Source organism: Euleptes europaea, chromosome 4 (genome assembly GCF_029931775.1).
Source record: "Euleptes europaea isolate rEulEur1 chromosome 4, rEulEur1.hap1, whole genome shotgun sequence".
NCBI lineage: Eukaryota > Metazoa > Chordata > Lepidosauria > Squamata > Sphaerodactylidae > Euleptes > Euleptes europaea.
In genome coordinates, this window is record NC_079315.1 from 11441474 (window position 1) to 11512755 (window position 71282).

Genomic DNA, 71282 nt, shown 5'->3' on the forward strand with positions numbered 1-71282 from the left:
ATGCTGGGGATTGAACCTGGGACCTTCTGCATGCCAAGCAGAGGCTCTACCATGGCCCCCTTGCCATGGGTCATGCAACTCAGGCCAAAAGAATTTATTTATTTATTTATTCAAATTTATAACCCGCTCTCATCCCCAGCAAGCCAGGCTCAGGGCGGATAACAATAATTAAAAACAGATTACATCCAGACTACATCTAAAACATCCTTAAAACCATAATAATTAAAACCATTAGAAACCCTACTCAGATGGCCGTAAGTACCCTAGGTGCCACAGCGACAAATATTAGCTGATCAGCCCCTAGATTTCAAAAAGGGGGTGGGATGGGCGGGATGGGGAGGCCAGTAAAGATGGGTCTTGATGGTCACCAGGAAGACTATTCCACCAGGCTGGGGCCGGGGCCGAAAAAGCCCTGGCCCTTGTTGAGGACAGCAGCACATTCTTCGGGCCAGGGACCACCAGTCAATTACTGTTCACAGATCGTAAGGCTCTCTGCAGGGGCATACCAGGAGAGGCGGTCCCGCAGGTACGATGGTCCCAAACCGTGTAAGGCTTTAAAGAAAGAGCTGAACCTTTAGCAACAAAGGAAGAGAAGTTCAGGGTGGGAATATTCCGCTTTGGGAAGAGTGATAAGGTAGCTACAGAGTCTCATAGACAGCTTTAAAAGGGGGTTAGACCAATTCATGGAGGAGAGGTCCATCATTGGCTATTAGCCATGGTGACTAATGGAAACCTCCACATTCAGAGGCAGTAAATCTCCAAAACCCAGTGCTAGGAGGCAACATCGGCCTCTATGCCCTGTTGTTGGCCCTCTAGAGGAACTGGTCGGCTGTTGTGTGAGACAGGATGCTGGACTGGTTAGATCACCGGTCTGATCCAGTAGATCTCTTCTTATGCTCTTATAGGAGAGCATTGCAGTTACTGACAAAACAAAACCTGCAATGGTCCAAGCTCATCTTCACCTTGGCTATTTTCCGCACTTGCCATTTTTATTTAATGAGTTTCTGTTGTTCGTTATGCCGACATTATGGTGAATTCAGACGTTGTGGCTGGCCAGCTGTTGCAGCCCAGCGTCGTCCGCGTTGCCCTCCTGTCTTTTTCAGACCTGGTTTGTGGTGATATTTTCGACGTTGACTTGAATTAGTAGCGCGAGAGTGCACAATGTAGACCGGCAAAGCTTTGTTGATTCATCCCACAGAAGGAGAGGTTGGGTTGATGATGTTGTTTGTAATATCCTGGTTGCGTTGATTTTTTAAAAAAATATATCTTTCTGAATTATTTTTAAACAGCCTTGGGGATCCCCAAGAGGAAATGTGATGCGGAAATGTTTAATTAAGGAGCCAATGAAAGGGGGCCATGAATGTCTACTTTCGGGGGGGACTTCCCAAAGAGGAAATGTGATGTGGAAATGTTTAATTGAAGAGCCGATTAAATGGGGGGAAGAATAGGGGGACTTCCTACTTGCAAAGTGAACATCTTAAGATTATTTTCAGTACCACTGGTACACAACATTGAAATACTGCAGAGGACAGATTGATTAAAAAATAAAACAGATTGTGGTATCCTAAAGAGGAAATGAGACCGGGAAACGATTATGCTAATGGTAAGTCCGATTGTGCTGACAAGGACTGGGGGAGAGGAGGCGCACGTTCTCAAATTCGAGTGTCGTTTTTTCTGTTTGTAAGGGTCTGGCTTGTAAGTCTGTTGGGCCACAGAGAAGTGGGGTGACTGGGAAAAAGTTCGAAACATCCTGAGCCTGAAATTGACCGGGATGTCTCCATAGCAGGAGGGTCTGGCTGACCCTTCCTGAAATTGACAAGAATGTCATAGAATCAGTTGGAAGGGACCACCAGGGTCATCTAGTCCAACCCCCTGCACAATGCAGGAAATTCACCACTACTTTCCCCCCACACCCCCAGTGACCCCTACTCCATGCCCAGAAGATGACCAAGGTGTCCTCCCTCTCATGATCTGGCTAAGGTCATAGAATCAGCATTGCTGACAGATGGTCATCTAACCTCTTCTTAAAAACCTCTAGGGAAGAAGAGCTCACCACCTCCTGAGGAAGCCTGTTCCACTGAGGAACCGCTCTAACTGTTAGAAAATTCTTCCTAATGTCTAGATGGAAACTCCTGTGATTTAATTTCAACCGGTTGGTTCTGGTCCGACCTTCTGGAGCAATAGAAAACAACTCGGCACCCTCCTCTATATGACAGCCCTTCAAGTACTTGAAGATGGTTATCATATCACCTCTCAGTCTTCTCCTCTTCAGGCTAAACATACCCAGCTCCTTCAACCTTTCCTCATAGGACTTGGTCTCCAGACCCCTCACCACCTTTGTTGCCCTCCTCTGGACACGGTCCAGCTTATCTACATCTTTCTTAAAGGGTGGTGCCCAAAACTGAACACAATACTCTAGGTGAGATCTAACCAGAGCGGAGTAAAGCGATACCATCACTTGGCGTGATCTGAACACTATATTTCTGTTGATAGTCCTCACAATTAAAAGGGGGGCAGGAGGTTTTTTAAAGGGCTTTTCCCCCAAGGCTGCACATGTTTGCAAAGTTTATGAGGCGTGGTCAACGAATCTGTTGCTAAGAGCAGGGAGTGCAGCAAGTCAACCGTCCGGCTTCCTTACTAGGTCTTCTAGCAGGACAGAGGTTGGGAGGCTGGCATGGCTGTGAAACTCCCCGGGCTAAAGAAGGCCCACCACCAACTTCCTCGCTGGGGAGTCTGAATGGTCCACTTCCGTTGACGTGCCCTCCCAGCGAGTAGTGGAGGATTGCCCCGGAGATCTCTGTGGTGCCTTTGTGGCCTTGGAGGCAACTGTTCATTTCCACCACCCAGAGGGACAGACCAAAGTAACATCCTTCAAGCCCCATTCACTCCAAGTTCCTCAAGATCTAAGCAGACAACTCCCCAAGGGGTTTGTTTCAGGCTCCCTGTGACATTAACGGAGCCGCAAGAGAAGTCATACAATCCCTAAGCTTGTCTTCCCGCCCTCGGAAGCTTTATTATTATTATTTTCCCCCTTCCTTTACTCTTATCTTCCTTAGCTTTTCTGCTTACGGGGAAGAAGCAAAATACACTCCTGGACTTGGAGTGTATCTGATCTGGAGAACCGGGTTTGATTCCCCACTCCTCCACATGAGCAGTGGACTCTAATCTGGAGGACCGGGTTTGATTCCCCACTCCTCCACATGAGCGGCGGAGACTAATCTGGTGAACTGGATTTGTTTTCCCACTCCTCCACATAAGGCCAGCAGGGTGACCTTGGGCTAGTCACAGTTCTCTTAGAGCTCTCTCGGCCGCACCTACCTCACAGGGTGTCTGTTGTGGGAAGAAGAAGGTGATTGTAAGCCGGTTTGGGTCTCCCTTAAGTGGTAGAGGAAGTCGACATATCAAAAACCAACTCTTCTTCTCTCCCAGATTGCTCCGTGTCAAATGTATTTATGCACTGTCCTTAAAAATTAACAGTTTGAGGCATTTTCGTTAAGCTGTTGTGGAGTGATGTTTTGTGTGTGGGGGACGGGTGGAAGGGGAGTACGCCGGGCTCCTTCCCTGTTGGCACCCAATGGGAGATTACTCTAGAGTTGCAGGATATTGCCCCACTGCATCTGGGTCGCTACTGCCGCCAGCCAACCCTTAGAATAAAGGCCTTTATCAAATATTTTGGGACAGTATAACTGTCCTCAGTATAACTGGACCATCAAAGCTTTGGAAGTTTGAAGTTGAGGGGTGGGGTTGCCGTGAAGGGACGCAGATAAATCAAAAGGAAGAATTTGGAAATAAGCCACGCGGAGGATAAAACGGCCTGCGAGGCGAGCCGCCCGAGAGAAGGCCAAGAGAACCAGGTACGGTTTGCCGAGAGAAAAGAAGATTAAAGAGGGGGTATTTAAATATTTAAGAGGATGTCAGAAAGAAGAGGGAGAACAAATGCTCGCCCTGTTCGCAGTGGCAGCGGGTTTAAATAACAGGCAGGCGGGTTTTAGGCTAAACCCCAGGAGCGACAGGCTGGCTGAGTACAAGTAGTGTGAATGAATTGCCTAGGGAGGACGTAAAATCTCCATGCCTGGAGAAAGGAATGCGGGATTATTGACAGGTGCCTGTCAGGGAGAGTTTAGTATTACTAATAATAGATAGCAATTATATAGCGCAGCATGAGTGTTGAAACGGTCTTCACTCGAGCATTATCTCTGCACGCTGCCATCTGAGAGAAGTAGGGAGGGACAGTGGCTGCATTGTTGAACCAGAATTTGGGACGTCCAGATTCAAGTCCTCACCCTTAAGCCAGTCACCCCCGCTCGGCCTCGTCCACCTCACAAGGTTGTTGTGAAGATAAAACGGAGGAGGAGAAAACCATGCACAGTCCCCCGAGCTCCTTAGAAGAAGGATGGGATAATGAATGAGAAAGTGCAGCTAAGAAGAAGAAGAGCTGGTTCTGATACCCCGCTTTTCTCTACCTTTAAGGAGTCTCAAAGTGGCTTAAAATCCCCTTCCCTTCCTCTCCCCATAACAGACACCTTGTGAGGTAGGTGGGGGCGGAGAGAGTTCGGACAAAACTGTGACTAGCCCAAGGTCTCCCAGCAGGCTGCATGTGTCGTAGTGGGGAAACCAACCTGCCGCTCTTAACCACTATGCCACGCTGGCTCTCACCCTCCTCTAGAGGGTGTCACTGACACATGGCTGCCATCAAAAGCAGCAACCCTGCGTCATTTCCTCCTCCTCTCCGGCATAAAATGTAGTAATGAAAAATGTGTGGTATGACGTAAATGCCCCCCACTCCACTTTGTTAGCTGCTGCTTGTGGGGGAGGACTCATCTTGCATTTTGCCCTAAGCTTTAGAGGAGGTGGAGACACGAGGTTGCTGCTTTTAATGGCAGCCTTGTGTCATCTGAAATGTATGGTTCCTGTCATTATAAATCTATTGCAGATGGGAAATCAGCCTTTCAGTGTGGCTGGCTCATTGGCCATCTAGGGAACTTGCAGCTGAGGTTTGGCTTGAACAGGGAGGAAAACATCTGTGCTGACAGGGAGGCTTAGATGAGATGAAGATTACACATCTGGCAGATATGAATTGCAGGCTCCTGCAACCTCCTTTTGCCTTGGGGGTGTGCAGGGCAAGGGAGGGGGGTTAACCCTTCAACCTCCACTCAGTGTTGCTAGTTAAAAATTATTGCTAGTTAAAATGGATACTAGTTAAAATGGATACCTATTCTCTCCAGGATCAGAGGAGCATGCTGAATATATTAGGTGCTGTGAAACACAGGCAGGATGCTGCTGCTGCAGTCGTCTTGTTTTGGGGCTTTCTAGAGGCACCTCGTTGGCCCCTGTGTGAACAGACTGCTGGACTTGATGGGCCTGGGTCTGATCCAGCAGGGCTTTTCTATTTAAGACCAGTCCTGTTTTGCTGCTAGCTTTTTAAAGGGAAGGGACATTGTCCTTTCAAAAACATGTCCTTTAAAATGCAAATAACAAAGCAAGGAGCCCAGAGACAAGAACATAAGAAAAGCCCTGCTGGATCAGACCCAGGCCCGTCAAGCCCAGCAGTCTGTTCACCCAGTGGCAAACCAGGTGCCTCCAGGAAGCCCCCAAACAAGACGACTGCAGCAGCATTGTCCTGCCTGTGTTCCACGGCACCTAATATAATTATATATAATATAATTAAAGTAAGAACATAAGAAAGGCCATGCTGGATCAGACCATGGCCCATGAAGTCCAGCAGTCTGTTCACACAGGGGCCAACCAGGTGCCTCTAGGAAGCCCACAAACAAGTCGACTGCAGCAGCATTATCCTGCCTGTGTTCCACAGCACCTAATATAATGGGCATGCTCCTCTGATCCTGGAGAGAATAGGTGTGCATCATGACTAGTAATCTTAACTAGCAACTTTGCACGTTCACTTTCTTCTGTCTCCCTTCCCTTCCCCGCTCTTTCCAGATGCAGAGAGTTGGGTCTCAGAAGTTATACACAGAAGCAGGAGTAACAAATATTGCCTTGGCAGCCCTTTGCAAGAAGGGGAAAGGGCTCTGGCCCTGACTTTCGGCACCTTTTCCCCCCCAGCGGGGCTCCTACCCAAGGATCGTGGCCTCCATTTAAATACAGTATAAGTGTCTAATCACCGCTGAATCATGTTCGGCGAGAGCGTGTTTGAAAGATTAAAGTAATAAAAGCCAGCAATAAAAAGCAGCGTTTAACACGCTGTAAAAACGTACGTCAGATTTACCAGAATATAAAGTGAGGAGCGGGTTTATTTTTTCCTCCCCCTTCTGTCGGAGACAAAAATATACTCTTCTCCGCATCTTGTCATTTTATGCGAAAGTGGCCATCTGCTCCAGCTACTTTTTAATCTGTCACTTGCTCCCTCCTCTCCCCTTGCCCCTCTTTTCTCCTTCTCAGGTATATACCCACCCCACAAAACTGGGGAGGGGGGAACTCCCCCCCTGGAGAGAGTCATCAGGCAACGAAAGAGTGTTCTCGTCCTCTCCGGTTGCTGCTGTCTTGTCTGACAGCCCTGACGAACAAGGCAGCAAAATGTTAACACATTGATTCCCCCTCAACTGCCACTTCTAAATTCTCCTTTTCCCGAACGACTTGTGTCAGCCGTGCTACTGTCTGGCACATAAAGGAAGAACTTCAGATTCCACCCTCCACCCCTGCAAGGAACACATGAACACATGACGCTGCCTTATACTGAATCAGACCCTTGGTCCATCCAAGTCAGTATTGTCTACTCAGGCCGGCAGCAGCTCTCCGGGGTCTCAGGTAGAGGTCTTTCACATCACTTGCTCGCCTGGTCCCTTGAACTGGAGATGGCGGGGATTGAACCTGGGACCTTCTGCATGCCAAGCAGATGCTCTACCATTGGGTCACAGCCCTTCCCCAATTGATTTACCCCTAGGGTATGGAAGGGTCTCCAGGGTCTCAGGCAGAGGTCTTTCACATCACCTACTCGCCTAGTCCCTTTAACTGGAGATGCCGGGGATTGAACCTGGGACCTTCTGCATGCCAAGCAGAGGCTCTGCCATTGAGCCACAGCCCCTCCCCTAAAGGAAGAGTACAATTAAAGAACACATGAAGCTGCCTTATACTGAATCAGACCCTTGCTCCATCAAAGTCAGTATTGTCTACTCAGGCCGGCAGCGGATCTCCAGGGTCTCACGCAGAGGTCTTTCACATCACCTACTTGCCTGGTCCCTTTTACTGGAGATGCCGGGGATTGAACCTGGGACCTTCTGCATGCCAAGCAGATGCTCTACCACCGAGCCACAGCCCATCACCGGCTGCAGTCTTTTCCCATCCATGGATAAACCAGACCTGGAGCATCACCTGGGTGCAAAGGTCAGGTTGCCTTCCATCTCTGCCTCCCCGGTGGCAGACTTGAGTTTTGGGGATCAAATTCGAGGCCAGGCTATACCTTCCTTTGAAGGCCTGGTTGTACCATATCAGATCCACCTAGGGTTGTCAACCTCCAGGTACTGGGGGAGAAATAGACACCACTGTACTAGTATCAGGGAGATTAGGAAATCAGTACAGGAGCGAAATCAAATTTAAAGTGCAAAAATATCTTTATATGCTACTGTGTCTAACCTTATACATCAATAGTCAAAGTCACCTATAAAATGAATACAACACACAAATACAACAGTAAAACAAACATACACTCATCCACCTCAAAGGTTAAGGAGGAAAGGGAACAGTTCATATATGACGTGTCTCAGAGAGTACAAACATCATTCTTCTGCGCTCTTCTCAATGCAGGTAGGTAGGAGAATATCAATATTCAATGAGGAAAAAATTCATGGAGGATACGGCCGTTTCAAATTCTTTGAATATGAATTCTTCATCAGTCCTTCCTATTATCATTTTAAAAATTTTAAAATAAATTTACCATTTTCCACACATAATCTCCTATAAGGTTAATTTATATAATAATAATAAAATCCATACTTACAATAAGGTTCCTCTTATATTGCACATCTTAATAATATTTCAAAGTGCTGGATACATGTTGCTTCCCACAGAGGGTAAGATTCAAAAGTGTAGCCATGTATGCAATGGAAAGCAGTCTTTGCTAAATAACTACCCATGCCGGCCCGGCTGCAAGACCGGCTATTCTTAAAGGGATACCACATATTTTACAGGAAGCAGGAAAGGTCGTTTTCCATATTCAGTCCGTATGGTGTTACAGTGTTCAGCATATGGATAAAATATGATTCTTTTTGTCTCAACAGCCTTTCATTATCGTCCCTGTTAAACCTTTTGGGATTTAGCCGCCAAAGCACAAAGAAACGTAGGTCATTTTCATTGTGCCGAAGTTGAAGGAAGTGCTCGACCACGGGGGCCGAAATCAAACGTGATCTGATTCTTGATCTATGTTCTAATATGCGAGTTTTAATCGCTCTAATGCTGGATCCAATATAAATTTTACCACACGGGCATAATAAGCAATAAACACAGAATTTTGTGTTGCAGTTAGTTAAGGACCGCAGTTGGAAGGTGAAATTACAGTCGGTCCTTTTAAATTCTTTAACTTCTAAGGAGAAATTACACGCTAGACATCTATGACATTTAAAATGTCCTATGATGGACTGTGTACCTATGTCCCTGTAGATGTCAGAATGTACAAGCCTATCTTTGATGGAAGCAGTTTTTCTATATCCAATTCTGGGGGAAAGGTTACACCCCGGGATGTCCGCTAGTAGATGCCAATGCTTTTTTATAACGTGAGTAATTTGAGTAGATTTGAGTCACTCACAGCGGCTAGTTATTTAGCAAAGACTGCTTTCCATTGCATACATGGCTACACTTTTGAATCTTACCCCCTGTGGGAAGCAACATGTATCCAGCACTTTGAAATATTATTAAGATGTGCAATATAAGAGGAACCTTATTGTAAGTATGGATTTTATTATTATTATGAGATTATGTGTGGAAAATGGTAAATTTATTTTAAAAACTTTTAAATGATAATAGAAAGGACTGATGATGAAGAATTCATATTCAAAGAATTTGAAACGGCCGTATCCTCCATGAATTTTTTCCTCATTGAATATTGATATTCTCCTACCTACCTGCATTGAGAAGAGCGCAGAAGAATGATGTTTGTACTCTCTGAGACACGTCATATATGAACTGTTCCCTTTCCTCCTTCACCTTTGAGGTGGTTGATTGTATGTTTGTTTTACTGTTGTATTTGTGTGTTGTATACATTTTATAGGTGACTCTGAATATTGATGTATAAGGTTAGACACAGTAGCATATAAAGATATTTTTGCACTTTAAATTTGATTTCGCTCCTGTACTGATTTCCTAACCTCCAGGTACTAGCTGGAGACCTCCAGCCGATAGAGATCAGTTCACCTGGAGAAAATAGCCACTTTGTCTATTGGACTCTATGGCATTGAAGTCCCTCCCCTCCCCACCCTCCTCCCTTTCTCAGGCTTCGCCCCAAAAACCACCCTAGTCCCACCCTCTTTTCTGTGTTTTAAACTGTACGGGTAAAAGTGATTTTGTAGGACAGAAGGACAGAATTGCAGAGGTCAAGGAGATGGATGGAAATTTTGCTTTAGCCAACCGGAAAGTAAATACTAAATATTTTATAGACAAATCCCCCCCCCCTAAATTCTTTAACACCCTTACACTTTCCCCGCTGATTCATTCCCTTTCACTGTCTCCTGTGTTTATCGTTCTAATTTTATTCCTATTCTTATTTTTCCTCCCCACCTTTGCCTCCACGCTCAGCAAAAGCAGTTCTTGATATTAAATGGATTCCACGCTCCTTGCTATAAATACACACGGGAATTAAAATCCCATTTGTTTTAGCGGCAAGAAATCAGAGGCGCCCAATTTCCCCCTCAAGGGTCCCCGAGGGGAGCAGCGCACGCAACCTCTAAGCGCAGGGATGTCCGGCGTTGCATGTTTTCGGCTACTCTGCGGACGCCCAGAGACAATGCATGCTCCCATGTTGGGGTTGCGCATGCACATGTGCGTGTTTCTGAGCGGCTCGGCGCGCTTCCTGTATTTTGTAGTGCACAACGTGTTAGGGAGTCGGTGGAATAGCGCGGAACCCAGCAAGGCCTGGAGAGACATACATCAGGGGCGCATTTGGAGAGGAAGAAAGCTTTTGAGAGCATGCAATTAACCTCTCTCCCTTTTTTTATTCCTGGTTTTAGTGAGGAACATGAGACAGATTTGCTGCTGAGCGAGGAAGCGGCTGCCTTTTGATATGGAGACGAGGACCTGGTAGGTTCACAGTGCTGCTGCGTTCTGAATCAGGTCAGGAAATGGGGCCAGGTAGGAGGGTCTGGCCGCGGCACCTCGGAGGCTTTCTGGGCCTCTGCCTTGAAGATGGAAAGAGGACGTGGTGCGTGAAGAAGAGTTGGATTTTATACGCCGATTTTCTCTAGCTTTTAAGGAGAATCAAACCGGTTTACAATCGCCTTCCCTTCCAGATTAGAGTCCACTTCTCATGTGGAAGAGCAGGGAATCAAACCCGGTTCTCCAGATTAGAGTCCCCCGCTAGGGTTGCCAGGTCCCTCTTTGCTATCGGTGGAAGATTTTTTGGGCAGAGCCTGAGGAGGGCGGGGTTTGGGAGGGGAGGGACTTAAATGCCATAGGGTTCAATTGCCAAAGGTGCCATTTCCTCCAGGGGAACTGATCTCTGTCGGCTGGAGATCAGTTGTAATAGCAGGAGATCTCCAGCTGGTACCGGGAGGTTGGCAGCCCTAGAGAGCTGGTAGTGGAAGTGTTGCGCGGGAGTGCAGCTCCTCTGGGTTCAAGGAGCACCCACCCACTGAGAAGCAGTGGAAACTGAGCAGGTGGGGACTCCAAGGGGAACGGGATGATGGGACCAGAGCGGTTACTTGCGTCTGCTCCTGAGAGTGCTTCAGCAGGGGTGGGACTGGAATTAACACCAGGTGAAGGAGAAGGGGGGGGCTCTGCAGCTCCATCTCTAGGGGGGCCGCCCCACAAAATCTTTGCTGCCGACAACACCCCCTAAGCTTTCCCTGGGGTTGCCAACCTCAAAATGGGTGTTGGAGATCTCTTGGAATTATAAATGCTGAAGCTGGAGGGTGAGAGATTCAAACCAGATAAAAGGAGGTATTTTTTCACACAATGCATAGCTAAATTGGGGAACTCCCTGCCCCAGGATGTGGTGATGGCTGCCAACTTGGAAGGCTTGGAGGGGAGTGGACCTGTTCATGGAGGAGAGGGCTATTCATGGCTAATAGTAAAAATGGATGCTAGTCATGATGCACACCTGTTCACTCCAGTACCAGAGGAGCACGCCTATTATATTAGGAGCTGTGGAGCACAGGCAGGACAATGCTGCTGCAGTCGTCTTGTTTGTGGCCTTCCTAGAGGCACCTGGTTGGCCCCTGTGTGAACAGACTGCTGGAATTGATGGGCCTCGGTCTGATCCAGCAGGGCTTTCCTTATGTTCTTATTATAATTACATTATACATAATTATATTAGGTGTTGTGGAACGCAGGCAGGACAATGCTGCTGCAGTCGTCTTGTTTGGGGGCTTCCTAGAGGCACCTGGTTGGCCACTGTGTGAACAGACTGCTGAACTTGATGGACCTTGCTCTGATCCAGCAGGGCTATTCTTATGTTCTTATTATAAATATATATAATTATATTAGGTGCTTTGGAACACAGGCAGGACAATGCTGCTGCAGTCGTCATGTTTGGGGGTTACCTAGAGGTGCCTGGTTAGCCGCTGTGTGAACAGACTGCTGGACTTGACGGGCCTGGGTCTGATCCAGCAGGGCTTTTCTTGTTCTTATGTACAACTGATCCCCAGACTACAGAGGCCAGTTTCCCTGTAGAGCATGGCAGCTTTAGAAGATGAACTCTATGGCATCACATCCCTGCTGAGTTCCCTCCGGAGCAGGGAGGCCTGGACATGAATCTCCATCTGGCATGGGAACTTGCTGAATTACATCGGTGGCCAGTCACTCTCCCTCAGCCTCACTTACCTCACAAAGTTATCAAGAGGATAGGACGAAGAAGGAAGGACCACGCGTTCTGCTCTGAGCATCTGGGAAGGAGTATGGGATAAAATATACCAGAAGTGCCCTCGCGAACAGCAGAATAGTAGAGAACAATCATACCCTAGCTCTGCTTCTGTGTAGTCACACTGGAGATGTTCTTGCAACCGAGGAAGTGCATTGATGTGTTTGCAGCCCTTAATGGAGAGCCAGCGTGGTGTAATGGTTAAGAGTGGAGGTTTGGAGCAGTGGACTCTAATCTGGAGAATTGGGTTTGATTCCCGCCTCCTCCACATTATGGGCAGACGCTAGTCTGGTGAATTGGGTTGGTTCCCCCACTCCTCCACTTGAAGCCAGCTGGATGACCTTGGACTAGTCACAGTTCTCCCAGAACTCTCTCAGCCCCACCCACCTCACCAGGTGTCTGTTGTGGGGAGGGGAAGGGAAGGTGATTGTAAGTCGGTTTGATTCATCCGTAAGTGGTAGAGAAAGTCAGCATATAAAAACCAATTCTTCTTCTTCTACTACTTCTTCTTCTTCTACTTCTTCTACTTCTTCTTCTACTTCTACTTCTTCTTCTTCTTCCTCTTTCTCTTCTTCTTCTTCTTCTTCTATTTCTTCTTCTTCTATTTCTTCTTCTTCTTCTATTTCTTCTTCTTCTTCTTCTTCTTCTTCTTCTTCTTCTTCTTCTTCTTCTATTTCTTCTATTTCTCCAAAACCCACTACCTTGGATAGAGGGTTGGCTGGCAACCGGTGAGAGGGTTGTGGAGGGTGGGGGAGCACAGCGTCACAGGACACAAATGTTAAAAAATACAGTCTTGTGTACTTTCCAGAACTACAAACCATAAAGCAAAACCATAGCGTTTCTTTTGATTCCTACAGTGACCCTTTGTCACTTCCTGTCTGAACGTCTGGTAAGCATGTGAGGTGGGCAGCGGGACTTGGGGGGGGGGTCTTCTACCCCCAATGGAGGCTTAGTAGTTGTACTTGTTTCTCGCAACGGAGGGGACTCTCCAAATTAGTAATGATCATCTCTCATTCTATGTTCTTTCTCTCTCTCTCTCTGTGTGTGTCTCTCCCCCCACCCCAGTACTGTGATGCTCCCTTTGGTCTCCTGCTTCCGTTTGCTGCAGATGTGGCCTTTCCTTCTTCTAGCCTCAGCGGTTCCCCCGCACAGCGCTTGGTCTCTTCGGCCCCGGGGTCTTTTGGCAACCCGACTGCTCTGCAGCCATCGCAGCCCCTCAACCCCCAGATCCATTTGCCTCTGGGGCAAGACTCCGCCCCCCGAGAGAGGCTCCCACGCCCCCTCGCTACGCCAAAGGTCCACGGTTCCCAAAGGGGCCGAACGACGCGGCGCGGCACGTCTGAGGCGCCAAGCCCAGGGGAGCCGTCCTGCCACTCCCTCTGGGCTGGAGGATGGCCTGTCCTCCTCGCAGTACCCCTGGGCCATTGTCTGGGGCCCCACGATATCGGTCGAGGACGGAGGGGATCCCAACTCGGCCAACCCGGCGCCGCTGGGCTACACCTTTGTCTCATCCAGCGGGATGGCGACGGCGCAACCCAATTCGCACTCACTGCTACAGAACGAAGGGCTTAACTTGCGCCAAACGCCGGCCACGCTCCGGCCCTTCCTCTTTGGGCCCCGAGGAGAAGGTAACCCACTTTCGTTTCCCTACCTTGCCAAAGTTGTTTTATTTTTCCTGGCAGGGCTCTAGGCACTTTTTAACAGCTTGAGTAACAAGCCAGAATCCGACAGGTGAAGCTTTTTCTGGTTACTGTCACTGGATGCTCCTGCAGGATTTCTGATGCTGAACTCCTGCCTGGAAAATACATATTGGCAACCTTAGCAGAAGCATCTGGCTTTATCCTATCTCCTCCAGAGATGGCCAGGAGCTTCCAGGGCCAGCGTGATGTAGTGGTTAAGAGCAGCGTCTTATGTATGTTGCACTCAAGATCTTTGGTCGGATGAGCTTGAAATAAAAGAAAGGTTAAGAGCGGTGGTTTGGAGCAGGGGACTCTGATCTGGAGAACCGGGTTCGATTCCTCACTCCTCCACATGAGAGGCGGAGGCTAATCTGAGGAACTGGGTTTGTTTCCCCGCTCCGCCACACGAAGCCAGCTGGGTGACCTTGGGCTAGTCACTGGTCATAATAGGAGCATGCCTATTATTTTGGGTGCGGTGGAACACAGGTAGGATGGTGCTGCTGCAGTCATCTTGCTTGTGGGCTTCCTAGATGCACCTGGTTGGCCCCTGTGTGAACAGACTGCTGGACTTGATGGGCCTGGGTCTGATCCAGCAGGGCCTTTCTTATGTTCTTATGTCTCTCCGAACTCTCTCAGCCCTGCTTGCCTCGCAGGGTGTCTGTTGTGGGGAGGGGAAGGGAAGGGGATTGTAAGCCAGTTCGATTCTTCCTTAAGTGGTAGAGGAAGTCGGCATATAAAAACCAACTCTTCTTCTTCTTCACACAGCGCGGAGGGCACTGAGGGTGTAGCTCGCTGTCATGCGCCAGGGGCAAACAGGACGGCAACGGGCATTTCCTCTTAGGCTTGCACTGCTGCCCACTGGGTGCCAGCTATGGCCTTGTGGTGTTGCCACAGACGTTGGCCTTAAGAACATAAGAAAGGCCCTGCTGGATCAGACCCAGGCCCATCAAGTCCAGCAGTCTGTTCACACAGTGGCCAACCAGGTGCGTCTAGGAAGCCCACAAACAAGACGACTGCAGCAGCAGCATCCTGCCTGCGTTCCCCAGCACCGAATATAATTATGTATAATGTAACTATGATAAGAACATAAGAAAGGCCCTGCTGGATCAGACCCAGGCCCATCAAGTCCAGCAGTCTGTTCACCCAGTGGCCAACCAGGTGCCTTGACCCAGCTGGCAGTAGGAGGCGAGGGGTACCTAGCTCGGGGTGACGAGACTCCGGAGCCGTTCTCACCAACTCTCTTCTGTCCCTTCCAGGGGTGGATCCGCAGCTGTACGTCACCATTACGATCTCTGTCATTATCGTCCTCGTTGCCGTGGCGATAATACTCAAATTCTGGTGAGTAGATTTGAGGAAGGCCTTGCATTCCATCGGACGTCAGGAGAGGTGCTGTCGAGGCGGAGGGGTTAGCATTGGGGGCCTGCCATAGCATCGGGGCCAGTCATGGAAGATCCCAAGTGTGAATGTCCTCAAAATCCAGGGATATCCAGCTTCTGTGTTCTTTGGGCATTTGGTATAGCAATCCGGGAGCCCCCAGTGCGAGTTCTGCTGCGCAAATGGACCTTCTCTCACGGGGTCAGGCTCTGTAAACAAAGTGCTCACCATTTGGCCGTCAGGGGCTTCCCAAACTATGTACCACTGTGTTCTCATACATAGTACACACAACCATATCCTTGTGTTATATGTTCCATTCAGAATAAAGAGGGATGACATATTAAAAGTCACAGCTTGGAAGCTTTTTATCCCTTTTCCCTTCAAGTGAAACCGGGGCAATCTTCCATGACCCACCAAGGTCCACGTGATCTCCCACAGGGCTCTTGGTTGGCCAACACTGCCCACCAGTGTGGTGTGGTGGTTAAGAGTAGTGGACTCTAATCTGGAGAACCGGGTTTGATTTCCCCACTCCTCCACATGAACGGCGGACTCTTATCTGGAGAACCGGATTGGATTCCCCACTCTTCCACATGAAGCCTGCTGGGTGACCTTGGGCTAGTCGCAGTTCTTTCTGAACTCTCTCGGCCCCACCTACCTCACAGGGTGTCTGTTGGGAGAGGAAGGGAAGGAGATTGTAAACTGGTTTGATTCTCCCTAAAAGGTAGAGAAAGTTGGCATATAAAGACCAACTTTTCTTCTTCCTCCTCTTCCTCCTCCTCTTCCTCCTCTTCCTCCTCCTTCTTCTTCGTGAGTGGAGGGGATTTTGATGGGCCTTCTAATGTCTGGTCCCTTCAAATCAAGCAGGTGTCTAGTGGTATCCTGAAGACTGACAAAATTGATTCCAGCATAAACATGCCTGCACCTGAGCTCGCTTCACCAAATGCTAGAAGCTTCCACCCCTTGCAGATACATCCATACGTAAAATTACAAGCTACAGAAGGTTGGGCGTGGGGAGAAACTACCAAGAAATGCCAGCTTGGAATAGGGTTGACAGTGTTGGGAAATACCTGGAGATTTTGGGGGGTGGAGCCTGAGGAGGGCGGAGCTTGGGGAGGGGAGGGACCTCAGTGGAATATAATGCCATAGAGTCCAGTTGCCAACGTGGCCATTTTCCTCCAGGGGAACTAATCTCTGTCACCTGGAGATCAGTTGTAATAGCGGGAGATCTCCAGCCACCAACTGGAGGTTAAGCAAAAATAATCAGCACTAGGCTCAGTTCTAAACATATATTCAAGAAGAGACGGTCAATACAAAAGGTAGTGCAACAATATCTACAAGTGAGCAATCATCAAACAGGAAAACATAATACAACTAGTATCAAAGAACAATATATGTACAAAAAAAATCTATGTCTTAAGTTTCCCTCTAGGTCCTTAGGACTTTCCGTGTATAATAACAGTCTTTGTAAGAGCTGGTCCTGGAAATGGGAATGATTCCTATATGTCTTTGATAGGTCCGTATCGAAAAATGGACTTCTTAATCCGCTGATTGTAGTGCTGCGGGAATTCCAACGGGTTTTGGAATATATGTTTAGAACTGAGCCTAGCGCTGATTATTTTTGCTTAGCCAATCGCATCGCACAGTGAATTGTATTTGCTGTACCAACTGGAAGTTGGCAACCCTGGCTTAGAAACATAACATGCACCGTCAGGAAAGAAAATTCCAAGACCACGTTTACACAGCCCAGATAACCTACAAGAACCAATAACATGCACCCTTTGTGGAGCCCATAAAGGAGAAATGGGCTTAGGATGAAGAAAGGGGTGATATAGCCAGTGAAGAAAAGGCACCTGCTACTAGTCACAGTCTTGTCGGGTGGGGGGGGAGTCCTGACAATATTGGATACTTCTGTTTTTAGGATTTAAAGGGCAGGGCGCCGAAGGTCTCATAAAGACTTTGCTCGCTTCCGCGATAAAACCGGAAAACACTCCATCTCCGATATTAAAAAAGTGAAATATACATTTCCAAAGGTCACAAAATGGCACTAGCATAGGTTGCTGTTATTTATTGCAAATTATTCACAAACGCTTCCCACCCCCCAGCGTACTCGAGGGCTGCGAAATCAAATAAAAACAATGCAAAACATAAAACCTGCAATCCAGGCACAGCAAGGAAAATAGATTATCACTCGGCGCCATAAATAATACTATAGAAACAAATCCCTGGGAAAGCTCTGTTAGGCAGCCCGGGTTGGTTAAATGGCAACAGGAATACAAATATGTTATTTTATTTTGATTTTTTAACATTCTTTCTCCTTGCTCCAGCATGGGGATCCAAAATGGCTTCCATCCTTTTCTTCTCCATATTAACCTCACAACAACAGTATGAAGTAGGTTAGGCTGAGAGCGTATTTCTGGCCCAAGGCCACCCAGTGAGCATTCATGGCAGAATGGGGACTCAGAACTGTGGCTCACTGGTGGAGCCTCTGCTTGGCATTCAGAAGGTCCTGGGTTCAATCCCCGGCATCTCCAGTTAAAGGGACTAGGCAAGTAGGCGATGTGAAAGACCTCTTCATGAGACCCTGGAGAGCCACTGCCGGTCTGAGTAGACAAGACTGCAGTTTCCCTATACCAGGCGTATCACTTTGATGAATAATTTCGGCATTCCCCTGAAAGAGCTACATAGTGAATGCACAACAGACAGATAAATGGAAACTCCACTATATATAGTCTTCTCAAAACTTGGGTTGAGAGGGAAGTTGAGATCTGTGATATATGTGACCGCAGAGATAAAATTTTCAGATGAAATAACATTTTATGTTTTGTAGGATGCTGAGATATTATAAATGGCAGTTCATGTTCATATAGTAGACATAAACCAATGATATGCTTGTGCTGCGATCGGTTATTGAGAAATTAACAGGTAGTAATTTGGGTTTATAGAGGGTTGTTACGACACTAAAGATGGCAATCATTAAGTAGTTGGATTTAAACATGTGGGATCAATATTATGGATAGTCGTAATCTCAGTGTAATTCATTATATTTGATTGTTTTTCTCTAATCTATAGTTCTATATTTTCTATGTTCTGTATTTTTTGTAGCATAGGTTATGTATTTGGTGTGTTTCTTTCTGCATCTTTCCTGTATCTTTTTGTATTGATTATGATAATCTCAGTGTAATTCATTGTATTTGATTGTTTTTCTGTATTCTATATAAGAGCCAGCATGGTGTAGTGGTTAAGAGCGGTGGTTTGGAGCGGTAGACTCTGACCTGGAGAACCAGCTTTGATTCCCCACTCCTCCACATGAGCGGCGGAGGCTAATCTGGTGAACCGGGTTGGTTTCCCCACTCCTACACATGAAGCCATCTGGGTGACCTTGAGCTAGTCACAGCTCTCTCAGGCCCACCTAGTCTGTTGTGGGGAGAGGAAGGGAAGGTAATTGTAAGCCGGTTGGATTCTTCCTTATGTGGTAGAGAAAGTCGGCATATAAAAACCAACTCTTCTTCTTCTAAAGCAACACAATAAATGTAAATAGATCACGATGGGTGGCCCTGTTAGTCTGTCTGTAGCAGTAGAAAAGAGCAAGAGTCCAGTGGCACCTTAAAGACTAACAGAATTTCTGGCAGGGTTATGAGCTTCTGTGAGTCACAGCTCACTTCTTCAGATGCCTGTAATTTAGAATAAGAATCCTCCATGCAGGATGAGGCCAATGGTCCATCTAGTCCAAGAATCCTGTTTCCAACAGCAGCCAGTCAGTTACTTCAGGGCCAGCTGGAAACATTTGCTGACTGCTTTTCTGCACACAGACGCACCATTCGGCTGTCATGGCTAATGAAAAAGAAGAAGAGTTGGTTTTTATATGCCGACTTTCTCTACTACTTAAGGAAGAATCAAACCGGCTTACAATCGCCTTCCCTTCCCCTCCCCACAACAGACAACCTGTGAGATAGATGGGGCTGAGAGAGCCGTGACTAGCCCAAGGTCATCTAGCTGCCTTTGTGTGTAGGAGCGGAGAAACCAACCCGGTTCACCAGATTTGTGTCCGCCACTCATGTGGAGGAGCGGGGAATCAAACCCGGTTCTCCAGTGTCCTGGAAAGGCCCTGTCTGTCCCAAAAATGACCCCCTTCCCCTTGTTATTCTCCCTCCAGCTGGGACCGGAACCAGAAGCGGCGACGCCATTCGAGCCAGCAAAGCGGGCCGCCGCAGCAGCAAGGTAGCCAGCAACCGCTGACAGATCTCTCGCCCTCTGCAGTTAGCATCCTGGGGTCCTACGGGGACTCTCAGACTCCCCCGCCGGAGATGACCGAGACCGGGCAGGTCCTGGAGGGCCTGGACAAGCTAGAGGGGATCGGGAAGACCAGTGCCTTCCAGCTCAACAGGTGGGTGACAGAAATAGGCAGATGGGCAGGGGAAGACCTCGGCACTGGGATGGGGGTCTTGAGAAGGTGATGGACAACAGCGAGGGTTGCCGACCTCCAGGTACTAGCTGGAGATCTCCTTCTACTACAACTGATCTCCAGCCGATACAAATCAGTTCCCCTGGAGAAAATGGCTGCTTTGGCCATTGGACTCTATGGCATTGAAGCCCCTCCCCAAATCGCGCCCTCCTCAGGCTCCACCCCAAAAACTTCCCGCCAGTGGCAAAGAGGGACCTGGCAACGCAACCCTATCTCCAGCCAATAGGGATCAGTTCACTTGGAGAAAATGGCTGCTTTGGCCATTGGACTCTATGGCATTGAAGCTCCTCCCCAAACCCTGCCCTCCTCAGGCTCTGCCCCAAAAACCTCCCGCCAGTGGTGAAGAGGGACCTGGCAACCCTAACGAGAGCCCAGTGATAAAACCTCTGCTTGACTTGCAGAAGGTCCCAGGTTCAGTCCCTGGCACCTCCAGTTGGAAGGGCGAGTTAGACCAAGGTTCTAACCCACTTAAAGGCAGGTTCATTTAAGGAGAGGTCATGGCTTAGTGGTGGAGCCTTTGCCTGGCAGGTGTAGTGGTTAAGAGCGGTGGTTTGGAGCGGTGGACTCTGATCTGGAGAACCGGGTTCGATTCCCCACTCCTCCTCATGAGCGGCGGAGGCTAATCTAGTGAACTGGATTTGTTTCCCCACTCCTCCACATGAAGCCAGCTGGGTGACCTTGGGCAAGTAACAGCTCTGTTAGAGCTCTCTCAGCCCCACCTACCTCACAGGGCGTCTGTTGTGGGGAGGGGGAGGGAAGGTGATTGTAAGCCGGTTTGAGTCTCCCTTAAGTAGTAGAGAAAGTCGGCATATAAAAACCAACTCTTCTTCTTCCTTTAATTTAATTCTTCCTTTTTTTAAAGGCAAGGGGCATGCATGCTCCCATACTAGAGTGGTACAGCAGGGGATCTCTCTACCCCTAGGGCTTCAACTATAATAATAAAGATTAAAAACACACAAAGGTGGAAGGGGAACGTTGTTCCTCCTCAATATTCACATCCCAGCGAAGTCCCAACTGGTGGCTATGATGCACACACACACAAACACACACACCTGATTGCGGACAGTGTTCATAGGATCCATCTTCTGGGCATGGAGTAGGGGTCACTGGGGGTTTGTGGGGGAGGTAGTTGTGAATTTCCTGCCTTGTGCAGAGGGTTGGACTAGATGACCCTGGTGGTCCCTTCCAACTCTATGATTCTATGATCCAGAGGGGTGTTATCTGGGTGAAGATTTGTATTTCCCCAAACATCCAGGGCACCTGATACCAGGAAAATGTGATGTTCTTGCAACCGCTGCGTCACCTCCGAAGGTGTCTGGGTGGATGTGTCAACTGGACAGCTGTGGCACTAAAAATTAAGGTGGCAAGCTTTGACCTGTTTGAATCACTGGATGAATCAGGCCAGGCTGCAGTCCTGCCTAGAGTCAGTCTGTTCACGTTCCATTGGCTTCCTGAGGATTTACTCAACCTCAGCTGTACGCAGGAGTGCAGCTCTGGCCGATTTACTTATTCGGGAGGAAGCAAGTCTTAATTGGCAGAGCCGTGAGCGTTACGGTGTTACTGACGTGCGTATGCCTTGAGACAATATCTGGTTCTGGTCTGTTTAAGGCACTTGGAAAGTATAAAATATTGAAATTGCCCATCCTTTATGGATGACTTTGCCCTTTTCCCGTCTTCTGTTTGACGTTCTCTTGAGCTTCTTCAGTGCCCCCAAAATCCAGCTGTATTGACGTGTTGATAATCCGCATGTTTATTTAAATGTAATTACCCGTTTCAAGGGCAGACCGTCTGTAAACGACAAATCCTTGAATTGTCAGACAGCTCCCCTAAAAGTGGAAGGGATGTTTTGGTTTGGAAGCGACGGGGGTGGATCTAATCATTCTCCAAGGAGCCTTCATCCAGCCTAAGGAATCTCCTGCCAATTCATAGAATCATAGAATCATAGAGTTGGAAGGGACCACCAGGGTCATCTAGACCAACCCCCTGCACAATGCAGTAATTTCACAACTACCTCCCCACCACACCACACCCCCAGTGACCCCTACTCCATGCCCAGAAGATGGCCAAGATGCCCTGCCTCTCATGATCGGTCTAAGGTCATAGGACCAGCATTGCTGACAGATGGCCATCTAGCTTCTGCTTAAAAACTCCAGGGAAGGAGAGCTCACCACCTCCCGAGGAAGTCTGTTCCACTGAGGAACTGCTCTAACTGTTCGAAAATTCTTCCTACTGTCTAGACGGAAACTCTTTTGATTTAATTTCATCCCTTTGGTTCTGGTCTGACCTTCTGGGGCAACAGAAAACAACAATTTAAGTGGCTGTTCCTCCAAGAGAAGAATCATAGAGTTGGAAAGGACCTCCAGGGTCATCTAGTCCAACCCCTGCACCATGCAAAAAATTCATAATTACCTCCCCCGCCCCACACCCCCAGAGACCCCTGCTCCATGCTCAGAAGATAGGGGGAAACCTCTTCAGGATTCCAGGCCAATCTGGCCTGAAGGAAAATTGCTTCCTGACCCCAAAGTGGCGATCAGCATTTCCTTGGCCATGAAAGAAAGGGCCACGAGAGCCGAACACTGACGCAACGCTTCCAGCCCTCCCTCTCATGATCTGCCTAAGTTCACAGAATCAGCCTTGCTGACAGATGGCCATCTAGCCTCTGGGCTAGTCACAGCTCTCTCCGCCCCACCTACCTTACAGGGTGTCTGTTGTGGGGAGGGGAAGGGAAGGTGACTGTAAGCCGGTTTGATTCTGCCTTAAGTGGTAGAGAAAGTTGGCATATAAAAGACCAACTCTTCTTCCTCTTCCTCCTCTTCTTCCTCCTCTACCTCCTCCTCCTCTTCTTCTTTCCCAGGATCCCACTGGTGAACCTGTAGCAGCACTGGAAGCAGCAGGCCTGGCTCCTTTGCAGGCTGACCAAGCGCCGAGTTGGCGGGAGCGACCCCCTGACACCAGCCGCCTTGTCGTTGCCCCCGTCACCCTGCGAGTGTGGTCCTGCCACCCCTGCCACAGCAGAAGTATTGTAGATCCCTTTGTGTCTTGACCTTCCATCGCCATCTCAGACCCAGCCGAACCAAGGTTATGGTCGGGCACCTTCCCAGATGGGCTTCACAGCGGCCCCTCACTGCGGAGGGGAGGCCCGGAGACGGCCTCGTACAGAGGTCCGGGAGGTAGGGCGAGGGGAAAAAGAGGTGCTGGGGTTTGTGAGAGCGCGTGTTTCTCCCTGAGCATCGACACACAAACACACACATGAACACACACGCACTTTGACCTTTGCGAGCAAGCATGCGTGATCCTGGGAGAAAGAGGCAGGCGGCCCCGTGACTCTCCGTTCATCCCGACCCTTCCTGCATCGCGTGGTTTGAAGCGTCTTCTGAAGGGCATCCCGTTTCCCTGGGCGACAAAGTCCCCTTGGCATGGTGCGGATGGACCATATATGGTTCGAAAGTGGGGACAAAGGAGAATTTAAGTACCCGCCACTCGCGATCATAGAATCATAGAGCTGGAAGGGATCCCCAGGGTCATCTAGTCCAACCCCCTGCACAATGCAGGAAACTCACAACTACCTGTCGACTGGCACGTCTCCGCATTTCCCACCCCGTCTTCTGTAGTGCCTGTTTTTTGCCCATTGCCTGCCATTTCCACCCTCCCGCTTCAGACCCCAGCGGAGCTGTGTGATTCACCCCTTCCCTTTCAACTGCCCGCCCCCCACCCCATGGCATCCTTTCCCCCGCTTTCATTTCCTATCCTCTCCGCCCTCCCTAATAATGCACCGCTTCTTATCCAAATGTTGTTTTGAGGTGAACCTGGGTTGGTCGCTATTCGAAAGAAAGCTTAATTCAAATAAAAAGGATTGAACCCCTTAAAGCGAAGAGAAATGGAACGTAGAGGGGAAGGCAAAAGAAATGTGGTATTTGATGCCTATTTCGTTTGTACTTGTTTGGAGTGTTTTGCTATAACTAACTTTGCCATAATCAAAACTGCTCTCTTCTCCTTATCAGTTCACAGTATTTGGGTTCTGCAGTAGTCCCAATCCAGGGAAAGCTTGACTGCATCTAAATAGCAATTGTTATTTAAAGCCAGCATGGTGTAATGGTTAAGAGCGGTGGTTTGGAGCAGTGGACTCTAATCTGGAGAACCGGGTTTGATTCCCCACTCCTCCACATGAGCAGCGGAGGCTAATCTGGTGAACCGGATTTGTTTCTCCACTCCTGCACACGAAGCCAGCTGGGTGACCTTGGGCTAGTCACAGTTCTCTTAGGGCTCTCTCAGCCCCACAAACCTTGCAGGGTATCTGTTATGGGGAGGGGAAGGAAGGGAAGGTGATTGTAAGCCAGTTTGATTCTTCCTTAAGTGCTAGAGAAAGTCTGCATGTAAAAAACCAACCTTCTTCATCATCGTCATCATCATGTTTGGAAACAGGGCTTTCAGCATAAGGAGAGCATTTGAACCCTGAAGTTAAGTCCCGCTAAGGTCAATGGGGCTGAGACCCTCATAGGTTTTCCGGATTGCGGCTGTAGAAGTTCCTTTTTTGCTATATTGGGACCATTTCGTTTAGGCAAACCTGGAAGATGGTATGTGGGATGCCTCCGCCCCACAGGGTTGCCAACCTCCAGGTGCTAGCTGGAGATCTCCTGCTGTTACAATTTATCTCATAGTTGGAAGGGACCACCAGGGTCATCTAGTCCAACCCCCTGCACAGTGCAGGAAATTCACAATTCCCTCCCACACCTCCAGTGACCCCTACTCCATGCCCAGAAGATGGCCAAGATGCCCTCCCTCTCATCATCTGCTTAAGGTCATAGAATCAACATTGCTGACAGATGGCCATCTAGCCTCTGCTTAAAAACCTCCAGGGAAGGAGAGCTCATCACCTCCCGAGGAAGCCTGTTCCACTGAGGAACCGCTCTAACTGTTAGATGGAAACTCTTGTGATTTAATTTCAACCTGTCGGTTCTGGTCCAACCTTCTTGGGCAACAGAAAATAACTCGGCACCATCCTCTATATAGCAGCCCTTCAAGTACTTGAAGAGGGTTCTTATATCACCTCTCAATCTTCTCCTCTTCAGGCTAGACATACCCAGCTCCCTCCACCTTTCCTCATAGGACTTGGTCTCCAAACCCCTCACCATCTTTGTTGCCCTCCTCTGGACATGTTTCAGCTGATAGAGATCAGTTCACCTGGAGAAAATGGCCGCTTTGGCAACTGGACTCTATGGTGTTGAAGACCCTCCCCTCCCCAAACCCCACCCTCCTCTGGCTCCACCCCAAAAACTCCTGCCGGTGGCAAAGAGGGACCTGGCAACCCTGTTCCACCCCTCCCCCCTAGCATGCAGTTTCTCTATACCTCTGCCAGTTGTGAAATAGATCTATACCAAAGTGCTGAGACCTCGTTTTGTTTTAATTTCAGGAAGCTTGGATAGAATTGCTCCTGCTCTTGTGCAATTTGGAGCATCTTTTCTTTTTAATAAAGAAGGTCTTAAGGGGAAGTTTTGGCCTTAGCTAAGCTGGTTTGATGAAACTTTGATCAGAAAGCTCCAAATCTTGGGGAAGGCGGGGGAGGATAAGATAAAGGAGGGGCTAGGATGGAGAGAAGGAGCCCCATGGCGCAGAGTGGTAAGCTGCAGTACTGCAGTCCAAGCTCTGCTCACGACCTGAGTTCGATCCCGACGGAAGTCGGTTTCAGGTAGCCGGCTCAAGGTTGACTCAGCCTTCCATCCTTCCGAGGTCGGTAAAATGAGTGCCCAGCTTGCTGGGGGTAAAAGGAAGATGACTGGGGAAGGCACTGGCAAACCACCCCGCAAACAAAGTCTGCCTAGTAAACGTTGGGATGTGTCGTTGCCCCGTGGGTCAGGAATGACCCGGTGTTTGCACAGGGGAGCTTTACCTTTACCTTTAGGATGGAGAGAGCAACTGACTGGCAGAGGCATCTGGCTTCCAGGTGAGCAGTAGGGTCCTTCCCACTACAAAGTAGCACAGAGTGTTTGCTAATGTCGGAGCAAATCACGTGGTTGGGACCCCCTCTCCCCATATACCAAGCGTCTATAACCACTGTGCCCATACTGAACTGCATATGCCATCTTCCCCTCCTTCCATACTTTCCCTCGCATTTCTTTTCAGTGACCATCACTGTATAATTACAAAAAAAGGATATACTTCCCTTAAGTGGCAAAGCCTTTTTCATTACATAGTTGGCTACATTAAAGCTAGGGAGGGGGACCCACGTTACAAAATATATTCATGAAGCTGAATCAGTCCAGAGCCAGTGTGGTGTAGTGGTTAGGAGCGGCGGACTCTAGTCTGGAGAACCGGGTTGATTTCCCCAGTCCTCCACATGAGCGATGGACTCTTGATCTGGAGAACCGGTTTGATTTGCCGCTTCTCCACATGAGCGGTGGACTCTAATCTGGAGAACCGGGTTGGCTTCCCCAGTCCTCCACATGAGCGATGGACTCTTGATCTGGAGAACCGGGTTTGATTCCCCGCTCCTCCACATGAGCGGTGGACTCTGATCTGGTGAACCGGGTTTGATTCCCCACCCCTACACAAGAGGCCAGCTGGGTGACCTTGGGCTAGTCACAGTTCTCTTCAAACTATCTCAGCCCCACCTACCTCACAAGGTGTCTTTTGCTGGGAGATGAAGGGAAGGAGATTGTAAATCGGTTTGATTCCCCTTAAAAGGTAGAGAAAGTCGGCATATAAAAACCAACTCTTCTTCCACTAGATCTAGCTGCTACAGCTCTGAGGCAGCTAGATCTAGGTCTATACCCAGTAGCGGGGAAGAGTTGTGGGCAAAGGTGTATATCACTACCTGGCTGCTTTGCTTATCAGGGAGAGTCACGCTAACAAACTACCTAGCGCCACCGCAGCAGATGGTGGAAATAGGGGTACCAGTCTCCAGGTGGGACCTGGAGATCTCCCAGAATTACAACTGATTTCCAGACCATAGAGATCATTTCCCCTGGAGAAAAAAAAGCTACTTCGGAGAGAGAGGCATTCTACCCTGCTGGGGTCTCCCCAAACCTCTCCAAGCCCTCTCTAAGCGCCACTCCCAAATCTCCAAGAATTTCCCAACCTGGGCTTGGCAACCCCAAGGGAAAGCCTTTTGTTCCTCCCACCACTGAGATGGGCCCCTGCCCTTTCTCGTCCAACAGACAAGCCATTGCTTCTGTTAAACACATAGGTACAAAGAGCAGGGTGAGACGTTGGCCATCTCAGCAGTGCCTGAAGTTCCCATGGACATTTTATTTTACAAAGACTCGAAAGCGATCGCTTTGGGGGTCATCCTGTCTTAACTTTGAAAGTCAGGCAGGAGAGAGGAATGTAAGAAAGACCACGGTCAGCTGCACGAACCAAAAAAAAAAAAAAACATAGAAAGGGAAGGGTCAAAGAGACTGAACGTAGAACGCTTGTGTTTCTGTCCGCCTTGCTAGATGTTGAGCGTCTTTTGTCTGAAATGTGCACGTGGAGATGATGGGGATTCTTCTGTGCAGCATGTTACTGTCGTAATTTTTTTAAAATTGGGGACGGGGAAATTCTTTGCACACCATTGAAAATGTGTGAAACCAGGAACCGCTCAGACCTCTTAGTACAAATGACACCCACCTCCCGTTAAGTATCACAGGGCCCGTTCGGCCAGGAATTTATCCTGCACCAACCACATTCAAATTTACTTGACATTGCAGAATAGCATAGTGGTGCACATAGAGAGCCACTACGCTGCAACCAGTGTGGTATAGTGGATAGAGTGGCGGACTTAGGACCCTGGGTGACCCAGGTTCGAATCCCCTCTTCTACCGTGCAAGATCGCTGGGTGACCTTGGGCCCGTTATGGACTCTCAGCCTGGTCTACCTCACAGGGTTGCTGTGAGAAAACGGAGGAGGGGAAAACGATGTTCTGAAAGTTGCTTTGAGTCCCAACCGGGGAGAAAAGTGGGAGCTAAACAAATAAACGCAACTGCGTCATCTTGTAAAAGCATTCCTTCTATCAGCTATCTTACAATAATAATAATAATAATTACTATTATTTTGTATTTAACACTGCATTTTAAAGCAGTACAGAACTGGAAGTGGGGTGATCCTGCAGTTACCTACCACAGCAAGCATTCTCATTTCCTCTGTTCTGCTGTCCTGTTCTGCTGAGCCAGCATGGTGTAGTGGTTACGAGCGGTGGTTTGGAGCGGTGGACTCTGATCTGGTGAACCGGGTTTGATTCCCCACTCCACATGAGTGGCGGAGGCTAATCTGGTGAACTAGGTTGGTTTCCCCACTCCTACTCATGAAGCCAGTCGAGTGCCCTTGGGCTAGTCACAGCTCTCTTAGAGCTCTCTCAGCCCCACCTACCTCACAGGGTGTCTGTGGTGGGGAGGGGAAGGGAAGGTGATAGTAAGCCGGTTTTATTCTCCCTGAAGTGGTAGAGAAACTCGGCATATAAAAACCAACTCTTTGCACAGTCATGTATAATTTACACAGGTCACAGAACCCATCTCATCTTTGCTTATGTAATACATACTTCATTTATATAGTATCTTTCTACGCAGTGGGGACCCAAACCGGCTTATCTCCTTCTCTCCTCCATTTTATGCTCACTACAACCTTGTGATGTAGGTTAGGCTTCATCTTTTTTTTCTCCTCCTCTTCCTCTTCCTCCTCTTCCTCCTCCTCCTTCTTCTTCTGTTAAATGGGTCCTGCTTACAAGACCCCTGTAAATCCCATGCTCAGATAGTGATAATGGGATGGTGACCCCGCCCCTGGCAACAGTGCCTCCATGACAAACCACTTCCAGCTCTCAACAAAACTGCCTCCGGCCTTACTGAACCTAAATCCCTCAGATGACGCACTTGTTTTTTTGTTTGTTGTAAAGAAAAGCAGACTCCTACAACGTCAGCCTTATCCATTCATCCCCAGCCTTGGTGGCACTTAAGATCCACTTTAAATCAGTGAGCAAGATTTCCAAAGGGGGTGGACGTACATTGAACGCAGTAGGCATGTGCCGAAGTGTTCACTCTGCGCCATCCCTTGGCAGTCCCCACCTGCAGAGCGCATGATCTGGCGTGGGACGGACGCCAACCGCGCAGTCAGCATGTCCTTTGGCTCAGGGAACCTCCGGAATACAAGCTCTCTGGCTTCGTTTCAAAACGAATCTGATTTAATACTAAAGGGCTACCTGAGGTACAGAGGAAGAGGTACGTGCTCTTCAAAGATCCGGGAGAACCGGTTCTCCGCAGGTCTCCCTAAACCATGGATGCTGTCGTCCGTTCTGGGTGTATGCTGCGGAATCAAAGCTGTGGAATCAAAGTTAAGACGCGCTCAGTGTCTAACTTCCCGAGAAGCTCGTCTTTCCTTTAAAACGATTAAAGCCCTTTTACAACTGTGAAGATACGCTTGAATGTGTCGATTCTGTGACCTGTGTATGTTACGCGGATTTCACAACTGCTCCTGTGTTGCATGGTTTTGCAGTTTTTAACTGTTTTGCTTTATCCAGTCTTGGTATTTGCGAGGAGTAATGCGGGACATTGAAGCCCTCCCCCCATTTCTGGACATTTTATTCATCATAGAATCATAGAGTTGGAAAGGACCACCAGGGTCATCTAGTCCAGCCCCCTGCACAATGCAGGAACTTCACAACTACCTCCCACACATACCCCCAGTTACCCTACAGTGAAGTGGGGTGACTGGGAAAAAGCTCAAAACATCCTGAGCCTGAAATTGACAGGGATATCTCGATATCAGGAAGGGCTGGCTGACCCTTCCTGAAATTGACAAGAATGTCATAGAATCAGAGTTGGAAGGGACCACCAGGGTTATCTAGTCCAACCCCCTCCACAATGCAGGAATTTCACCACTACCTCCCCCCACACCCCCAGTGACCCTTACTCCATGCCCAGAAGATGGCCAAGATGTCCTCCCTCTCATCATCTGCCTAAGGTCGTAGAATCAGCATTGCTGACAGATGGCCATCTAGCCTCTGCTTAAAAACCTCCAGGGAAGAAGAGCTCACCACCTCCCGAGGAAGCCTGTTCTACTGAGGAACCGCTCTAACTGTTAGAAAAGTCTTCCTATTGCCTAGATGGAAACTCTTCTGATTTAATTTTAATCCGTTGGTTCTAATCCGACCTTCTGGAGCAACAGAAAACAACTCAGCACCACCCTCTATATGACTGTCCTTCAAGTACTCGAACATGGTTATCACATCCACCACTCTGGCTTCTGAGATTTCAGTAGCTTGCATGTTCTCATGCAAGCATATTGCCAAAGCCACAGAGGCTGAGAACTTCTCAGGAGGCTGAATTTCACTCCCAGTCTGTGCCTTGTTCACACGCTCCAGGGCTTGGTTCGTAATCATCCAAGAAGACACTGTGTTGGAGCGTGCGCATGCGCATAAGATAGCAGCCTTCTGCAAAGTTAACTCCCCAACTGGCAGAGTACAATGCGCGGTTGTTATGGGTGGTTTAGGTGAGAAGGGACCCCCCACATCCTTGCCATTCAAGAGACTTCCTAGCTGATGTGCAATCTTGAACCATAGCTAGGGTGGCCAACCTCCAGGTACTAGCTGGAGATCTCCTGCTATTACAACGGATCTGCAGCCGATAGAGATCGGTTCCCCTGGAGAAAATGGCCGCTTTGGCCATTGGACTCTATGGTATTGACGTCCCCCCCAAACCCCTTCCTCCTCAGGCTCCACCCCCAAAGCCTCCCGCCAGTGGCGAAGAGGGACCTGGCAACCCTAACCACAGCTCTTGAGGGCTTCTGGCATTTGTAGGCCTCTCAAGTCCCCACCCCCTGCTTGAAGGATGTTCCAGTGTTCTGTTAGCTTTGCTTCTTTCTCCCGTTCTTTTTCTTTTCCCCTCTCCATTTATACATAATGATTTGTATCCTACCACTCTGCGCATGAAACGTGGAGTTCTCCCACATTCCCCTGTTCCCATGGCTCCTTCTGAGCTCCAGAAAGATAATTCCCAGGGTTGTGGGACCTCTGCAGAGGAACAGCTGTGGGGGCTTGGGGGGGGGGGAGATTGAAGAACAGGGAGGTAAAATCCTTTTCCCTTCCTATGCAAGCTCAGTTGTGCTGGGGAAAGGCTTTGAGCTCATCCCCATGCCCCTTGCCATTCCAGCCCACTGATCCGCAAGGCTGTTCCTTTGCACGTGCCCCAAGAATTATCTTTCTGGGTGTTGGAACTTGCTGCAGGAATGAAGAATGAGGGGGAAACTCGAAGTGTGCCTTCCATAGATGAATGAATACATGCCACTGTCTCCAATCCAGCAGAACAGTTATGACTACACCCCAGTTTGGCCCACCCATACCCTTTCCCCTCTGTCCACTGATGTCGGCGGACATATACCCACACAACCTTTCCAGTTGAAGCCAATGAGCGCTATTATTTCATGACACCGGAAATATCGCCAAATAGGTAGAAACAGAAAAGCTGCCAGTTTGCAGCGACCCCATAGCTTAAATATCATTTTTTTTAAAAAGAAGGAGACTACGGCAAGCAGTCCTGAAAACCAAAACGATGCTTTCACGTCATGCTGCATGTCAAAACTCCCATCTTCCTGAGAACATGATGGAAACAGGAAAAGATCACACGCCATCAAGATTGGGCTCAGAAGCATAAAAAAAGAAGTGTCAGTTGGCTCATGGGTGGGGGGGGAATGAAAAAAGATTAGGAGAACGGCAACTTGGCGACAGACCCCTATGATACCTGGTGTACAGATGAGGGGGGTTGTGCTAAATTTGACGGGTATGGAACCATATCAACTGTTCAGGACCTCAAAAAGACACTGAATTAAGTGAGCCAATTTTTTTTTAAGGAAGTGAGTGGGGAGGGGAGAAAGATGTGTGGAAAAAGAGACTTGAGGAGAGGGAAAAGAACACGGGTGCGGAAGGCGAAGGGAGGTTGACGTGTTTGCGAGGGATCAGAGAAGTCGGCTCCTCGCTCCCTTTCCTTCTGTTCTATACCCATTTCCCTTTCTGTGCCTTCTAGACTCCCAGTTCCTGCCCCTGCGGGCCTACTTCACACGTGAGAAATTTCCCACACAGATAGTGGCCATTTCTGCATGGGAGGTTTTGCCTCGGATCTGCTGCTCTCTAGATGCACCCTTTCCCCGTCCAAATTCTCAGAACTCAAAACGTCATTCCCCATGCAGAGTTTTGAGAGTTCAGATGGGGGGAAATGTGCATGGGAGGTTTTGCTTCGGATCTGCCGCTCTCTAGATGCACCGTTTCCCCATCCAAATTCTCAGAACTCAAAACGTAATTCCCCATGCAGAGTTTTGAGAGTTCAGATGGGGGAAAATGTGCATGGGAGGTTTTGCCTCGGATCTGCCGCTCTCTAAATGCACCGTTTCCCCATCCAAATTCTCAGAACTCAAAACGTAATTCCCCATGCAGAGTTTTGAGAGTTCAGATGGGGAAAAATGTGCATCTAGAGAGCGGCAAATCCGAGGCAAAACCTCCCATGCAGAAATGGCCACTGTCTTTCCATGTAGGAAATGCAAGTCTACCCTAGTGGTGAAAGCGAGGAGATGGTAGCGCCAGTCAAATTTGGAGCCTTGCCATAGAACTTAAAGATGCATTTTTTATTTTCAATCTCAGTTGCCTCTTTTCATGGCCTCGTTGATTCTCTGGTTTGATGTTATAAACAGAACTGCTTCCTGTGTGCTGTTAAGAGTGGAACTGTTGCTTTAAAGAAGGGGTGTAGTTAACTATGGGCGGGGCAAGCTAATGGGCGTGGTTAAAGAAGGGGTGGGGCTACAAGAACAAGGCCAAAAATACCTGCAAGTTTTCTTTATTTCAAAAGTACACCGCTGGTGTACCCCGGGGTGTATACTGCCACATGTAACAAACGCCTTTTTCGCTGTGTGTACATGCCACGGGGAAACGATGGAAGCGACACGTGGCAGAAACCAGTGTGTGAATTCGTAACACCTTGACAGCATACCTGCCGTTTCCCCTCATGGGAGTGATAATCTGTATAGAAATCTTGTCGTGTGTGCCGGGTCCCCCGGATCCTTTCGCTCTCCTGCCCTCATGCACCGTACAATATATTTTTGTAGGATTCTTTTTTCCTTGTGGTGAAAAAAATTCTTAAAATTCTTGTGGGATGTTAAGTTTTGACTTTTCTTTCGTTGTTTTTTTTTTAGAAAAAATAAAACATTTGCAAAAATGTCAAAAAGCAAACAGCTGACGTGTGAATCGTTTCTTCACGAGCGAAATCTGTCTAGGGAGATGGCTGGGGCAATGGCTTAATATGTTTCCCAGCACATAGGGTAGGGGTGGCATTAGTATACCCTGAGGTAGCTGCTGGAGCCTCTGGCTGGGGCCCCCAACTCAATTATTTGCTAGTTCTCCATAGGGATGCCAACTTCCAGGAACTAGCTGGAGATCTCCTGCTATTACAACGGATCTCCTGCCGATAGAGATCAGTTCCCCTGGAGAAACTGGCTGCTTTGGCCATTGGCCTCTATGGTATTGAAGTCCCTTCCCTCCCCAAACCCTGCCCTCCTCAGGCTCTGCCCCAAAAACCTCCCACCAGTGGCAAAGAGGGACCTGGCAACCCTACTACTGGATCAGACCCAGGCCCATCAAGTCCAGCAGTCTGTTCACACAGGGGCCAACCAGGTGCCTCTAGGAAGCCCACAAACAAGACGACTGCAGCAGCACCATCCACAGAACCTAATATAATAGGCAGGCTCCTCTGATCCTGGAGAGAATAGGCATGCATCATGACCAGCATCCATTTGGACTAGCAGCCCTCTCCTCCATGAGCATGTCCGTTCCCCTCTTCAAGCCTCCCAATATGGCGCATCCCTAGCAGACGCTCTGCTATGCTCAAATCGCCTGAAATTCCCCAAGGGCCGCCGGCCCAAGACATTTTGGCACCTGAGGGAGAAAACACAACCGGCGTCTCCTGCCGCTTGACGGGGGAGTGGGCCCACCCACGCTCCCACACTCCCCCCATTGACAGGAACAGGCTCCCGTTCGCTTCAAGGGGGCTTGCATAGGAGAACTTCCTGAACACGATTGAGTTCCACAGGCCGGGTCTGACAGGCCCCCTGCCCATAATAGCATCCTAGATCCATCACACACACCCCGGCAGCTGCCTTGTCTCCCCTCGTGGCAGGCCTGCCGCTGAGTTTCCACGCTCCGCTCTCTTCATTGCCGCTTTGCCCAGAACGTGCAATTTCCCATCTTCAAAACAAAAAAAACCTTGGAATTTTAACATTTTAATTTCAGGCTGAGGCAGGCAGTGGGGGAAGGAGGAGGACAGAAATAACTAGTAGGAAGAACCAGGCAGGGAGCAGGGAAGGGGCTGTGGCTCAGTGGTAGAGTAGCTGCTTGGCAAGCAGAAGGTCCCAGGTTCAATCCCCGGCATCTCCAGTTAAAGGGACTAGGCAAGGAGGTGATGTGAAAGACCTCTGCCTGAGACCCTGGAGAGCCGCTGCTGGTCTGAGTAGACAATACTGATGGATCAAGGGTCTGATTCAGTATAAGGCAGCTTTATTATTTTGGGGAGGGGCTGTGGCTCAATGGTAGAGGGTCTGCTTGGCATGCCGAAGGTCCCAGGTTCAATCCCTGGCGTCTCTAGTTAAAGGGACTAGGCAAGGAGGTGATGTGAAAGACCTCTGCCTGAGACCCTGGAGAGCCGCTGCTGGTCTGAGTAGACAATACTGACTTGGATGGACCAAGGGTCTGATTCAGTAGAAGGCAGCTTCATGTGTTCTTCTCCACGGCTGCCTCCACGTTATCTATTTACGGCTTTTCTTCAGTCTCCCGAGAGCCAGTGTGGTGTAGTGGTTTGGAGTAGTGGACTCTAGTCTGGTGAACCGGGTTGGTTTCCCCATTCCTCCACATGAAGCCAGCTGGGTGACCTTGGGCTAGTCACAGCTCTCTTAGAGCTCTCTCAGTCCTACATACCTCATACCTCTTCTCCTCCTCCTCCACCACCACCTCCTCCTCCTCCTCCGTAACTTTCTTTCTTTCTTTCTTTCTTTCTTTCTTTCTTTCTTTCTTTCTTTCTTTCTTTCTTTCTTTCTTTCTTTCTTTCTTTCCTGCTGTTTTTGCTCTTACTCCATGTGGAGAAGCCGCAGAGCCCAACCCCTGTGTGTTCTTCTCGTGAGGGGCGGTAGCAAACGCTCAGAGCCAGCGTGGTGTAGTGGTTAAGAGCGGTGGTTTGGAGTGGCGGACTCTGATCTGGAGAACCAGGTTCGATTCCCCACTCCTCCACATGAGTGGCAGAAACCAATCTTGTGAATTGGATTTGTTTCCCCACTCCTCCACACGATCTTGTGAATTGGATTTGTTTCCCCACTCCTCCACACGAAGCCTGCCGGGTGACCTTGGGCTAGTCACAGTTCTCTCACAGCTTTCTCAGCCCCACCTACCTCACAGGGTGCCTGTGGTGGGGAGGGGAAGGGAAGGTGATTGTAAGCCGCTTTGATTCTTCCTTAAGTGGTAGAGAAAGTCGGCATATAAAAAACCAACTCTACTTCTCTTCTTCTAAACAAATCTGGGAAGAGAATCCTCTCAGCCCAGCAGGTAGCCTCCCACCCACTCTTGTCTAAATCCTTAACCCCAGTTGGAAGCCAACAGTAATCCTCTGACTTGCTTAGCAACTCAGCAAACTAACGCCCACCTTGCAAAGTAGGACACCTGCATCGTGGATTGACAAAACAAAGGGTTATTGGTTTTTGGTAAGCGGACCCCTTAAGTCTAAGACACTAGAAAACAGAGCTTGAAGCCACTCAGAGCCAAGGAACCACAAAAGGCAAAATTTTAAGGGAATTTATTTAAAATCCTTGCACTGGTTACAAGGCAAAGCAGTACATGAGGAAGTGAAACAAGAAAGCAACAAAGCTTAAGGCAATAACTATCTTTGTTTCAAAGCTTGGCAGAGGCAAAGTCAGAGTTCTCGGGGGTTTCTGCAAAAGAGATTGCAAACCGTGTCAGTAGGGTTGCCGACTCCAGTTTGGGAAATTCCTGGATATTTGGGGGTGAAGCCTGGGGAGGCCAGGGTTTGGGGAGGGACCTCAGCAGGGTATGATGCCATATGAGTCCACATCTCCAAAGCAGCCATTTCCTCCAGGAGAACTGATTTCTGATGTCTGGAGATCAGTTGTAATTCTGGGAGATCTCTAGCCTCATTCCACCGCCTGGAGGTTGGCAACAACCCTACCTGTCAGTCTGTCATAGCAAAATAAAACAAAAGTTCAGTGGCACCTTGAAGACTAACAACATTTATTTCGGTAAGTTTTTCGTGATTCGGGGCTCGCTTTGGATATGAGTGGAAACCAAACGATCCTTATGGGTAGGGTTGCCAACCTCCAGGTACTAGCTGGAGATCTCCTGCTATTACAACTGATCTCCAGCCGATACAGATCAGTTCACCTGGGGGAAATGGCTGCTTTGGCAATTGGACACTATGGCATTGAAGTCCTGCCCCTCCCCAAACCCCGCCCTACTCAGGCTCCGCCCCAAAAATCTCCATGGGGTGAAGCCTGGGGAGGGTGGGGTTTTGTCAAGGTTTCAGTAAACCCACGGCGTCTCAGGCAATAGAAGCTCGAATCCAGACAGAGCAGTGATTCAAAGATTTTATTCTGGAAGTCAGTGGTTTCAGCAAGACGAAGAAAGTTAGAATGCAGATCATTGGGAATTTGCTACATTTATAGAACGGACACAATGGTTACAGCAATACAAGGGAAACAATAGATTTCTTTCTCCTGGTAACGACTTCAGTGGGTCAAGTACCGGGTACTTAAGGGCAATCAGAGGTGGGGCTGGTGGAGTTCCTGGCATTGTGAGCGAGACCCGGTATCTGATGGAAGATTTACACGGGCGGGTCTCCATACAAGTGTAGATCTCTGACCAGAGCTAGTGATTCGTGTGCAAAACAGGAGGGAGGGGGGGAGTGCACGGAAGGATGATATTGTCTAGCCCGTGTTGCCATAAATCCTATCTGACAGGTTTGGGGAGGGGAGGGACTTCAATGCCGTAGAGTCCAATCGCTAAAGTGGCCATTTTCTCCAGGGGGAACTGATCTCTACAACCGGCGCACTGGAAATTCTTGCACGCGTACGAGTTCTGTGTTCTAATATCCTGGCTTTCACTGGTCTAGTACTGGAACCAATGTACAAAAGCCCCCAGGGGCATCTAAGGCAGTATACAGAATTCCTAGTATCACAATTTGTGAAATTTTTGAGCTTGAAAACAAATTGCGTATCAGTTCTTTGAAATTCTCTCACTTCCAAGCACAGCTGACAGGCTAGGAAACCATGGATTCACTATGTGGGGGAGAAAGGAGGCAGGGAGGCATGAATCCCGTCATCAGCATTCAAAGGGTGACATTTTGGTACGGCTGGAACCAAACCCTGTTCCGCCTCAGAGCATGGGGGTGCACGGAGAAGAAGGCCATGAATCAGATCCAACAGGTATCAGCTCTCCGCCAGGCTCCCCAAACCGCATTATTCCGGCTGAACCTGCTCCACCGCTCTCGCAATAAAGGCTTTGTGGCAGCTGAGAGTGGGTTGCATTTGTTCTAAAAATATCACCTGAGGAGCAAATGCTGCCCACAGCCAATCGCACGGAGGTCCAGCGAATTGTCAAGATTGCCACAATCCGGCGTAGGCTGCTTGTTAGCAGGTTTCCGATGCCTGGATGCATCCCAGTCTCATTAGCCAGCTATCTTGCACATTTTTATCCCCACCCTCTCGCTGACGAACTCCGAGCGTTAACGCGTGGCTCTCTCCTCCCTCATGGTAACCCCCACAACAATCCTGTGAGGTAGGCGAGGCTGACGAAGAGAGACTGTCCCAAGGCCACCCAGTGAGATTCAGGGCACAGTGGGGATTAGAGAATGGCTGCAGTTAGGGTTGCCAGGGGTGGAGCTTGAGGAAGGCCGGGTTTGGGGAGGGGAGGGACTTCAATGCCATAGAGTCCAACTGCCAAAGCGGCCATTTTCTCCAGGTGAATTGGTCTCTTTCGGCTGGAGATCAGCTGTTAATAGCTGGACATCTGCAGCTAGTACCTGGAGGTTGGCAACCCTAGCTGCAGTGGGGTATGCTATCTACTCCAGGTGGTGGCTGGAGATCTCCTGGGATTACAACTGATCTCCAGGTGATAAAGATCAGTTCACCTGGAGAAAAAGGCCGCTTTGGAAGGTGGACTCTATAGCATTATACCCAATTGAAGCCCCTCCCCTCCTCAAACGCCACCCTCCCCAAATCTCTTGGCATTTCCCAACATGGAGCTGGCATACCCTACAAAGGGTCCCCAGTTTGAGAAACCCTTTTCTTAGGGTCGCCAACCTCCAAATACTACCTGGAGATCTCCTTCTGTTACAACTGATCTCCAGCCGATAGAGATCAGTTCACCAGGAGAAAATGGCTGTTTTGGCAATTGGACTCTATGGTAATGAAGTCCCTCCCCTCCCCAAACCCTGCCCTCCTCAGGCTCCGTCCCCAAAACCTCCCAACGGTGGTGAAGAGGGACCTGGCAACCCGAACTGTTGTAGGCAGAATCTGTCGTTTGAGTCTGTAATGGAGATAGGGAAATTGTAGGTTGTCTGGAAGAGAATCTGAAGTGTGGGGGTTCAGGGACTGACACTTTCTCTCTTGGGAAGGGGGGGAGTGTGTCAATGCTATGACAATTTGATTTGGCAAGATAGAAAATTCAATGTACACGAAATTAATTAAATATATCAAATGGTTCCAGCATTTAAAAGGATCAAATGCAGAGGTGCCGTTTCTGTAAGGAAGAGGGAAGATTTACAGAAAAAATTCAGGAGCCAGGTTTTTTTTAAATATATATTTCAGATTAGTTTTTTTAAAAGTAATCGCATTCACACATGGCAACCAAAGTTTTTTGCCATTATAAGAACACGACACCTTGCGCTCTGTCTCCTGCTCCTTCCTGCCCTTGTGCCGGCTTGGAAAAGATTCATTTCTGAATCTGTGACAAAGCACAGATTTAGGGTTGTACCCATGTTGGTAAAATGACTAAACTGGGGCTATCGTACTTTAGTCACATTATGAGAAGACAAGAGTCACTGGAAAAGACAATCATGCTAGGAAAAGTGGAGGGCAGCAGGAAAAGAGGAAGACCCAACAAGAGATGGATTGACTCTATAAAGCAGGGGTGTCAAACATAAGGCCCGCGGGCTAGATCCGGCCCCTTTAGAGCTCTTATCTGGCCAGCGGTCCAGGCGAGGCAGCCACCCCTTCCAGTCTCGATCTGGGCTGGCGAGGGATGGCCCGGCCCGACCAAGTGACATTTATGTCGCATCTGGCCCTGGTGACACATGAGTTCGACACCCCTGCTATAAAGGAAGCCACGGCCCTCAAATTGCAAGACCTGAGCAAGGCTGTTAAAGATAGGACGTTTTGTGGGGCATTAATTCATAGGGTCGCCATGAGTCGGAAGCGACTTGACGGCCCTTAACACACTCACCCCATGTTGGTCTGCAGTAGATGAGCAAGATTTGAGGCCAGCAACAACTTAAGAGTCCAGCAAGACTTTCGCGGTATAAGCTTTTGAGAGTCAAAGCTCCCTTGGTCAGATATCACTGGATTAAACAACCACAGATTGTTGTTTCATCCAATGTGCAAACTGCAAACCATGGTTTGTTCTCTTGCCCTGATACCAAGAATACACTCTACCTTGGAATCCTGATACAGAGCAGCAATTAGAATGAAACAACAAAAGGTGTGTTTTTTTCATGAATGGGGAAGTGAACATAAGAACATAAGGAAGGCCCTGCTGGATCAGACCAAGGTCCATCAAGTCTAGACGTCTGTTCACACAGTGGCCAACCAGGTGCCTCTAGGAAGCCCACAAGCAAGACGACTGCAGCAGCACCATCCTGCCTGTGTTCCACAGCACCTCATATCATTATGTATAATATAATTATAATAAGAACATAAGAAAATCTCTGCTGGATCAGACCCAGGCCCATCAAGTCCAGCAGTCTGTTCACACAGGGGCCAACCAGGTGCCTCTAGGAAGCCCAAAAACAAGACGACTGCAGCAGCATTATCCTGCCTGTGTTCCACAGCACCTAATTTAATAGGCCTGCTCCTCTGATCCTGGAGAGGACAGGTATGCATCAAGACTAGTATCCATTTTGACTAGTAGCCATGAACAGCCCTTTCCTCCATGAACATGTCCACTCCCCTCTTAAAGCCTTCCAGGTTGGTAGCCATCACCACATCCTGGAGCAGGGAGTTCCACAATTCGAAGAAAAAAAATATTATAATTCATTTCTCAGCTGCATAAGGAGAGGATGCTTAATCCTTTCTCCCGGCACTGTTTGCCTGACCTAAACTGGCCCCAGGGAGTAGGGTTGCCAGGTTCCTCTTTGCCACTGGCGGGAGGTTTTTGGGGTGGAGCCTGAGGAGGGCGGGTTTGGGGAGGGGAGGGACTTCAATGCCATAGAGTCCAACTGCCAAAGCGTCCGTTTTCTCCAGGGGAACTGATCTCCTTCGGCTGGAGATCAGTTGTAATAGCAGGAGATGTCCAGCTAGTACCTGGAGGTTGGCAACCCTACCAGGGAACCACTGTTTTGTCTTCTGGGGAAACTGATAGCCAATAATGCTACTGCAGCTTCGAAACAGCACCATTGCCTTGAATACTGAGGTTCTCTTGACCTCATCAGCGGAGAGCGGCAGTGCTGCGAGGAAACACACGGCTTAATATCCTTCGCTCCTTCGACTCGCAATTTCTAGTTGTCAGGAACCGCGCCGTCTTCATAAAAACCTCTGCTTGGGTAGCCGCGGAACGTGCCGGAGGAGCAGACGCCGTGTTCAAGATGCCAAGCGCAGCCGCATATAAATGAAATACAATAAAACACGGCGAATAACGGACACCCGGAATCACTCAGGCAACAAGCGAGCGCAAGAAATCAATCTCATTATAAACTGCGTTCGGGAGGGGAAAAAATGAAAATAATGAGGCCACCATGCCTCGAGAACAGGAGGCTGTAAAGTCAAACGCTCCCGAGTTAGGAATTGCTACAATTAAGGCTGCTTGCTCAAAAAAACACCTTCCCATTTGGCACACCACGGGCTGTTTAATTATCTGACCGCAACCTGCTTCTCCAAAGAAACTGGCCTCATTCGGTGCCCGAGACGGATGAGGTTCGCTCGCCAATATTCTTTCCACGACTCATCCCCGGGTACCTGGCCCCGAGCCTTATTTATCACACGCCACCCAAGCCCTGCTCAGAATACGAAATCGTTCATCCCCTCATACTTTTGATTTCCATGGTACCGACCCCTGCAACGTCTGCGCCTTTCACGGCGTCTCCTTAGACCGCGACGACGCCACATTTGGGAGAGATAACATGGGAGGGACCCTAATCTCGCCGAAACGGGCTTTCGGCATTTGGCGGGCCCCTCCGCTAGTCGCCAGGAGCCCCCACAGGAGAAGGTTTTCTTTCACATGCCCCGTGTGGTATCTCTCTGAGGATTCATTCCAGAACAACCAGGCGCTTCTGTCAGCGGTGTGTTGCAAAGACAAGCCTGCAGCTGGGATTTCGAACGGTCGAGTCTTGTTTCGGCTTGGGCGTTTAAGGGACTAGCTGGAGATCCCCTGCTATTACAAATGATCTCCAACCGATAGAGATCAATTCCCCTGGAGAAAATGGTCGCTTTGGCAATTGGACTCTATGGCATTGAAGTCTCTCCCCTCCCAAACCCCACCCTCTTCAGGCTCCCCCCAAAAAAACCTCTCGCCAGTGGCGAAGAGGGTCCTGGCAACCCTACCCAGGCTACATACATGCAACAGAGGAGGAGCATAAGTTCAGCTCTGGGCCAGACCCCATTCTAGTGGCATCAAGAGAGCCAGCGTGGAATAGTGGTTAACAGCGGCAGATTCTAATCTGGAGAACTGGTTTTGATTCCCCGCTCCTCCACATGAAACCTGCTGGGTGACCTTGGGCTAGTCACAATTCTCTCCGAACTCTCAGCCCCACCTACCTCACAAGGTGCCTGTTGTGGGGAAGGGGAAGGGAAGGTGATTGTAAGCCACTTTGACACTCCTTAAAGGTAGAGAAAAGTGGGGTATAGAAACCAACTCCTCTTCTTCAAAACATTCCCAACCTTTCACCCCTGCTCCTGCAGGTGGAGGAGGAGGAGGAGAAGAAGAAGAGTTGGTTTTTATATGCCAACTTTCTCTACCACTTAAGGCAAAATCAAACCGGCTTACAATCACCTTCCCTTCCCCTCCCCACAACAGACACCCTGTGAGGTGGGTGGGGTTGAGAGAATGTGACTTGCCCAAGGTCACCCAGCTGGCTTCGTGTGTAGGAGTGGGGAAACCAACCGGGTTCACCAGGTGAGCGTCCGCCGCTCATGTGGAGAAGCGGGGAATCAAGCCCGGTTCTCCAGACCAGACTCCATCGCTCTAAACCACTGCTCTTAACCACTACACCCCACTGGCTCTACGCAGTGTCTATATCAGCGGCGGTTTAGTGATTTCTGTTTATATGAAGCTGTGCTTGGCATTGTTAAGGCAACTTCTTCTCCTCCAGTACATTCTGGCTACTTGTGCCTATAAAGCTACATAACAAATGTCTGTGCAGTTCATTACCACTGGAAATTACAGGTGGAGAGGCAAAGCTCTTATTGGTTCTCTGTATGATTCCCCAGCAGATTTCCTCCCAAGGATCAGGGAATGAGGAAGTGACTGAGCCCAAAAACACCTCCCAAAGCTGGACTGAGCCCCAAGACTCAGTCCACAAAACATATAGTTAAATTGTGGAACTCCTTTAGGGGAAACGTATAGATCCCCCATCACACATTTGCTGTACTGGGAATGATTGTCATTGATTGACAATTGATTGAACTGCCCCAGGAGGTGGGGATGGCCGCCAACTTGGAAGGCTTGAAGAGGGGAGTGGACATCTTCATAGAGGAGAGGGCTATCCATGGCTACTAGTCAAAATGGCTACTAGTCATGATGCATACCTATTCTCTCCAAGTCCAGAGGAACATGCCTATTCTATCAGGTGCTGTGGAACACAGGCAGGATAATGCTGCAGCAGCTGTAGGGTTGCCACGTCCCTCTTCACTACCGGTGGGAGGTTTTTGGGACGGAGCCTGAGGAGGGCGGGGTTTGGGGAGGGGAGGGACTTCAATGCCATAGAGTCCAATTGCCAAAGCAGCCATTTTCTCCAGGTGAACTGATCTCTGTTGGCTGAAGATCAGTTGTAATAGCAGATCTCCAGCTACTACCTGGAGGTTGGCAACCCTATGCAGCTGTCTTGTTTGTGGGCTTCCTGGAGGCACCTGGTTGGCCACTGTGTGAACAGAATGCTGGACTTGATGGGCCTGGGTCTGATCCAGCAGGGCTTTTCTTATCTGAGAAAGGTAGGGTTGCCAACCTCCAGGTACTAGCTGGAGATCTCTGCTATTACAACTGATCTCCAGCCGATAGAGATCAGTTCACCTGGAGAAAATGGCCGCTTTGGCAATTGGACTCTATGGCATTGAAGTCCCTCCCCTCCCCAAACTCCGCCTTCCTCAAGCTCCATTCCAAAAAACTCCCACCAGTGGTGAAGAAGGAACTGGCAACCGTACAGAAAGGTCAAAATGGAGACTGCTGGAATGCAAATATCTTTAAGAGACCCAAGGAGAAACAAGGTAAGTTTCTTGGGGTGAGGCCAGGAGTAGAAGCCAAGCAAGGCTGGATCTTGCAAAGAAGCAAAAAGAGCCTTTGCCCAGACAATCATTCCCAGTACAGCAAATGTGTGATGGGGGGTCTATACGTTTCCCCTAAAGGAATGGCTTTGGTTTTCAGGAAGTTGCATTGATACATGTTTGTGCCAGTTTTCCTACACCTTGGCGTTTCTCAGATGCTGGCCCAGACAATGGCACAGGAGTAGGGTTGCCACCCTTCCGGTACTAGCTGGAGATCAGCTATTACAACTGATCTCCAGCCGATAGAGATCAGTTCCCCTGGAGGAAACGGCCACTTTGGCCATTGGACTCTATGGCATTGAAGTCCCTCCCCTCCCCAAACCCCGCCCTCTTCAGGCTCCACCCACCAAAACCTCCCGCTGTTGGCGAAGGGGGGCCTGGCAACCCTACACAGGAGGGGAACGTTCCCCAGTTGGTACAGTTTGTGCGAAAAGGTTTGAAATCGCAAGGAGGCTTTTATGAGTCAACAAGCAAAATAGGAAAAGGAAGAATAATGCGAGCACCATCGGCTTGCAAATCTGACCCCCAAGCCTTCTCTCGCCTTTGGATTGGTCCCGGTGCAACCATTCCTCTCTCAGGTCGGGTTCAATGGGAGAAACAAAACACTTCTGAAAAGATTAGTCTGCCATTACCCTGTGCATTGCTGAATGAAGTTGCGGATTGTTTTGCAATCCCTGTAAGATAAGTGAACTTGATCATTCTTTTTAAAAAGAAGGAGAAGAAGAATGGGCTTGGGGGGAAATTCATTTGAGCCCTAACGGATTTCCCTGAAATGCACAAGAGCTGTTTCGCTCCCCCCCCCTGCCCGGTTTGCCTCTCTCTTGCATGGAGCCAACCCGTACTGAATCAGAACGAGAGAGCCTAAGAGAGCCAGCCTGGTGTACTGGTTAAGAGCGGTGGTTTGGAGCAGTGGAGTCTAATCTGGAGAACGGGGTTTGATTCCCCGCTCCTCCACATGAAGACTGCTGGGTGACCCTGGGCCAGTCACAGTTCTCTCTGAACTCTCTCGGCCCCACCCTACCTCACAGAGGGTCTCTTGTGGGGAGGGGAAGGGAAGGCGATTGTAAGCCGATTTTATTCTTCCTTAAGTGGTAGGGAAAGTCAACATATAAAAACCAACTCTTCTTCTTCATCATCATCATCCTGGAGTCACCACCAGTCAGAGTAGACAATGCTGACTTTGACAGATGTTCTGTATGTCCGAGGGTGGGGTTGTTTATGCCTCTAGTTGAGGTTATTTGGCTTTTTCTGTAGCTGTTACAGAAGAGGCTTTGCCTGTGTTCTGCTGATCCTGCTGTCAAGAACTCCTATTGATTTTGCACGTCGCTCCCAGGGAAAGATGTTCTGGATTATAGCAGACTCCTGAACTTCACCGGATTCCATCCCCTTCAGCCACTCTGCAAAACTGCAAGGGCTGAAAAGGTCCCAACAACCCAAGCAAACGGCACAAGACCCTTAGAAGTACACCTTGCGTTGCCAACCTCCAGGTACTTCCTCGCCTGTCTGACATATGATGAATTATTACTTTGCTGTAAAGGAAAGAAATATTGTTAGATAGATACCTGAAGTAGATATTTATACACTTGCCTGTATTTATATACTTACCTGTGAATCTACACCTTGTAAACTTGTATTATGTGGCTATCTTTGTGATATGATTCTATTGAATATTGGATTATGCTTTTTGTACCTAATGCTTCGTTAGGGGTAGAATTATTGGAATATAATTGAGATTGCTTGAGCATATGGTTTCTGTGTGAATTTTGGTTGAACCACTGAGTACACAGAAGTGTCTATCTTTTACCAAACCTCCAGGTACTAGCTGGAGATCTCCTGCTATTACAACTGATCTCCAGCTGATAGAGATCAGTTCTCCGGGAGAAAATGGCAGCTATGGCAATTGGCGTCCGTGGCATTGAAGACCCCCCCTCCCCAAACCCTGCCCTCCTCAGGCTCCGCCCCCCAAATCTCCAGGTATTTCCCTACCTGGAGCTGGCAACCCTACCTAAAGCAACAACAAAAGGTTCTCCTCTGTTCCATTTTATCCTCACGACAACCCTGTGAGGTTGATTAGGCTGTGTAATGGTCACAAAGAACGCATGCTTGCTGGTTCTTATGAAAAGATAGAACTCGTATGTTCTCTTTACAACCATCAACCGAAAGGGAGCTTCATATCGATACCAAATGCCATGCTCCTGGCAATCTGTTACTTAGAGGAACTTTCCATTTAAAGGGACCATACCAATTAATATATAGGGTTGCCAGGTCCCTCTTCGCCACCGGCAGGAGGTCTCTTAAAGATATCTGCATTCCAGCAGTCTCCATTTTGACCTTTCTGTAGGGTTGCCAGGGCCTTCTTCACCACCAGTGGGAGGTTTTTGGGGTGGAGCTTGAGGAAGGCGGAGTTTGGGGAGGGCAGGGACTTCAATGCCATAGAGTCCAATTGCCAAAGCGGTCATTTTCTCCAGGTGAACTGACCTCTGTCGGATGGAGATCAGTTGTAATAGCAGGAGATCTCCAGCTAGTCCCTGGAGGTTGGGGGAAAGTATAGTAAAGGCTCTGTAAATGACACAAGAACTCTTATTCTATAAGCCAGTGAATTTAGTGACAACAGTGAAATATTACATACATACAAAACTATTAAAGGAAACTTATAAAAATAAAAATAACTATGAGTACAATGTGGAGGTTGGCAACCCTATTTATACAAAGCAAGAAAGGCCCAATGCATTATTCAACCCACTTGGATGTACTGTCTTAACCATGTGTATAAACCTGGCCTCTTGTCTCAAAAAAGTTTTTTCTTCATCTATTTTTGCATATTTGTTAGTTTGTAACTGCCAAATCACAAAGAACACTAAGCCACTATCTCTGTGACCATTCCCAATAAAACGTGGGACTAATGCAGCTTCTGTTACTCTGGTTCTAATTCTAGACCTATGTTCACCTGCTCGAAATTTGATGGCTCTGCTTGTTTCCCCAATATAAAGCCAGTTAAAGCAAGTAAGTGGAGGTTGGCAGCCCTACCTAGCGTAGACTTTCTTCCTGGCTTAACCCAGGCTGACTCCCTGGGACTCGCCCCCGCCTGCTTCCCACCACAGGCCTCTGGCCATCGCCGCTGGCACCGCTCGCTCCGATTTCTGACCCTCATCTAGATCTCGACCCTGCGTCTCGCCTCTGGCCGCGTGTTTTGAACGACACCCAGGCTCCTGACACACAGAATCGGAGGCTCCGGCGTCTGAACGCTGGCCGGCTCTGACACACGTCGAGCCCCCGAGAGCCGCAGCCGTCCATCATTGCTTTTCGGCTGCGTTCCTGCCTTCCATCCCTGATGCGGCACGGAGGTTTGATTTAACCAGAATAATTGGCGAGAGAGACCCGGCCTGAAGTTCATCGCTGGAAAAAGCCAGGGCCCAGAGGAACCCGGCTCACCCTCTCTTCGGCAGGGAAGCAGATCCGATTTGCATCCCACGCGGAGCCCTGCCTTCCTCTTCGGCGGAGTTCCTGGCACTGGGATGGAAATGTCACCGCCAAGGTTGATCTGTCAAGCGCGGGAATAAATTACACGAGATTGAAGAGGCAAAAGGATGAGGATTCATGAATATTCAGGAGGCAATTCAAAACAACCCCAATTAATAAGGAAATTAATTGCCAGCGTGATTGGGGCTGCCAGTTCCTTTTATTTGAAAAAGTATGAACAATTGCCTCCGCAGGATCCTTTTCGCTAGAGAGTCGCAGGAGAAATGCAGTCCCGCAACTCCTTTTCTGCGTGGGCCGTGCTAGAGGTTAGGTCCTGACAGAATGGCTTTAGTGTTAGGGAGGGAGAGGGAAAGACATTTGAGGGCACCTTTAAAAGCAGGAAAGGATCAATTATTTTGTTTATGGTCATATTTTTTTTAACCTCCCTTGAGAAGGGCACCATTTGGAATGTCTGATTCAGTCCGCCCCTAAAATGTCTTGGTCCATTTCTGGGTTGAGAGCCAGCGTGGTGTAGAGGTTAAGAGCGGTGGTTTGGAGCGGCTGACTCTGATCTGGAGAACCGGGCTTGATTCCCCACTCCTCCACATGAGCGGCGGACTCTAATCTGGAGATCCGGGTTTGATTTCCCACTCCTCCACATGGAGCCAGCTGGGTGACCTTGGGCTAGTCACAGCTCTCTTAGAGCTCTCTCAGCCCCACCTACCTCACCGGGTACCTGCTGTGGGGAGGGAGAGGGAAGGTGATTGTAAGCCGCTTTGATTCTCCCTTAAGTGGTAGAGAAAGTCGGCACATAAAAACTAACTCTCCTTCTCCTCCTGCTGCTTCTTCTTCCTCTTCCTCCTCCTCATCCACCACCACCACCACCACCACCACCGAAGTTATAGTTTTGTGATATATTATTGCACCAGGAACGCTATAAATGGAAGGTAGCAAAAGGCAGCAAGTGTAACAGCCTCTCCATTTCAGTACTGTATGTCATTAACTCTTAAAGAGGACCGATTATCACTATAAGCAATTAAATGAGCCTATGCTTTGCATATTCAGCGAAGGCAGGAATTTCTTCATGTTTTTAAAAGAAAGACCAATGACCTTTATTTATACTAGTCTTAAGAGAGATTGTGACTAATGTATCTAAGAGCACATGCTTGAGCCTGCCTCCACAACACAATATACACACACATATTACTAGGGTTGCCAACATCTCGGTGGGACCTAGAGTTCTCCTGGAATTACAACAACAAGAAGAAGAGTTGGTTTTTATATGTCGACTTTCTCTACCTTTTGAGGAGAATCAAACCGGCTTACAATCTCCTTCCTCTCCCTACAACAGATACCTTGTAAGGTAGGTGGGGCTGAGAGAGTTCAGCAGGAACTGTGACTAGCCTAAGGTCACCCAGCTGGCTTCATGTGTTGGAGTGGGGAAACCAACCTGTTTTGCCAGATTAGAGTCAGCTGCTGATGTGGAGGAGCAGGGAATCTAACTCCACCCTCCCTTTTCATTACCCCCAGATCTCCAGGAATCTCCCAACCCAGATTTGGCAACCCTACCTGAAGACTGTATGACACTTAACAACTAAAGGTCAGGAGAGGCTTAAAGTTTCTGAGAGCGTCACCTCTTATCTCCATGGACAACATCTTGGGTAGAATCATGGAATCATTGAGTTGGAAGGGACCACCAGGGTCATCTAGTCCAACCCCCTGCACAATGCAGGAAATTCATACCTCCCTCCCCCCTTCACACCCCCAGTGATCCCTACTCAATTCCCAGAAGATGGCCAAGATGCCCTCCCTCTCATGAACTGCCTGTCATAGAATCAGCATTGCTGACAGATGGCCATCTTGCCTCTGCTTAAAAACCTCCATGGAAGGAGAGCCCACCACCTCCCGAGGAAGCCTGTTCCACTGAGGAACCCCTCTAACTGTTAGAAAATTCTTCCTAATGTCTAGATGGAAACTCTTGATTTAATTTTAACCCGCTGGTTCTGGCCTGACCTTCTGGGGCAACAGAAAACAACTCAGCACCATCCTCTATATGACAGCCCTTCAAGTACTTGAAGATGGTTTTCTTATCCCCTCTCAGTCTTCTCCTCTTCAGGAAGGGATCCGGGTAGCATCCCCCAGATCCCTTCCACTAGTAAAAGTGCTTTCCACTAGCAGAAAGAGCCTTTCTCATTTTGCATTGTGGAAGGCTTTTTCTGCTGGTAGGAAGCACCTCCACTAGCAGAATGCATTTGCGGGATACATAGGGTTGCCAGGTCCCTCTTCATCACGGAGGGAGCTTTTGGGGGCAGAGCGTGAGGAGGGAGGGGATTGGGGAGGGACTTCCATGCCATATTCAATTGCCAAAGCAGCCATTTTCTCCAGGGGAACTGATCTCTATCGGCTGGAGATCAGTTGTAATAGCAGGAGATCTCCAGCTAGTCCCTGGAGGTTGGAAGAGATCCAAACAGCACTACAAGGTAATGTTAACAAAAGATAAATGTATAAGAGTGCAGGTAAGTGCAAGAAGTGAACATATATACAAGAATTAAAGGGAAACACAATCAAAGTTTTTCTATACAATTAGCACAAATGGTCCAGCAAAATATGCGTATTGATATGCTTTGGAGACCTAGATAGAAATCCGTTTGGTCCCTCGTTGAATTTGATATGATTGTCATGAACTTCTTTGATACGTGTAGCTGATGAAGCCATGTGCGAAACGTGTGCATGATCTAGACGACATGTCCGGGCACCTCTTCTGGCACCTCCTCGCTGTGGTCCTTGTTTTTGACATCTTGTGTCCAGCTACTGAGAAGCACAGGAAAGTCTATTATGGACAGCTATATTGTTTTTATGTGATCCAATGGACAATTTCCTTAGTTATATTGCATATCTTGCTGGACCATTTGTGCTAATTGTATAGAAAAACTTTGATTGCGTTTCCCTTTAATTCTTGTATATATGTTCACTTCTTGCACTTACCTGCACTCTTATAAATTTATCTTTTGTTAACATTACCTTGTAGTGCTGTTTGGATCTCTTCCATTATCTATACAGCACTGAGCCTTCATTCTCTCTAGTCCCTGGAGATTGGCAACCCTCGGGCTGCATCCACCTGACCACATCTCTTTCTACAGTTCCCAACTTCTTCCTTCCTTCCTCCCATCCATCTGCTCTTCCTACAGTACTTCCTTCCCCAGTCTTGTTGGAAGAAGTGTAGGGCCACAACTGCCCCTCCACAGTTTTTATCAAAATAGATTTGACAGGTCAGAGAAAGTTAATGAGGTCCGTGGAGGACTTTCTTTGTCCTGAACAAAGGTTCAACTCTAACCATCAATTGCACAATTCCAGGATTTGCACCAGCAAACTGTTAAATTTTCACGGAAAGGGTAAGAAACGTACTGCCAAAGTAGTTTCCATGTGCATTATTCCGATTATGCTACAAATAGATACTCCCCCAGTCCATTTGGTATCTGTGAAGAAATGCATTTTTCTTCGGAGGTTTGAACTGAGCAAAACCTTCACCTTGAGTTTTAAAAAGTTTTTCTCTGTCTTGGCAGAGAACATGCAGGAGGGAGCAAGTCAAGTCACTTGCTTTCCAGCCTCACCTCAGCCACCCTTTTAGAAACGCTGATAGGTCTAGAAAGAGACAATGAGATTAAGGTTGCCAGCCTCCAGGTGGTGGCTGGAGATCACCCGCTATTACAACTTATTTCCAGGCAACAGAGGTCAGTTCCTCTGGAGAAAATGGCCGCTTTGGCAATTGGACTCTAGGGCATTGAAGTCCCTCCCTTCTCCAAACCCCACCCTCCTCAGGTTCCACCCTGCCAAATCTCCAGGTATTTCCCAACCTGGAGCTGGCAACCCTAAATGAGATGGTTAAGCTTCCCCCCTCCCCGGTCAGGCAGGTAATATATAGCAGGGAATAGAGATTTGGAGGTAGGGTTGCCAGGCCCCTCTGCCACTGGCAGGAGGTTTGGGGGATGGAGTCTGAGGAGGGCGGGGTTTAGGGAGGGGAGGGACTTCAATGCCATAGAGTCTTACTTTGCCGTCCATGCATACAAGGAAGGCACACTCCTTCATATATCGAATGAATTGTGCACGGAAGGACTGAGAGCTTGAAAAAGTTTCATATGAAATTGAATTATACCGGATTTCAATTGCACAGCGTCTTGTCTCCGTTGTCTAACTGTTGCATTTTATATGTATGGACTTGAAACGAATTGAGCACTTTTGCCTACATTTACCTTTTTGTAATGCTTCTGCGTCGTCATATTGGGTCTACTTTAGACCAATTGTAATTTTTCTGTCTGCTCAACTGAGGTTGTGTTAGTGAGAATTTATTCTCAATATATTTTTCTAAAAAGCAATTTTGCATTGTTGTTACCTTATTGTGGGTGTAATTTTGCTGGTGCATTTATTTTGAATTCCTAAGTACCTGGGTTGGCAACCCTATTTGGAGAACTTAAGGGGCTAGAAAGATTTCAGGGAGAAACTCCTGGAAAATGCAGGAAAACCTTCTTTGACCTGGCCTGACCTGGTCAGTGGGAGGAGAGAGATGATAAAACTCCTGGGAACAAGGAAGAGGGTCCCTTTTATGCTGATTCCATTGAGGCAGACAGAATTCCTACCTGAGGTCTGTAGGAGGCAGCCATTGACATATGCTGGCCTGTACTCCTGAGTAGAAGATGCAAGGTAATGGGTACCCTTTAGAACAACTGTAACCATCTAAGCTAAAGAGCCTGCCTTATACTTAACAGCCACTAGGGCCTGTGCAGAGGGAGGAACAGAAGAATTGCCATTCACCTTTTTCTTTTGGATTTAGGCATGGAGCTGGGGGAAGGAGCGCCCAGGGCGGAGAGGGACGGAGGAGTGTGCCATGTGCACATTGCAACTGATCTCCAGCCGATAGAGATCAGTTCACCTGGAGAAAATGGCCGCTTTGGCAATTGGACTTTATGGCATTGAAGTCCCTCCCCTCCCAACCCCCGCCCTCCTCAGGCTCTGCCCCAAAAACCTCCCGCCAGTGGCAAAGAGGGACCTGGCAACCCTACGCTGGAACCAGGCATGATGGCCCCAGGGGCAGAGAGAAACGGGCTGGGTGGATGCACAGCGGCCACCCCTGCAGAAAGAAAGAAAGAAAGAAAGAAAGAAAGAAAGAAAGAAAGAAAGAAAGAAAGAAAGAAAGAAAGAAAGAAAGAAAGAAAGAAAGGGAGAGCAGCTGCTGGTACTCGCTGAAGGTGGGTGGCATGCGCACCAGCTGGGCTGTGAGCGGGCAGTTGCGCCCTTGTCATGGCAGCGCTCCTTCTCCCCATGCCCGCGCTCCCCATGCCCGCGCTGGTGTCTTCTCTCTCCTATGCCTGGGGCAAGTGCCTCCTCCAGACACCCCCCCCTCCCCAAGATCCGGCCCTGTTTGGATTCCTTGCTCGATCTGGTGTTGTGCTGAGAATATGTGTGTGGACCTTTTTCTTTTTAATAAAAGCTTTCCAGTGGGTGATGCTGGTAGCGGTTCTCAGCACCACATTACACCTCCATCGTTCTGGGCATGCAATTTTAAAAAGGAGTCCCAGGAAGAAAGGGGGTAGTCTGTTGGCAAGTGGCTATTCCCTAGGGCTGCCAGCTCCCTCTTCGCCACTGGTGGGAGGTTTTCGGGCGGAAGCTGAGGAGAGTGGGGTTTGTGGAGGGGAGGGACTTCGACGCCAATTGCCAAAGTGGCCATTTTCTCCAGGGGAACTGATCTCTATCGGCTGGAGATCAGTTGTAATAGCAGGAAACCGCCAGCTAGAACCTGGAGGTTATGCTAAGGAAAAGACAGCACGTAGCTCTGTATGCAAATGTACCAAAACAGTGTATTACAATAAAGTGAAGACAACAGTGAAGTGCAAACAGAAACTTAACCACAACTAAACATTAATTCTGTGTACACACAATATTGGCAACTCCTCTTAGTGAGTCCAAACAAAGACTTTTAAAGGTTACACATGAGAAGGTCTTAAAAAATGTCTGAAAAGACTGAGTTGCGTCTTGGCGCTTTCAAAAGGAAAAAAATCCCGTTGTTTTTTTTTATAAGATGTTTGATGTTATAGATGAGATGGAAACGTCCTCCGGAATTTGTAAACGTTTTTCGCGGGGTTCCGCTTCTTCAGCCTGTAATAATGAAGTTCATAGGCGCCGCAAGTTGGGCTGCTTCTTTTCCTTCCAAGGTTTTCTTAGTAACTGTTAATACATGATATTGTCGAAGGCTTTCACGGTCAGAGTTCATTGGTTCTTGTAGGTTATCCGGGCTGTGTAACCGTGGTCTTGGAATTTTCTTTCCTGACGTTTCGCCAGCAGCTGTGGCAGGCATCTTCAGAGTAGGAACACTGAAGGACAGTGTCTCTCAGTGTCAAGTGTGTAGGCAGAGTCAGAGAGGGGTTGGGTTTGAGCTGAGTACTGTCCTGCAGAAGTAATGTGCTTATCATTGTCCTGTAAGTATCAAGATAATGTACTAATGAGGGTGTGGTATGTTAATATGGAAGCATTGTATCCTGAAGTGATCTGTTAATGTGTGAAATCCAAAGCTAATCTGCATGGCTATTGTTGACTGTAGCCTTTGTTAGTCTGGAGGTTTTTCAGGGCAGGAAGCCAAGCCTTATTCCTTCTTAAACTCTCTTCTTTTCTGTTAAAGTTGTGCTGATGTTTATGAATTTCAATGGCTTCTCTGTGCAATCTGACAAAATAGTTGGTAGAATTGTCCAGTCTTTCAGTGTCTTGGAATAAGACCCCGTGTCCTGTTTGTGTCAGTCCATGTTCAGCCACTGCTGATTTCTCAGGTTGGCCAAGTCTGCAGTATCTTTCATGTTCTTTTATCCTTGTTTGTATGCTGCATTTTGTGGTCCCTGCGTTTTGTAAACTTCTCCACAGCTGCAAGGTATACGATATACTCCTGCAGAGGTGAGGGGGTCTCTTTTGTCTTTTGCTGATCGTAGCATTTGTTGTATTTTCTTGGTGGGTTTAAACACTGTTTGTAGGTTATGTTTTTTCAAAAGAACATAAAAAGAACATGAATAAAAGGATAAAAGAACATGAAAGATACTGCAGACTTGGCCAACCTGAGAAATCAGCAGTGGCTGAACATGGACTGGCACAAACAGGACACGGGGTCTTATTCCAAGACACTGAAAGACTGGACAATTCTACCAACTATTTTGTCAGATTGCACAGAGAAGCCATTGAAATTCATAAACATCAGCACAACTTTAACAGAAAAGAAGAGAGTTTAAGAAGGAATAAGGCTTGGCTTCCTGCCCTGAAAAACCTCCAGACTAACAAAGGCTACAGTCAACAATAGCCATGCAGATTAGCTTTGGATTTCACACATTAACAGATCACTTCAGGATACAATGCTTCCATATTAACATACCACACCCTCATTAGTACATTATCTTGATACTTACAGGACAATGATTAACACATTATGTCTGCAGGACAGTACTCAGCTCAAACCCAACCCCTCTCTGACTCTTCCTACACCCTTGACACTGAGAGACCCTGTCCTTCAGTGTTCCTCCTCTGAAGATGCCTGCCACAGCTGCTGGCGAAACGTCAGGAAAGAAAATTCCAAGACCACGGTCACACAGCCCGGATAACCTACAAGAACCAATGTTAAAACATGGTTCAGAACCTGGAGGTTGGCAACCCTACTACTCCCTCAGTGGCGCACAAGGCATTAAGCTGTCTCCATGGTAACCAGGCATTAGATAGCAAGAATAGGATTGCCAGGTTGCTGGAACCTGCGGGCAATTGCCCGCCAATCCAGCAGGCTGCTCAAAGGGGTCCTCCCTCTCTACCGGCGGGAGGTTTCGGGGGCAGGGTTGGGCCCATGCAAGCGGCTACACGCAATGTGCTTACATCACTGCTGGGTTTATTCCACATGGTAAAGCATCCTGTGCCACATGGTAAAGCATCCTGTCGTGACGCGGTGCTTCCGGGAGTAAACCCAGCAATGATGTAAGCATGTCGCGTGCGGCCGTGCGCATGCGCAGCCGCCTAACCCTGCACCCCCAAAACCTCCCGCCAATGGCGAGGGATGACCTGGCAACCCTAAGCGGGAGACACCGAGACAAGGCCTTAGAACAGGGCAAGGAAATTGGGAGCCCTGGCCCTCTCAGTGGGCAATTCCTACAAAGGCCAGTTCCCGTTGTCCATGTGGGTAAAAAAATCCCTGCGTAGAAGCAGCCCAAATAAGTGTGGGATAGGGTTGCCAGCTCTGCATTGGGAAATACCTGGAAATTTGGGGGGCGGAGCCTGAGGGGGGAAGGTTTTGGTGAGAGGAGGGACTTAGGGTATAATGTCATAGAGTCCACCTTCAAAGGTGGCCATTTTTTCCAGGTGAACTGATATCCATTGCCTGGTGATCAGTTGTAATAGCGGGAGATCTCCAGCCACCACCTGGAGGTTGGCAATCCTAGTGTGGGAAGATATCCGCACCCCCTTGAACAACCCCATGCATGGGGTTGCCAGCCTCCAGGTGGTGGCTGGAGATTGCCTGCTGTGACAACTGATCTCCAGGTGTCAGGGATCAGTTCACCTGGAGAAAAGACCACTTTGGAAGGTGGACTCTATGGCATTGTATACCAATGAGGTCCCTCCCCTCGCCAAACCCCGTCCTCCTCAGGCTCCTCCCCCCAAATCTCCAGGTATTTCCCAATCTGGAGATGGCAGCCCTGCACATGTAAAAGGTGGACTGTCTAAAGCACTGGTTCCCAACCAGGGGTCTATGGACCCCCAGGGGTCCGCGAGAACTAAATTAAGGTACGCGAAACAAACTTATAAACCCATAATAAATTCATATTTTCAATTAAAAGTTCTCTATTATAAAAATATAGATTCAAATATTATTCTAAGTTTAATGTTTAACTAACAGTTATGATTAAAGTTTATTTTCAAATTCTCTGAATTTTTATTTTGAACCTTGGGTTCCCTGCACCGAACAAAAAAGTCCTAGTGGTCCCTGGTCAAAAAAAGGTTGGGAACCACTGGTCTAAAGGATGGGGAGACAACAGGAGAAACAAGTCTGAAGCCTAAATCAGCGCTGGAATTTGTAATCAAATACTGTCATGTGGCCAATTAATATTGTCACGTTTCCTTCCTCCGATTCAAGAAAAGTTGGTTTTTATATGCCGACTTTCTCTACCACTTAAGGCAGAATCAAACCGGCTTACAATCACCTTCCCTTCCCCTCCCCACAACAGACACCCTGTGAGGTAGGTGGGGCTGAGAGAGCTGTGACTAGCCCAAGGCCACCCAGCTGGCTTCATGTGAAGGAGTGGGGAAACAAATCCAGTTCACCCGATCAGCCTCCGCCCCTCATGTGGAGGAGTGGGGAATCAAACCCGTTTCTCCTGATCGGAGTCCGCCGCTCCAAACCACCACTCTTAACCACTACACCGTGCTGGCTCTCGCAGGACTTCCGCCCTTCAGTTTTGCTCTCATCTAAATGTGAATGAAGCATGTCTGGCTGATTTCTCACTACCACTCCCTGGAATCTTTCTACGGCTCAGATATATTCTATGCTGTGCCAATTACTCCCCCTCCCCCTTTATTTGTGGGAGGGGGCCATTCTGAAAGCATCAACCTGCCTTATTCAAATCACGATCAAGAGAAATTGTAAGTTCCATTGCCCGAACCGTGGAAAGATTTATGTCGCCCAGGCTAGAGAGCACAGATTTTATTTGTTTTTTTTAAATATGCATTTATATTTATACCCTGCTTTATTGACCACCAAGGCCGTCAAGGTGACTTGCAACAATAAAAGCTTACAGCTTAAATCGAATATCAAACGTTCCCGAAAGCGACGCGGAGAAGTCAACCGTGTCATTAAACGCGATGACCCATAGTATCCAGTGCCAAATATGCAGCCAGAGTCTTGTTTAACCAAGCCTAGGAAAGGAAAGTGCCCAGAAATTTCGAAGCTCTCCCCCGGGGTGGGGGAAATTTATGGCATTTCGGGAGGAAAAAACAAAATTTTGGGGGGGAAACTGGAGCCTGTGCATTACTTCCTTTCCAAACCTAAACTTATTTTACTGCTTTAATGCCATAAAATTGCAGTTTATAATTCAGCGCATAAAAATTGAACTATTGGGCATATTTATTAGATTAAAACGGCACTTGGGTTTCTCCCCCCCCCCTCCTTTTAAAGAGCTCCACTTATACCTGCCTTGGTTTTTTGCAAATGGACAGCAAATGGATTCACCCTATGCTACTTTAGCTCATGTTTCTTAGGTCTTTTATGCATGGGAGTGTTATCTGGGGTTTGAGGATCTCTTGACCCACACTTTTTCTGTTCTGAATCCTAAAAATGCTATGGATTTTGTTGTTTGCCCTGGAGAAAGTCCTGGGGGTTCCGGAGTACTGCAGAATAACCAGAAAAAAATCTGGAAAATGTCTAGAGTCCTTGCCCCTTGAAAACGCTGCTTTGTAATTGGCTGTGTAGGGCTTACTGTGAGAAAAATGTCCCCCCCCCAGCTCCCCTCTTCCCCCGGCAGAAACCCAAGTGGCGTTTTAAAGCCCATTTTACAAAACGGAGCTCTTTAAAAGGAGGGGGAGAGAAACCCAAGCGCCTTTTTAAAGCCCACCTTACTGTGAAAAAAAATCAACACCCCCCAGTCCCCTCTCCCGCACTTTGGCTTATGGGGGATGATTTGACCCGGGCTGATCTCAGGGGAGATCAAAGAATCGCGTTACAACAGGGTTGTAAAGACCCGGACATTGCACGGGCTGGGTACGAGGTCATCTTTAAGGGATGGAAAACTCATGCATAACCCCAGCGATAAACCGAGTCGGACCAGCAGAAAAAGTAAAGTCAAAGTGCTTCGCCATCTTGAGAAGTAAGGGGGAAAGAAATGTTGAAAAGAGAAAACAACTTTTGTACAAAGTTTATTCTTTGGACAGAAACAGTCTCAGCCAGGTACGGCAGGACTAGCAGCCTTTCTGGATATCGAGATAAACTTTATAACTGGGGTTCCCAACCTTTTTAAGCCTGTGGGCAACTTTGGAATTCCAGAACAGGGTGGTGGGTACAACCACAAAACTGCCACCATGGAAGGCAAAACTGCTGGGAATTAGTCTACGGGTTTTGTCTCTGCCAGGATCAGTCAGTCATTTATTAATATGGCACATGGCCAGTCACATACAAAAGAATAAAATCGGTCTGCCAGGATCACAAAAAGGGTTAGATGTGTTTCGTTTACATTGACTAAAGGGGACGGTGCTAGCCACTTGGCAAGTGTCGATTAGTCAGATCAAGAGCTATTGGTCATGCAATGTTCTGGCACGATCCTAGAAGCTTCGGTGGTACTGCCGTTTTGGTTAAGAAGAGACTTACTTCTTTTCACTTCTTCCTTGAATAGATAATGTTAACTATATTCTTTACTGTGTTTTAAGCCTTAGAACATGTTAGCCACGTGCTGGCAAGAGTTTAGGAAATGAACTGTAGATGTGAGTTATTCATTTATATTCCAAGTTTATCCTCTTTTTGATTAGTAAACCTCTATGTTCTGTGAAGGAAAGCAATGCGTCTTGAATCTTTGTGTGTGTGTGTGTGTGTGTGTAATTTATGATTCACAAGATCACAATTTATTGCCATCTATCTCAACAAAAACCAACTATAAAATGGCCGCCATAGGAGAAGCCAACGAGGAGAGAGAGATATGATGGACGGACAGATATAGGTAGATGATGGATAGAGAGAAAGAGAGAGAGAGGTGGGTGGGTGGGTGGGTAGGTAGGTAGGTGGATAGATGGGTGGGTAGGTGGATGGGTAGGTGGGTAGATGATAGATAGGTAGGTACGTAGGTGGCTGGGTAGGTGGCTGGGTAGATGGATGGATAGATGGATGGATGGATAGATGGATGGATGGATGGATGGATAGATGGATGGATGGATGGATAGATGGATGGATGGATGGATGGATGGATAGATGGATGGATGGATGGATGGATAGATGGATGGATAGATGGATGGATGGATGGATAGATAGATGGATGGATAGATGGACGGATAGACAGATAGACAGATAGACAGATAGATATCAAATGTAAGAGGCAAGAACAGTAATAAAATACTACTAGGAAACAGGAGCGAGGGAGATAATAAAACCAATAGATGGTGGCAGCTGTGACACAATGTTAATTTAATCTGAACAGCCAATCAGATCTCCCACGGCTAATCAGAAGCCCTGCTGGCCCCACCCACTTTCTAAAAACACTTGGCAGGCGCCAGGAAAAGTGTCGGCAGGTGCCACGGTGCCCATGGGCTCCACGTTGGGAACCTCTACTTTACAAAACTGAACGCACTGAACTCTTCAATAGGGCATTATCATAATTCACATTACGGCATATAAACCGTGTAGAAAATGACTCACATTTAAACATATCCTTAAAATAGTATAAATAGAAATTACCGTCATCTAATGCTGTAACTTGATAACATAAACATTTTCATGCTACACATTATGGGGGTAAAACCGAATCTTACACGCATTTCATTCATTCCAAAAGAGAAAATGTTTCATAGCAGTCCTTTGTATTAGCGTTCTCCTTCAACAGTTATAATTTTTGTCTTTTTCAAAATTTATTTTATAAAAGAGGGATACAGAAAGAAGAAGGAGGGAGAGGGGAAAATATAATAAGACACAACTGTTGTTTCTGGTCCGACCTTCTGGGGCAACAGAAAACAACTCGGCACCATCCTTTATATGACAGCCCTTCAAGTAGTTGAAGGTGGTTATCATTATCACCTCTCAGGCTAAACATACCCAGCTGCTTCAACCTTTCCTCGTAGGACTTGGTCTCCAAACCCCTCACCATCTTTGTTGCCCTCCTCTGGACACGGTCCAGCTTGTCTACATCTTTCTTAAATTGGGTGCCCAAAACGGAACACGATACTCTAGGTGAGGTCTATCCAGAGCAGAGTCAAGCAGAGTAAAGGAGATGGGAAAACTTGGCTTCGTCCTATCCTTTTGTAGCAACCCACCTAAAAGAAAAATCACCCGACCGTTAAAGGATTTCTGAACTAAGCGCTTTGAGTGGCTGAGAAAAGAAAAAAGGTCCAAACCAGTAACCAGACAACCGTTTGCTAACCCCATTCTGAGGGGCGAATCTACATCACAGACCAAATCAGGCTTAAAACTCATTCCCTCGCCGCAGAGAACTGGCAAGGGGAACCGACTTTGGATTCCTATTGTCAGTAACCGGGCTGGCGAGCGTGGGAATGACACTTGCAATGGCATAAAAGCAAAGATAAGCGTGTAGTGCAGATACGATCCAAGCGGATTTATCAGCAAAGGTGCATCACAAAACAGGCAGAAGCTTGGTCGCAGATGTGTCCAGGAGAAACGCATACAGATAAGAAATCCTGACCAAAGGCCTTCCATGTAAATTCTTCCATGCGAATCGATTCCGGTTTCCCCTTGACTAAAATTTTACACATCGGTGGAACTTGCCACTGCGGACGCTACCGATAACACTTAACAGGCCATCCTAGCTCTGGGTTTTTAAAAATGAGCTCCCCTGCCAAAAGCATTTTTTTTAACCTCTGCGATTTCTTTTATAAGAACAACACCGGTCGATGCGCTTTGGGTAACTATAAAGACATCGATACATATCTGCATTTTTACCCCTCCTTGGCGAAGAATGTGGGCCGACCACGTCATTATTTATTTGCCGGCACATTTTTAACAAGCCCGCCGTTACCATTTATCATCGGGTTTTGCGTAGGAGTCGCCCCCCCCCAATAATAGTACAGTAATAAATCCGACTGCCAATTTGAAACAAAAATTCTCTGAACTGATTTGCAGTCCGTACATAAGGGGTCCTTCGTGTTTATTTTGTGCCGTTAAAAATATATCGGCTGCTTGCTTTTAAGACGCCGTTGATGCATTTGCTTCCTTTTCCTTCATCCTCTCTTCTGCGTTTGTTATAGTTACAAGCCAACAGCATTAAAATATTGATGACGACAGCTCTGGAAATAAGCCCATGGGAAAGTTCCTTCTGAGTACCCATCATCATTGGCTCGGGCTCCAAAGAGAACCGTTTCCTTTGCGATTTTTCTCCCATCTAACTGTTGATCATTATTCATCCCAAGATATCTAATCTCCCCCACCACTTTCTTTGTAGCTGTTTGCCTCACTTGTCACAAGATAAACATGCGTTTTATTTAAACACATTTGTCGGTATCATTTTCTTCTTCTGAATTCAACGCAGAGATCATTATGCACGGGGAGGAAAATTAGTCAGTCTGTCACTACAGCCTTTCCTGGCCCATATATTACACTGCAAACTTCTATTGCCCTGTCAATTATTTTTTATGTAAACCAGATCATTTCTTTTCATTTGCAGTTCACTCAGCCATTTCCTGCTCCTTTGTAGATTTTGGGCTTCCAAAAAGATTTTGACAAGATACCTCACCCGACTCCTGAGTAAGCTTAGCTGGAGAGCCAGCATAGTGTAGTGGTTAAGAGTGGTGGTTAGGAGCAGAGGACTCTAATCTGGAGAACCAGGTTTGATTCTCCACTCCTCCACATGAAGCTAGCTGGGTGACCTTGGGCTAGTCACAGTTCTCTTAGAGTTCTCTCAGCCCCACCTACCTCACAGGGTGTCTGTTATGGGGAGGGGAAGGTGATCGTAAGCCGGTTTGATTCTCCCTTAAGTGGTAGAGAAAGTCGGCATATAAAAACCAACTCTTCTTCTTCGTAGTTGTGGGTCAAGAAATTGGTTTAACTACAGGAAGCAGAAAGTGGGAATAAATGTACAGTTCTCAAAATGGAGGTAAGCAGTGTGTGTGTTTGTGTGTGTAAGTGCCGTCAAGTTGCTTCCGACTCATGGCGACCCTATGAATGAAAGTCCTCCAAAATGTCCTATCTTTGACAGCCTTGCTCAGATCTTGCAAATTGAGGGCTGTGGCTTCCTTTATTGAGTCAGTCCATCTAGGGTCCCACAAAGAGCGGCAATGGGGACGGTGCTCTTCAATGCGTTTATAACGATTTGGCATTGGGGGTGAGCAGAGTGGCGGCCAAGTCTGCAGAGGTTGCTGTATTATTTAGGATGGTGAAAACCAAGGATGACTGTGGAGCCTTCCAGGAGGATCTCCACAAATTGGGTGAGTGGGCAACATAGAATAGAATCATAGTGTTGGAAGGGGAAATACAGGCCATCTAGTCCAACCCCCTGCTCAATGCAGGATCAGCCTAGAGCATCCCTGACAAGTGCTTGTCCGGCCTCTGCTTAAAGACTGCGAGGGGGAGCTCACCCCCTCCCTAGGCAGCTGATTCCACTGTTGAACAACTCTTACTGTAAAAAATGTTTTCCTAATATCCAGCCAGTACCTTTATGCCTGCAATTTAGAAGAAGAGTTGGTTTTTATATGCCGACTTTCTCTACCACTTAAGGTAGAATCAAGCCAGCTTACAATCACCTTCCCTTCCCCTCCCCACAACAGGCACCCTGTGAGGTAGGTGAGACTGAGAGAGTGTGACTAGCCCAAGGTCACCCAGCTGGCTTCATGTGGAGGAGTGGGAAAACAAATCCAGTTCGCCAGATTAGCCTCCGCCACTCATGTGGAGGAGTGGGGAATCGAACCCGGTTCTCCAGATCAGACTCCACCGCTCCAAACCACTGCTCTTAACCACTACACCACGCTGGCTCCCATTATTTAATTTAAACCCATTATTGCATGTCCTGTCCTCTGCTGCCAACAGGACCAGCCCCCTGACCTCCTATAAGTGACAGCCCTTCGAATACTTAAAGAGAGCAATCATGTCCCCACTCAACCTCTTCTTCTCCAGACTAAACCTTACACTTACCCACCTTGAACTCCATTACCCACATTGTTCTGTGGACAGAATTGAGCGGGTGCAGAGGAGAGGGACGAGGATGACCAGGGCCTGGAGACCAAACCCTACAAGGAAAGGCTGAGGGAGTTGGAAATGTTTAGTTTGGAGAAAAGGAGGTTGAGGGGGGACATGATTGCTCTCTTTAAGGGCTGTCACTCAGAGGAAGGCAGAGAGTTGTCCCTGTTGGCAGCAGAGGATAGCATTCACAATAATGGGTTTAAATTGTGAGTGGAAAGGATATTAGGAAAAATATTTTACAGTCAGAGTTGTTCAACTGTGGAATCGGCAACCTAGGGAGGTGGTGAGCTCCCCCTCACTGGCAGTCTTTAAGCAGAGGCTGGACAAACACTTGTCAAAGATGCTCTAGGCTGATCCTGCATTAAGCAGGGGGTAGGACTAGATGGCCTGTATGGCCCCTTCCAACTCTATGGTTCTGTGAGATTAAGATTATAGCTGTTGGGACCAACTTGGTCTTCTCTTGCTGGTGTTTGTCCTGGGAGGAAGCCAGCATAGTGAACCTTGGACCTCTGGCTGGTGGCAGTCACAGCACGCTTCCCTTCACATTTGTAGTCTTTGACCTTATCAGCATACTTATGCCGGCAAGCAGCACCGAAGCAAGCACACTTCAACTCCCCTTTCTCTGATTATGGCTGGTCATGACCTGGATAAGTTGTCCTTGGGAGGGAGAAGGTGCATAAGAACATAAGGCCATGTTGGATCAGACCAAGGCCTATCAAGTCCAGCAGTCTGTTCACACAGTGGCCAACCAGGTGCCTCCAGGAAGCCCACAAACAAGACAACTGCAGCAGCATTATCCTGCCTGTGTTCCACAGCACCTAATATATTCAGCATGCTCCTCTGACCCTGGAGAGAATAGGTATGCATCATGAGTAGTATCCATTTTGACTAGTAGCCATGAATACCCCTCTCCTCCATGAACATGTCCACTCCCCTCATAAAGCCTTCCAAGTTGGCAGCCATCACTACATTCTGTGGCAGGGAGTTCCACAGTTTAGGGCCCTCCTGGTGGGCCCCAATATTGATTCATTTACACCCCACCTTCGTCTCACAGCCCATTCCTAAAGGAGGGGTAGATCTGCCACAGCCAGGAGCAGCAGAGCCGTGCCTCCTCCTCTGAGGTTTCCTGGCTGCTGCGGAGGGAAAAAAAAGTTTTTAAACATTTAAAAAGGGGAAATGGAGGGAAATGCCCCATTGAAAACAACAAGGCTGCCCTGCAGCCACTCAAGGGGGCATTCCTGGGGCGAGGAAGCTGCCCAAAGGCAGCTCTGCCCCCAGGAACGCTTTCCCCACACCGGCGCAGCTGTTCTCTTCTGGGATTTTGTTTCCAGACTGGCTGCACTGCCGGAGGGATCAGTGGAGCTCCGTGGCTCCCGGGTGCGAGCATGTTTGTCCCCGCACAGTGACACCTTCGCTCCCGCGGGGTCCACTCCAGCTCCTAAGGAGAAACACCACCAACTTTCAGGATTGCAGCCCCAGTGGGGGCCCAAAGCAGCTAACGTGGTCCTATTCTCCTCTATTTTATCCTCACAACAACCCTGAGGGGTAAGCAAGGCTGAAAGTGTTCCATTGGCCAAGCTTCCATGGCAAAGTGGGGAGATTCGAACTTGGGCCACTCAGATCCCAGTCACATGAACACATGAAACTGCCTTATACTGAATCAGACCCTTGGTTCATCAAAGTCAGTACTGTCTCCTCAGACCGGCAGCGGTACTCCAGGGTCTCAGGCGGAGGTCTTTCACATCCCCTACTTGCCTAGTCCCTTTAACTGGAGAGGACGGGGATTGAACCTGGGAACTTCTGCACGCCAAGCAGATGCTCTACCACTGAGCCATGGTCCCCTCCAGTCCAGGGCTCCAACCACTGCACACCACACAGGATCTCTAAAGGGGTCCCAGTGATTTTGTTTTGCAGAGGTTGGCGCTTTTCTCCTCGCCCAGGCAACTGTCTCCTCAGACTGGCAGCGGTTCTCCAGGGTCTCAGGCAGAGGTCTTTCACATCACCTCCTTGCCTAGTCCCTTTAACTGAAGATGTTGGGGATTGAACCTGGGACCTTCTGCACGCCAAGCAGATGCTCTGCCACTCAACCATGGCCCCTTCCCAGTTGATTTACCCCTAGGGTATGGGTCTCCAGGGTCTCAGGCTGGGGTCTTGCACATCACCTACTTGCCTAGTCCCTTTAACTGGAGACGCTGGGGATTGAACCTGGGATCTTCTGCATGCCAAGCAGATGCTCTACCGCTACATCTCCTCCCCAAAATCATGAAGCTGCCTTATACTGAATCAGACCTGTGGGTCCATCAAAGTCAGTATTTTCTACTCAGACTGGCAGCAGCCCTCCTGGTTCTCAGGCAGGGGTCTTTCACATCACCTCCTTGCTGAGTCCCTTAAATGAAGATGCCGGGGGTTGAACCTGGATTGAACCTTCTGCATGCCAAGCAGAGGCTCTACCACTGAGCCACAGTCCCTTCCCAGTTGATTTACCCTTAGGGTATGGAAGGTTCTCCAGGGTCAACTAGCAGAAATGGCTAAACTTACAGCATTAGTAAATCTAAAGGAGAACACAGAATTTGTGGGAGAATGGGAGGCATGGACAATATATTGTGAAAATGAATTAAATCTGGGAAGGCTTAAAGGTTATATTTTGATCTAATTCAAACAAGAGAAGTAGAAATATTATTAAGGAAATTGATTTAGATTAAAAGAATTGTAATTAGATTGATATAAGAAATATATTATAATGAATTAGAATTTAAATGCAAAGGGGACAATTAATTTATCAAATAGATAGAGGAGGAGAGAGGGGAAGTCAATGAAATACTAGCATTAATTAGTTATTTGGTTAAGAAAAATAATGTTTATATCATATAACAATGTTATTGAATGATGCAAATTATTGTGATTTAAAAAAAAACAATATATTTTTTTTTAAAAGAAGGTTCTCCAGGGTCTCAGGCAGGGGTCTTTCACATCACCTACTTGCCTGGTCCCTTGAACTGGAGATGCCATGGATTGAACCTGGGACCTCCTGCATGCCAAGCAGAGGCTCTACAAACTGAGCCACAGATTATAGCAAATTACAGCAGGAAATTAAGGTGTTTTTTTTTTTGCAAATTAAAGCAAGCAAAAAGATCTCTATGAAGTATTGTCGAAGGCTTTCACGGTCAGAGTTCATTGGTTATCCGGGCTGTGTAACCGTGGTCTTGGTATTTTCTTTCCTGACGTTTCGCCAGCAGCTGTGGCCGGCATCTTCAGAGGAGTAACACTGAAGGACAGTGTCTCTCAGTGTCAAGTGTGTAGGAAGAGTAATATATAGTCAGAAAGGGGTTGGGTTTGAGCTGAATCATTGTCCTCAAAAAGTAACAAAGGTAATGTGCTAATCATTGTCCTGTAAGTATCCAGATAATGTGCTAATGAGGGTGTGGTATGTTAAAATGGAACCATTGTATCCTGAAGTGATCTGTTAATGTGTGAAATCCAAAGCTAATCTGCATGGCTATTGTTATTGTTAACAAAGACTACATTCAACAATAGCCATGCAGATTAGCTTTGGATTTCACACATTAACAGATCACTTCAGGATACAATGGTTCCATTTTAACATACCACACCCTCATTAGCACATTATCTGGATACTTACAGGACAATGATTAGCACATTACTTTTGCAGGACAATGATTCAGCTCAAACCCAACCCCTTTCTGACTATATATTACTCTTCCTACACACTTGACACTGAGAGACACTGTCCTTCAGTGTTACTCCTCTGAAGATGCCTGCCACAGCTGCTGGCGAAACGTCAGGAAAGAAAATACCAAGACCACGGTCACACAGCCCGGATAACCTACGAGAACCACTCTCTATGAAGGTCTGGAAGGTGGCAGCGAAACGCCCCTTTGCAAAGGCGCCGGGCCACGCAGACTCCGCCTGTCCCCCTGCGAATTGTGGCCCTTCCGGCGCACCGTCGCCCTGGCTCCACGCGCCGAACCCTCAGCCCCGGCCGCCGCTCGCGGCGCTTCCGGTGACGCCCGCCCTCCCCAGGCCCGCGCCCCGGAAGCGCTAACCGCTGACCTCGGAAGTGGCTCCCCGCTCCCCTTTCCGGTGAGGAGGAGGCTGCCGTTGCCGCCGCTGGGGCTGGGAGCTGGAGGGGGGGGGGGGTCGCCTGCCGGGGCCGGGCGGGGGCCGGGGCATGGGCAGCGGGCGAGGGACTATGAGCGGGTGCCTTCGGCAAGGGTCGCTTCCGGGGTTGGGTCACCCGGAAGCGGAAGAGGACAAGGGCTGTCTGCTGTCCGCCTGGCTGTCTGGGGGAGCGGCAGCGGCGGGAGGAGGAGGAGGCGGCGGCGGCTCCGGGGCCGGCCCCTCGCAGCTGGGGGCCCGCGCGCCGCTGGACTCCGCGTCGGCACGGCCGTTGTTCCCCGCCTCAGCCCGAACGGGGCGGAGAGTCAGGGGCCGCGGGCGGGGTCAGTGCGAGGGAAGGGGTGCGGCGGCGGGGGGGGGGCTGGGAGTGGGGGGAGGGCGTCCCCGAGGGCTCTCGGGCCGGCCCCGGCGGGAGGGGGCTCGGAGGGGTTCGGCTCCCCCCTTTCCGCTTCTTTCTCCCCCCCCCCCCCGACAGCTGAAATGTGGCCTCTAAAGGGGAAGGGAGGAGGTGGGTGACAGGGCGGGAGATTCCCCGAGAGCAGAATAAGTCTCCTTTCACCCACCGGGCAGCTAGCTGGTGGAACTCCCTGCCACGAAAGGAGGTGGAATAAGTCTCCCTTCACCCAGCTAGCTGGTGGAACTCCCTGCCACGAAAGGAGGTTGACGTCTTAAAGGGAAAGGGAGGAGATGTCGAAGTCAGCGCGGGTGACGGGGCGGGAGATTCCCCGAGAGCGGGATAAATCTTGCTTCGGCTAGCTGGCGGAACTCCCTGCCACGAGAGGGGGTTGACGGCATCTCTAAAGGGGAAGGGAGGAGGTGTCCATCTCAACATGAATGACAGGGCGGGAAGATTCCCCGAGAGCAGAATAAGTCCTTCGCCCACCCAGCAGCTAGCTGGTGGAACTCCCTGCCACGAGAGGAGGTTGACGGCATCTCTTAAAGGGAAAGGGAGGAGATGTCGAGCTCAGCGCGGGTGACGGGGCGGGAGATTCCCCGAGAGCGGGATAAATCTTGCTTCGGCTAGCTGGCGGAACTCCCTGCCACAAGAGGGGGTTGACGGTATCTCTAAAGGGAAAGGGAGGAGGTGTCAGTCTCAACACGAATGACAGGGCGGGAAGATTCCCCGAGAGCAGAATAAGTCCTTCGCCCACCCAGCAGCTAGCTGGTGGAACTCCCTGCCACAAGAGGAGGTTGACGGCATCTCTTAAAGGGAAAAGGAGGAGATGTCGAACTCAGTGCGGGTGACGGGGCAGGAGATTCCCCGAGAGCGGGATAAATCTTGCTTCAGCTAGCTGGTGGAACTCCCTGCCACAAGAGGGGGTTGACGGTATCTCTAAAGGGGAAGGGAGGAGGTGTCAGTCTCAACACGAATGACAGGGCGGGAAGATTCCCCGAGAGCAGAATAAGTCCTTCTTCGCCCACCCAGCAGCTAGCTGGTGGAACTCCCTGCCACAAGAATTGGTTGATGGATCGGGTGGGTGTCGAACTCAATGCGAGTGACAGGGCGGGAGGTTCCCCCAGAGCAGAATAAGTCTGTCTTCGCCCACCCGGTGGCTAGCTTGCAGAACTCCATGCCACAAGAGGAGGTTGACGGCCACTGATCGGGTGGGTTTGAAAGGGGGCCAGACCCCCTTCACGGAGAAGGGCGGTCTTCAGGTTGGCTGGTCGCCAGAATAATTAAAAGTAAACTTCATGTGCGGAGGCAGTGTGCCGCTGACTGTCAGATCCCCCAGGGGAGCGAAAGAGCCACATTTTGTGGCCCGTGGCCTTCCCAGAAGCATCTGGTGGGCTACTTTTGCAAACGGGATGCTGGGGTGGGTAGGCCCCTGTTCTGATCTAGCAGAGCTTAAAAAGAAATGGGGACTCACCTGGTAGATTCCATGAACCTGGTAGATTCTCTTTCTGTTATGCCTGTATTCATGAAACATTGGTCACTCTTAGCATGGTAGAGGATATTACAGACTACACCAGACATCCGAAAGGGTAAACGATAAAGCCTTTGGGGGGGGGTGTTCTGAAGTATCTCTTTTCAAAATATGGGCAATCGTTCCCAGGTAGATGGAAGGGGTGACTGCCTCGAAGGAGGATTTTGCCCCCCCCCACACACACACACAATTTTTTTTTCAAAGTTCCATGGGAGGAAAGAATAGTTCAACAGGTAGAACCTCTGTTCCCCCCCACGCACATACACATACGTTCTTCCAGTAAGAGCTGGTGTTTTAGTCTAATGATATTTCCCCACTTGTGGTTTTTGAGGGAGGGGAAGAAGGAGATCTGATATGCTTTTAATTACTGGTGTTGGACAAACATGTAAGAGTCAGAGGTCACCCATCCCCGTACGATCTGGGTTATAGGAGTGTGTCTGTGTGTTTCTTTACGTTAATTTTTCAAGTTTTATTCTGGCGTTTCCCTTTTTAAAACTCCCCTGCTTCCTCCTCTGGATTTCTCCTGGAGTTCAGGTTCTTTGAAAATTGCCCACTTCTGTCCCACTGTAGTAACCAGCACCTCTCTTGTTGCACGTGGCATTTGGGAGTTACATTTAACCCAGTGCTCTTCTGTCCCAGTGCCTTATTGTGTTATTTATTGGGTACTTAGATGCTTCAGCCTAACAAGTTTTGACTGATTCAACCATGGAGGCAAAATAGAGGATTGTTGTTTCTTAACAGATCTACTATTTCTCCAAACTGATCCTTAGCAGAAACCCGATGTTTCCTGAGTGGTGTCATTCGGGCCTGGGAGATTAATGAAATGAAACTCAAGTGACTGTATGACAGTAATGTGTGTTTTCTCATCTTTTCTTGTATATTTGCCATAGGCTGTTATTCCATATCCTCCTCTGCTGCGGCATTTAAAGTGTGTCAGATCTGTTTCCCCATGAAATGGGAGGTGTTCCGTGTAGGGTGGTATCCTTTCTGCAGATTGTTTGTGTATGATCCGTTTCTGCCAGCGCATATGTATTTTTGGCTTGGAAATTGGTTGGTTTTCTTGCTTTAAAGCTGCACTTGATTGCTCTCGATAATAGGTTTGGAGGTGAGAAGAAGGTTTAAAGCTGCCCTGGTCAATCTTGGTAATAGGCTGGAGGTGAGAAAAAGGTTTGTGTGGCTTGTCTCTGGTAATTGAGATAATAGCTTTTTTCTTTCCCCCTGTAGGAAGTTGCATAGTCACAAGGCGATTCTACACTTTTCTTCAGCCCCCATCCTTTGAATGTTTACTCGGAAGCAAGTCCTGCTGCGTCTAATGGGACTTAACTCCTGAGAAAATGCGCAAAGGGTTGTAGCCATTATTGTATAGTCTTTAAGAGATTAGTGCTGGTGTTGTGATACTAGAAGTGATACAAGCAGGAGCTTTTGTAGGTCCGCATCTCACTTTGTAAAGGCTCACACGATCAGCTGAAACCCAAATACTCCACATCCCGAATCTTGCTTTCCCACCGTAAGTCCTTTCTGCCAAATTTCTCTTCTGCAGAAATGTGCTCTTCCACCTTCCGTGTGGATTGGGTTGTTTTTTGGGGGGAGGAAGTATTTTTGCCTCTTAACGGCCAACCTCAAAAGTAATCAAAACAAAATGACAGTAAGCTATAAAGCCTTATGAGCAATATTCACTCTGGATGACAATCAATGCGACAAGAAAGCAAGTTACATATAATATACAGATAATGGGCGCAATAGCTTAAAAACCCAATCCCCAACAGAGGTGAAAGCGAACCTGAGAGTTCAACAGGTGAGTCTGTGTTTATGTTGTAAAGGGATAGATAATCTTCTGTGAAGGGACAAAAAAAGCCAAGAAGGTCAGGTACATATAGTCTCCAGAAGACCCCTGGCAAGAGGTAGATCAAGAAGACGGGCTCTCCGGATAAAAGCTGTGGTCTGTTTGCGCTGTTAGCTTCATCAGTTGCCTGATCCCCAAATAACAATGTTTTCCATATGTTTTTTCTTGGAAACTCCTTAAGAGTCCATTTCCGCTGCATCGCTCTCAGCGTTGGCTTTTTTTGTCTCTTGACAGAAGATTACCCCCTTTACAACATAAACGTGGACTTACCTGTTGAACTCTCAGGTTCGTTTTCACCTCCGTTGGAGGTTTGGTTTTTGCGCTATTGCGCTCATTATCTGTATATTATACGTAATTTGCTTTCTTGTCACATTGATTGTCATCCAGTGTGAATGTAGCTCATAAGACTATAGCGTAGTGTTGTTTGGTTTTGATAACCTCAAAAGTAAAGCATGTTAGTCTTCTTTTTAAAGGTTGGCAGAAGATAAGCACGGCTCGCACGGCTCCCCTCATACTCTCTAGAGACCTTGTCTGGAGTGAGTGTACATAGGGAGGCTGGACTTAGGGCTCAAGAGTCCTCTTGCCAGGTGCGGGAAAGGGAACATCTTTCCAGAAAAGGGAAGTGATGCAGGGATTCAAAACTAGGCTTTGTGTTATATAGAATTAGGGCTGAGCAGGGTTTGGGCAAGTGACTGGTCCCTTGAACCCAAAGCTGGATTTGCCCCATTATCTCACAGCGATCTGAAGCAAGTCAAAACTCAGTGTTGCAAACTCTCCACATTTAAGGATCATGGGTAT

The 71282-nt window shown here is 48.3% G+C and overlaps 2 protein-coding genes across 8 annotated transcripts in view; both read left to right on the forward strand.

Annotated features, from left to right (window-relative positions):
- The first annotated feature begins 10175 nt into the window (after positions 1-10175).
- PIANP (PILR alpha associated neural protein) lies at positions 10176-22413 on the forward strand. The gene is made up of 5 exons (XM_056847847.1): positions 10176-10245; positions 13088-13650; positions 14958-15039; positions 19229-19459; positions 22392-22413. The coding sequence occupies exons 1-5, from the start codon at positions 10229-10231 to the stop codon at positions 22411-22413; spliced, it is 915 nt and encodes a 304-aa protein (XP_056703825.1). The 5' UTR covers positions 10176-10228.
- Positions 22414-66763: 44350 nt separating this feature from the next.
- ZNF384 (zinc finger protein 384) overlaps positions 66764-71282 on the forward strand; it is a 43605-nt gene continuing 39086 nt past the window's right edge. For 3 of the 7 annotated variants that reach the window (XM_056847841.1, XM_056847842.1, XM_056847840.1), the window contains exon 1: positions 66764-67039. In XM_056847841.1, coding sequence (XP_056703819.1) covers positions 66769-67039 — 271 coding nt within the window. In that variant the 5' untranslated portion in view covers positions 66764-66768. Of the gene's footprint in view, positions 67040-69738; positions 69798-71282 lie in introns of all 7 variants that reach the window. The other 4 variants (XM_056847843.1, XM_056847845.1, XM_056847846.1 and 1 more) reach the window with 3 other exon arrangements.

Excerpts from the sequence above, each read along its gene's own strand:
- PIANP (XM_056847847.1), top strand. Across the intron at positions 15,040-19,228 it reads GCGATAATACTCAAATTCTG|CTGGGACCGGAACCAGAAGC; the intron begins GTGAGTAGATTT and ends TTCTCCCTCCAG. Across the intron at positions 19,460-22,391 it reads AGTGCCTTCCAGCTCAACAG|GATCCCACTGGTGAACCTGT; the intron begins GTGGGTGACAGA and ends CTTCTTTCCCAG.